This window comes from Lepidochelys kempii, chromosome 9, assembly GCF_965140285.1.
Source record: "Lepidochelys kempii isolate rLepKem1 chromosome 9, rLepKem1.hap1, whole genome shotgun sequence".
Lineage (NCBI taxonomy): Eukaryota > Metazoa > Chordata > Testudines > Cheloniidae > Lepidochelys > Lepidochelys kempii.
Genome location: NC_136388.1, coordinates 42,625,404 through 42,697,492, shown reverse-complemented (window position 1 = coordinate 42,697,492; position 72,089 = coordinate 42,625,404). Strand labels below are relative to the sequence as shown.

General features: G+C 44.5%; 1 protein-coding gene across 1 annotated transcript; it reads right to left on the bottom strand.

The window, feature by feature from the left end:
- Positions 1 to 15,304: 15,304 nt before the first annotated feature.
- Positions 15,305 to 61,743, bottom strand: ITM2C (integral membrane protein 2C). Its single transcript, XM_073360028.2, has 6 exons — positions 61,299 to 61,743; positions 33,983 to 34,120; positions 30,178 to 30,375; positions 28,753 to 28,863; positions 20,135 to 20,285; positions 15,305 to 18,291 (listed from the first exon to the last, which is right to left on the bottom strand). The coding sequence occupies exons 1-6, from the start codon at positions 61,398 to 61,400 to the stop codon at positions 18,200 to 18,202; spliced, it is 792 nt and encodes a 263-aa protein (XP_073216129.1). The 5' UTR covers positions 61,401 to 61,743; the 3' UTR covers positions 15,305 to 18,199.
- Between the last annotated feature and the right edge of the window lie 10,346 nt (positions 61,744 to 72,089).

Genomic DNA, 72,089 nt, shown 5'->3' with positions numbered 1-72,089 from the left:
TGGTGCATCTCCCACTCCTTTTCCTGATGGGACTCCTGGGCCTCTCTCCTGTCTGCCCTTTCCTTCTCTATGCTGTCTGTCATGCTGGCCTTCCAGGCCCTTTGTTCATGGTCCAACGAAGCACTGGCTTGCAGGATCGCACTGAACCAGTCCTCCTTAGTCCTTCTCTTTCTCCTCCTCCTCAGAGTCAAGCATTCCGTGAGTGTGGACGGGTCAACCCTGAAGGCAACAAAACCAGAAGTTACTGACGAAAATAGAAGTATTGTGGGATTTACAGTCACAAGGGAAAGGGAAAAAAGATGCTTCCCTTATTCCCATGAAACTTTTAATAAGACATGCTTATTGACACTTCAGCTTTGGAATGTCTCTGCCCAGCACTCCCGTCCCTGCCAGGGTGAGTATGGCCTGCCAGGGCAGGGGGGAGAAATTTCAGTTGCATGAAACAATATAATTTCAGCCCGTATTCCATCAGCACAAGTATAGGCCGATGGTGCTGAACACTGGCACAAATTTTCACAGGTAGTGGTGGTTTTAGCTGAAGTCTCACTCCTTTCAGATCACAGAAAGCATAGCTGCTACTGGTGTCCTGAAGCTGCCCAAGGCTGTATGCGACTAGACTGTTTGTTGCAATGGTGCCAGCTGAATGGTGCCAGGGAAAGTCAGTCTCCTACCACAGAGGAAGAAATAAGGCTGCAGGGATGGATTGCAGAGTATCAGTGTGAAAGTTGCACCAAGATCTCTCAGGAGATTACAATGATAAACAAACTGCTCTTCATGCCCCACCTAACCCAACAGGGGAATGAAAAGCAGCTGCCAAATCTACCTCTGTTATACTGCTACCTCTTTTCATATAAATAAAACAAAGTTGATGAAAAGTCTACGCCTGTGTCGTTAACTCAGGCACCATCTTTAAATTTAAACATTGCATACACACACCCAAAGTCCCTTCCCTTCATTGGGTTTGTTCATGCTCAGCTGGCAGGACTGGCTAGACTGTGGTGGAAGGCCTAGCTTGTGGCATGACTGGGTCCCGCCGCTGAATCTCTTCCCTCTTCCTCCTCATTGTTCATGGCAGAGGTTTCTGTCTCAGACTCCTCCAAAGTACCCACGGTAGTCTGTGGGGTACTTGTGGGGTCTCTGTCAAATGAGGCATGCAGTTGATTGTAATAGTGGCAGGTCTGTGGCTCAGCACCAGATCCATTATTTATTGGCCTCCCTGGCTTTGCGATATGCCTGGCACAGTTCCTTTGCTTTCACACAGCACTGCTGCTGACCCCTGTCACACCTCTTTGCCTGCATTCCCTGCGCAATCTTTTCATAGATGTCCACATTTCTACGACTGGCCCATAGTTGTGCTTGCTCAGTTGCTTCATCCCAAAGGCCCAAGAGATGCAATACCCTGTCTAGTCCAGGCAGAAGCGCACCTAGTACCTCTGAGCGCGGAGCTGGCGTGGTTGGTTGGGCAGTTGCACATAAAAAGGGAGAGCTGCTGGGCATGTTCACCAAGGCGGGCAATCAGGAAAAGACAGTTCAAAAATATGCTAAGGGGTGTAGTTCCCAGTCTCCATGACCCTGGGGCAGTGGAGTTTATAACTGTGACCAGATTGGTCACTGTCACAGGGAACAGTGCATTGTGGGAAACCTCTGGAGGACACTTAGGGTCGACATAGGTCATGCGATATCTACTCTTGCACTGCGTTGACCTCCGCTGATTGACAATAGCTCCATGCCGTTGGGGGCTGTGGTGTCACTGCACCGCAGTAACAGGGTGCTTACATCGTCTGGAGACAAATTTTATACTTGGACCAATAGGTTGATGCAAGGCGACTTATGTCAGCCTCACTTTGTAGTGCACGCCAGGCCTCCGTGCAGCATTTGCTTATTTTACATTGTGAAAAATTTGGCTCACTGGTGAAAATAGCAAAATGACGCCCTTCACTAGATCTGCATATCCTTGGGAAAACATGTACAATTCTCAGGTTTGCTGTGCAGCAGATGCCATAACGGAAGGTGCTTCACTGCAGCTTCGGTTACTCTGTGCTACATGGTATTTGATTTGCATTAGAGACATCTCCTTTGAGTTCTTATACTGCCACTGTGTGATAGTAAACAGTAATGCATATACAGATGGCCACAGCTGAACCATCTTCTCTGTCAGGTGAGAACTCAACCAGATGATGGTTAACTTATCACCATTATTATTTGTATTACCATAGTAATTAGGAGCCCCAGTCATGGACCAGGACTCCCATTCCATTAGCCTCTGTACAAACATTGAGCAATTCAGCTTTCAGACCCTGGGTTAGGAGGAGATAAGAAGAAATGAGGACTCGAAGGGGAGAGAGAGTATGTGGGAGGGGGTCACCCAATAGGGCAGCAGGAGAGAGAAAAAGGGAAAGACCCACAGGGTAGACCTAGAGAAGCCAGGGGAGAACAAAAGAACAAAGGGACACCAGGATAAGGAGTTCCTACACAGTGTCCTTCCCATTGTGCAAGGACAGGGGTGAAAAGACCCAATGCTGTCCTCTCACCCATTGCTAACAGCAGATGGGTAACTAGTCTTTCCTGGGTGTCTCGAGAACCAGGCCCTCAAAAAGCCCAAGGTCATAATTGCATAAGTGTGAATGCCAACTCCTACCCTCATTGCCACAATGGCAAATGAAGCATGTTTTTATCTCTGTGTCCTCAGGGGCAGATGACAAACGTACTCCCTCCCCCCCACACAGCAACCACAGGGCAGCTCATCCACTGTCTGTGAGGCTATGCAACTCCCTCACTCATCCTCTGGGTTTCTCTTCTCTCTCCTTCCGGAGTTCCCTCATCTTATTGTTAGTATCATTATTCATCATGTATTGAATGGTTGCATCCAAAGGCCTCTGTCAGGATCAGGGCCCTGTTGTGCTGGGAGCTGAACAAACATGGAGAGAGTCCCTTCACTGGAGGGCTTCTTCCTCTATTTCTCTGTTTCCCCCCCCTCCCTTAAGTCTAAATCCCTGTTAATTACATCCATCCAGTATTGTCTCCTGTCCTTTCCCTTCTAGCTTGCTGCCTTAATGTTTCTGTTCCCTATAGGTCTCTTGTCTCTGTGTCCCCTCTGAGGACTAGAAACTGAAGTGTGAGATGGGGACCAGTGCTGTTGATCTTGTGTCCTCCTCAGATGCATCCATTGCAGGCTGAGTGGCTGGCCAGGGAAGAGAGAGGGAAATTTCCTCCTTCCTGCCCATCCAGCAGCTAGAAAATCCTCTAATGACAGCCAGTAGGCAAAGCACTTTCAAGAAAATCTACAAGAGAGCCAGAAAAGCTGGAGTAGGAAGGGCTGTGGGCAGCCAGAGTTAAGATCAGAGAGCTGGAGCCTCTAGCCAGATGCAGAAGTTAAATAGCTCTCCATTCCCCCTTCTAACCTCCATCCTGTTACTCAAGGGGAATGAGAATGAAGAAAACCTTCAGCTCCCCTCACAACTCCCTTCTGATGCCCAGTGGACAACATGTGAAGAGAAGTTCCCAATCTCAAAGGACCCTGACCTGGTACCTCTCCTCCCACAGATGCTGACACCTACCTGAACCTCCACAGGGTCCTTATCCCAAAACATTGGAAGTCTCTTGCTGGGCCTGGAAGCCATTACGTCTTTTCAGGTATTGCCAGCTCTCATGATTTTATCAGGAGTCTCACTTTACTTGATGTTTTTCTTACGGCACCCAGCTCTTGGAGTCAAGGATCAACTGTAAATCTCAGCTTTCACTGAAAAACAAGTAACTTTCTATACCTCATGGTTGCAGAGAAAAGCCTGAAAATGTGGCCTCCGATGGTTCAAATCAAAGGAAATAAAAAGAATCCAACATGTATTTTTTTAAAAATCTCATGATTTTTAAACCAATCTCCTATTTCTGGGGCCTAACCAATTGAATGTTTGAGGTTAGCAATAGAATCACAGAAATTATGACTGGAAAGGACCTCCATAGGTCATCTAGTCCAGTCCCTGCACTGAGGCAGGACAAAGTATTAGCAAGACCATCCCCTGACAAGCGTTTGTCTAACCTGGTCTTAAAAATCTCTAATGATGGAGATTCCACAACCTCCGTAGATAATTTATTCCAGTGCTTAACCACCTTTACACTGTCAGAGGAGCTTTATCTAGGGTGAAGGATTTTTAATTTCCCGGAAGTAGTAAGTTTTCACCCTATGCCCTTTTGTATTTCTGTTTGGCTAGCATTCTTTGGATCTCACTCCCACTTCCTGGACCATCCTTGGAGCAGACCTGCTGATAGAAGAGGCAAACATACTCAGTCTTATTTTTACACTCATTCTTGCTTATTGTATTCTTGCACATTATCACTACACTATAGGGACTATTCCTCCTGCTGTCTCCAACAGATGATTAAACAACCCACTAAACTACGAGCTAGGGAGCTATGAAATCTGCTGTAGCCCTGCACTTTGTTGCAATGGTCCTGTACATTGTGGTATTATCTGTTAGCGAGCCACCCTTAAAAAAAATTGTGACGTACAGGGAAAGGTAAGAATCATAGAGTATCAGGGTTGGAAGGGACCTCAGAAGGTCATCTAGTCCAACCCCCTGCTCAAAGCAGGGCCAATCCACAACTAAATCATCCCGGCCAGGGCTTTCTCAAGCCTACCTTAAAAACTTCTAAGGAAGGAGATTCCATCACCTCCCTAGGTAACACATTCCAGTGTTTCACCACCCTCCTAGTGAAAAAGTTTTTCCTAATATCCAACCTAAATCTCCCCCCACTGCAACTTGAATCCATTACTCCTCGTTCTGTCATCTGCTACCACTGAGAACAGTCTAGATCTGTCCTCTTTGGAACCCCCTTTCAGGTAGTTGAAAGCAGCTATCAAATCCCCCCTCATTCTTTTCTTCTGCAGACTAAATAATCCCAGTGCCCTCAGCCTCTCCTCATAAGTCATGTGTTCCAGTCCCCTAATCATTTTTGTTGCCCTCCGCTGGACTCTTTCCAGTTTTTCCACATCCTTCTTGTAGTGTGGGGCCCAAAACTGGACACAGAACTCCAGATGAGGCCTCACCAATGTCGAATAGAGGGGAACGATCACATCCCTCGATATGCTGGCAATGCCTCTACTTATACAGCCCAAAATGCCATTGGCCTTAGTAAAAAGGGCACACTGTTGACTCATATCCAGCTTCTTGTCCACTGTAACCCCTAGGTCCTTTTCTGCAGAACTGCTGCTTAGCCATTCGATCCCTAGTCTGTAGAGGTGCATGGGATTCTTTCGTCCTAAGTGCAGGACTCTGCACTTGTCCTTGTTGAATCTCATCAGATTTCTTTTGGCCCAATCCTCTAATTTGTCTAGGTCCCTCTGTATCCTATCCCTACTCTCCTGTGTATCTACCTCTCCTCCCAGTTTCGTGTCATCTGCAAACTTGCTGAGGGTGCAATCCACACCATTCTCCAGATCATTAATGAAGATATTGAACAAAACCGGCCCGAGGACAAAACCTTGGGGCACTCCACTTGATACCTGCTGCCAGCTAGACACGGAGCCATTGATCACTACCCGTTGAGCCCGACAGTCTAGCCAGCTTTCTAGCCACCTTATAGTCCATTCATCCAGCCCATACTACTTTAACTTGCTGGAAAGAATACTGTGGGAGACCGTGTCAAAAGCTTTGCTAAAGTCAAAGTGAACAACACGTCCACTGCTTTCCCCTCATCTACAGAGCCAGTTATCTCATCATAGAAGGCAATTAGATTAGTCAGACATGACTTGCCCTTGGTGAATCCATGCTGACTGTTCCTGATCACTTTCCTCTAAGTGCTTCAGAATGGACTCCTTGAGGACCTGCTCCATGATTTTTTCAGGGACTGAGGTGAGGCTGACTGGCCTGTAGTTCCCAGGATCCTCCTCCTTCCCTTTTTCAAAGATAGGCACTACATTAGCCTTTTTCCAGTTGTCCGGGACCTCCCCCAATCACCATGAGTTTTCAGAGATAATGGCCAGTGGCTCTGCAATCACATCCGCCAACTCCTTTAGCACTCTCGGATACAGCGCATCCAGCCCCATGGACTTGTGCTCGTCCAGCTTTTCTAAATAGTCCCGAACCACTTTCTTCACAGAGGGCTGGTCACCTCCTCCCCATGCTGTGCTGCCCAGTGCAGCAGTCTGGGAGCTGTCCTTGTTAGTGAAGACAGAGGCAAATAAAGCATTGAGTACATTAGCTTTTTCCACATCCTCTGTCACTAGTTGCCTCCCTCATTCAGTAAGAGGCCCACACTTTCCTTGACTTTCTCCTTGTTGCTAACATAACTGAAGAAACCCTTCTTGTTACTCCTAACATCTCTTGCTAGCTGCAACTCCAGGTGTGATTTGGCCTTCTGATTTCACTCCTGCATGCCCGAGCAATATTTTTATACTCTTCCCAGGTCATTTATCAGCGTATGTGCATATGTTTGGCCACAGGAGGGCAGTGTTACCTACACTTGACAGGTGTAGTGCATGAGTGTAGCAGTGTGAAACATGCACCTTTATAATGAGAACCCCTATGCCTAGGACGAGTGGCTGTGTGAAAGGATTTAACATACTCCCATAGGGCACAGGCAAGTGGTATTCATGGGGTTCCAGTAACTGCCTGAAGCCTCTGTCTCTGAGGAAATGACTCCAACCCATTGGAAATCAGAAGAGACTTTATATGGAAATAGCCTCCTAGAGAGCAACAATAAAAGGTCAGTGCCTCTTTACAGTGAATTTCTGCTCAGAATGAACACTTATTTCCCATGTGAACACTTATTTCAGACATCCAGGAGCTCCAGAGACACCCAAAGTGACTGAGAATTTCTTCTAAAAACACCATCACAGGCTTCCTGAGAATGGCATCAGAGTTAGTGCTTGGACAACTCAGTGGTTCTCAATCTGCAGCCCATGGGCCACTTACAGCCCAATCAGCACAGAGGCCCATGTGACATCCCCAGGGCCATACCGGTAGTATTGGATGCCGCCCACATAAGTTAACACACTGTGGTCTGCATATGCAGCCCACAATAGTAAATAGGTTGAGAACAACTGGCTTGGAGCAAGTCAGTCAGGCATTACCAGAAGGGGGTCTCATGTTGTCACCAAGACAGAGTTCTGCTCTGATGATCTCCTACCTCTAAAGTGTCCACAGCTCCAAAATGATACAGGCCAACCGACAACTCTTGCAGCAAAGTCTGATTTAGATCATTGTTAAACATTTACCTGCTTATCTTTCACAGGCAACAAGTGAGACCAAACTAGATTTCCAAGGTAGTGTCTAAGCCCTGAAGCAACAGAAGGGAGACAGAGGCCAGGGCCTCAGGACCATGGGAGCGGTCAGAGATAATAATGGAGAGGCTCAATTAGCGCTCTCCCCTAACTATTTTTGGGAATACTCTTTATTTAATTATAATATTTTCAGGGTCATTGTAGCAGAAGTTGCCTTTCTAGTCATTTTTTAAATAAAAATCAAGATATCATCAAATTTAGAGATGGGGAACACATATTAAGCCCATGCTCGTGCCACTAGAGGATTGTTCAATACAGTACATTCTCTAGTTCCTTGTTTAGTCTAGTTGTCTCTTAAGCAATGAGATTTCACCACTTCCTTTAGAAAAGTCTGTTAAAAAAGCATCTCCTGAACAGCAGCCTAATTTATGTGTTCCTTAAATTCATCATATCACACCTAATTATAACCCCCTGGAGCAACCCTAAACAATTCCTATGCACATTTTAAATACCTTGTAGTTAGGGATGTTGTCACCTGAGATGTCATTTGGCAAAGATACATATCATTAGTGGTATATGGGTCAAACAGTAAGTATTCATAGTCAGAATATGGGTTTCAGCCTCAAGTATGTGAAATATTTGGGGACATTGAAGATTCAGATCAGGATAACAACATAAATAATGTTTCCCAATTGGTCAAAGAAAATCTGTGCGGAAAAATACAAAGATGAACTCCACCCCATCCAACCGTGTTTAGATCCCTGGATAGGGAAAGAGTATTGCCGATTCCCTAGACGGGGAAGTGGGAAGCAGAACATTATTATTTGTATTTTGTGTCCAAGGACAAGTAAATTCAACTTCAGGGGGAAAAAGCTACACTACATGACTGCGGTTTAACCTTGTGAGGATGCCACAACTCAACTACGCTAAAAATCCTCTGAGTCACACTAACTGGGGAGGTGAGCGCCAGCATCAGTGTCAACCAAAACATGTGACATACAGCTTTTATCACAAGTGTTACCCTTCAGCCCAATGTGTAATTGGGCCCAGTGAAATAGCTGAGAATTCAGTAAGTTATGTCTCAGTACCATCCATGGAAATGTTTGAGTGTCCATCCAGTTCTCTCCTGTTTCTGCTCGGGGGGGGGGGGGGGGGAAGAGGGGGCGAGGAGGGCCAAACTTTCTTCTGCCTAGCAGTCTCCATTGTAAGTACTTATTTCAATGGGGCATCAAGGCCATCACCACAAACAGCACATAGATCGGTATCATTTGTAACAGGAGCCCAAAGGGAAAAAGATGGGTTTGCGAGCAGAGCTTGGGAGAATACCACTAACTCTGTATACTCATACCACTAAAATGAGATGCTTCTCACAGTACCTTGTATAGATCTTCAAAATATGATTGGCCTTCTTATATCTTGGGAGTTTTGATCAGCAGGGCAATAGTTAACAATACTGACATTTAAAATATCATAATTACGCATCAGAACCATTGAGATGAATTGGAACAGTTCAGGCCCCTCAATGTGCAAAATGAACACTTAGTGTGGAGAACAGGATTTCACTAGTTTTGCCTTGATGTGGAATATCAGATGGTGATTTGTCTCTCATGTAGAGTGGATAATATTAGATCTGATGATGGGAATTGTCTTGCATTTCGTCACTACATAATCTCTTCAACTGAATAGATCCTTTATACTTCCAAAGAAGAATAATTTTCAATTTCATAACCTAAAACATCACGGACTATTCAATTTTTACGTGTGTGTATTAGGACAGCAGTTTCACAGGTTAATTATTTGCCACACAATAAATGTACATTCTTCAAACTGCCTGAAGGACCCACATCTTTCACCCTGAAAACAGATGGCAAAACTGGGGGAAACAAACCTGCCAATACATGGAGAAATGCTACATTGATATCATCCTACATCAGACTTCTGACAATTAATTAAGTCCTTTTTCATATGCTAATTCTTTAGGATTGAATAGCACTTCTATATGATGGTAATTGGGTGCTTTATAAATATCTAGACAATCAAGAGAGATATCGCAATGGAGACCACATATTAGATTTAATGAAATCTAAGTCAGTATTGAACTGGACACGATTGACAGAATAAACCGGTGAAGGACTTGAAAGAAACACTGTGAGCTCACATTTTAAGAGACACTGCTGAAATTTCTTTGTCTTAAAATTAACCTTGCTGAACAGTTATCTAATTTTGCAGCTCTATATAAAGGCTTACAAACCAAGTTGGAGTTTTTAAGCTGATACTAATCGCAGTGCAAAACTTAAACCAAAGCTTTAAACTCACTTTGCATTGCACTGCAGGGGGAAGTGACAATCTCCAATTCTTATTGCAACATCTGGTGGATCTATTAATCAAAGGGCAAAACAAATTGTTTTTTAGCTGTGACCCTATTAACCCTTATTTTTAGTGTTTAAATTGTCCTGTTGAATGCTTCAAAAACAATCATGGTAGATTTGCTTCCTATCCTTTTCCATGTTCCTGCTGTTAGTTCAGATAAAGCAGTTTCCATCAGGCAGAGACACAAATTAAAAAGTAGAATTGAGTTAGAGTCTAAAAGTAGCCAGGGGCTATTTACCATAATAGGGAACCAAGCTTGAATGTTCTAAAAAAATCACTAAATGAAGATACACTTAAGTTTATTCAGGAAACACCAAATTAAAGTTATGTTGCATCAGCACATTCATATTTAAATGGACAAGGGAAAACTACTTACCCATGTAACTGTTTCTTTGAGAACAATATCCTCACAGGACTCCCACTCTCAGGTCCCAAGCCTTCTGTCAGGAAAGCCCAAAGTGAGATGGCTGCACCAGGCCCACTACACACACACACACCCACTCCAGTGGTGAGTGGAACAGCCCAAGTGCCTCCACCAGGCAGTTCCCTTATGGAGTAAAAGGTTGAGGTGCTGATCAGGGTCAACCTGTGTTGTTAGCCACGCATAGCAGCATGTCCCCAATCAGGATAAACACAAGGCAATAGATGATATCTGTGACACATCGCACTCCCTCACAGGGCAGAGCCCCCAAATGGAAGAGAGGGGGGTCGTTTCCCTTATTTTAGAGATACCATTACCCCAGGATTCTCACTCTTGGAGAGTGAGGTCTGCGAGATCCCACAGGAACAGAGTAAGTACAAGCACAACCCTGGGTGGTATGAGGAAGGCTGAAGTCAACATAAAATACTTTGTTTTGTTGGTTAGCTAGTTTATGCTCATCTACTTCAGCAAGAGAGAGGCCAAAGGAGGATTCTTTGCTAGAGGCTGAATCCAAGAAAAAGAGCTTGGTCAATTTTGGAGCACAGCCTTCTTGGCAGCCTGCAACTGAAATGTCTCAGTTGGAAGGCTGCTTTTCCTTGGATCGGATGAAACTCAAGATGGCCCATGGAGTTTAAAGGCAACCAACTCAGAGCACTGGGTAATAGACAAAGTCAGTCATCCAGACGTGCTCATCTCAGTGACAGCACTGCTCTGGGAACTGGTGCCAAATGAAAAGAAAAACAGAGTGAACTTTCTAATGGCTTTAGTCCATCCCAAGGACCCTTAACATTGAGGGTAGGTTTGGAGGGCTATACCACCTCCTCTCCATATGCCCTCCAGCACCTGCACATTCCCGTGGTGAGGGGTACAGCCCAACTGCCTCCAACTGTCCGGTCCCTTAGCAGGTGAAAGGTTAAAATGCTGATCCAGGCCAATTTTTGTGGTTAGCTATGGAGATTGGAAGCATAGCAGCAAGCATCTCCAGTTGTATATTTGTCCTCAGTGAGGCAGGTGTGGGGATGACATTGACAGGTCGAAAAGGTTGCCTTGGAGACAAATCCCAGCTGAGTCCACAGCTTCAACCTATCCTTGTCAAGCTGGTATAGGCTTCAGTAGGGCCTGGCTCACCCTGTCAGATGGCATCACTGCCCCCAAGAAAATGCCCCTCTTTGCTAGACACCCCGGCTCAGAGGAAGAGAGGTTCAAAGAAGCTTTCCTTAGCTCTGCAAGGACCACACATTAATACCCCACAACACAGGTCAGGGGCTTAATGGGGGTGGGGGTCCAAAAGCATCAAGCCTGCACAGGGTGAGGCAGACACACCTCTCCAGCAGGTTCCTGCTAAGGTGAAGTTACTGCCAAGTTTAGCTGGCTGAGGGTAGCCTGGAAGACAGCCCCAGGGGGGAAAGGGGGCTTTGCAAGGGAACTGTCAAGCAACCCACAATCTGCTAGAAATGCTGCGGGAACCCTCAGGAGGGAGCAGCCAGAAGGGGGACTGGCTGCAGCTGCTCCCAGGGGCAGCCAGAGGGAGCTCCTAACCATCAGTGATAGCATGGGACAGTTGGGCCATACCACTTGCATGGCAGTATTGGAATGTTCCAAGAGCTGTGGGCAGGGAGCAGCCACAACCCTCCCTGCCTTTGAAGCCCCAACCTTTACCCCTCTCCCAAAAACTGGAGATGCTGCCCTTCAAGTAACAGTCCACAACCTCAGTGAGACCTATTATTCATTCCCTTGGGGTGAAAATTGAGCCTCCAAGCAACTACTTGACCATTCCAGCTGCTCAACAGATCAGTCTAGGACATCATTTCCCACTCCAGACACAGAAGCTACTCAGACCACAACTGACTTTTCACTTTGGAAAAGCTTCTGGAATGTGCATTGATAGCTTCCCTGCATAACCCCAATCAAAATCCCTGTGTTACACCATTCATCTGCTCACATTCCCAGATAAGCAGCTATTCTAAACTGGAGTTAAGGTTGAACATATGTGAGTAACACATTATAGGGATACTAGTGATCCCCAGATCAACCATTACAAATGCAGGAAACTCACAAGTAAGGTAACATTTAAAACAAAACCAAACATGTTATGGTAGGGAAATGCTCAGTTAAGGTGCCCAAACTGTAACACTTCACATTTGCTTTGTAAATCTCTCTTTTATTTGCTCCCTTCCCAATTTTCTGTCCTGCTTCTTTCCCTCCCCTCTCTGACATTAGAGCCTGCATCACTCCCAGCTCTCACAACCCATGGACCCCAGTCCAGAGTATATTGTTTTCCCGGATTCCCCTTATCCCATCTGCCCCATTCTTTTCACTTCATGCCCTTCGATCCCCCATGGTCCATAGTCTGTCCTGCTATCTATATTTTCTCTCCCTCTATCTTCCATAATCTCTTACCTTCTGTCCTTACCGCTCTTACCTTGCCTTCTCCATTTCCCCACCCCCTCCACCCCCACTAACCTACCCCCAACCCTACCAGGCCATCCAGGACCCCCAGCCCCAATCCATCCACCTCTTGTCCTCCATCTATTCTCTGTCCCTCCAACCTCAGCAGTCTTCTGCCCCCGACTAATTTTGTCCTCAAATCCATTGTTTTCCCCACAAGCCTCTCCACTCACTTCCCCCAGCCACATGCACACAATCTAGCTTCTGTCCTCGACTCTCCAATGTATTTTCTTTTCCTGCAGGCTTCCCAATCCCAGCTCTATGCCCATCATCCAGTTCCCTCCTCCCACCCACCTGAATAGTTCTCAGCCTCCCCAGATCCTCCAGTCAAGTTCTGCCCAAGGCAAACCCCTATACTGTCCTCCCCCTCAGCCTCCAATCCACCCTCTAGACTTGGCCCACATTCTTTGCCTGCCCCCCAGCTCCACCATTCAACTGATGCTCTACTCCATCTCAAACCATTGCCTCCAATCAATCCCACCACCACCACTACCCTCTTAGCATTTCTCTGACCTTCGGCATATCCTCCACCCTACCAGGCCCATCAATCCATAGTCTGGTCCCCACTCAGCCCATCCTTTTCTACCTCCAAATGCTCACTCAATCCATCCTCTGGACTCCCTGCCCCCACTCTGTGTGCGTCTTCTCAGTCTCCTGCAAATTGATTCTTTCCTTCCTAGCTGCCTCCTCATCAAATTGATTTTTCCTTCCCAGGCTCCGCAGGACTCCCCGCAACTGGATTTATCCCACCTTTCCATTCACCACTTGTTGGGAAGAGGGGGTTTCCCATAAATACATTTGATGATTTCATGAGATGGGAGCAATCCTGTGCTGGACCCTACATGTCTGAGGCTCAAGCAATGGAGCACCTCTTCCCCTGCCATGTATGGAATTGCACAGACCATCTCCACAAAGTAAAGAGCCTGGGCTAACCTCTGCTCACAGACAAAAGGGACAAATCAATGCTGTTTAAAAAAAAAAACAAACTATGGATATTCATCTGAGCATTCCCTTTGGCCATGTTCACACCTCCCTTCTGTGTTTGTTTTCTGGTCCAGTTCACAGGCACAAATGTTTGGATAAGAGTGAATACTGAAGCTCATCCTGTGCAACCATGTGACTCATCTGACCAATCGCAACTAAGCAACACAATTCAAATTTACAACATTCCTAACTTGTATAGAGAATTAAATTAAAAATGCATTTGTGGAATAAATTCAGACATCAGGATTTGCTTGCTGATATTCTTTGAGCAAAACGATTGGTTGAATTTGTTAAAGTAGTTGTCTTTTGAATTATTTACTCTCACATATTCTTGACAGACTCATTAAAAGTCCATTGTAATAGGATTTTCCACAATTTCTTCCTTTATCCTTCAAATGTTATTCTGCCAGGCATAAGATTTAAGGAAGTAATGGCCACAGTGGAGAGATTTCCAGATGCTATGAAAACAATTAAAATATACTGATTTCTTATTTTGATTGAGATTTATTGTCACAAGAGATAAATATTGACCTCAGCTTCTCCTCAGTCAATATTCACATTAGGGCAATAAATTGATATTTGCCGTAAAAATCTCTCATTACAATGCATAGCCCAGATCTTCAACTTCCACTAATAGTTCTGTTTTTCAGAACTGTAGGAATTTCCTGTCATTTGACTGCAAAGGAATGCAGTAGAAAGCTTCATCCAGAGAAATGCCAGAAAGCTAACTTTGTAAACTATGGTGACAGGTTTCAGAGTGGTAGCTGTGTTAGTCTGTAGCAGCAAAAATAACGAGGAGTTAGTCTCTAAGGTGCCACAAGGAATCCACGTTATTTTTGTAAACTATAACATTTTAGCCTTTGATGATGTCTGGTCATGGTCAGTCACGAAGAGCAGCCAGTTTTGGAGACTGCAGTTGTTATAAGATACATCTTTTCTACCGAACTCTCATAGTTGTGGTGAATAGGCTGGTGAGGAGCAGAGTAAAAGAATCTAAATGGAAGAGAATAAAAAAAAATCAACTACAGTACTTCAAAAATTGACCAGAATGTGGATTTAGAAAGAGAAACAATATAGTAAAGTACAATCCTGGACACCTCACTTGGGAGATAAATTGGATAGAATTCAGAGAAGACCAGTAAGAATGATTAGAGAGCAAGAGGAGCAATGTCCAAACTTGAGGCGAAATATTACAGAAAGGTCAGTTGGCCACAATCAACACTTGAGGCAGATTCTCTGCTCTGTTGTTGTCCCTCTGCACTATGCAAGCAGGAAGAAGGGAGCCGAAAATACCTGCAAGTTCCCCTGTTGAGGATTCCCTTGGTATGGAGAAGTCCCCAGCAGGAGTACACAGAGCCAGCACAGCCAACTTCTATGCCACTCACCTTCCAGCTCCAGGAGCTGAAGATGGGAAAGTAAGCTAGAGTAATGTTCTCCCCAGCTGGTATAAGTTAGAGTAGCTCCTAAGGCTGGGGCAGACTATCAGGGAGACATAATTGGTTGCCACTCCACGATTCTCAGATTCTCTTCTCTCCCCCATCTTCTGGGCCACCCTGGGTGATGGTGAAAGAGGAGTCATCCTTTGTCAGGTGCTCCCTAAATGTCAGACAGAGCCAACTGAGCTCCTACCTTCGCTCCTACTCCACTGGTGACTGCATTTCTCAGTCATCCCTAGAGGTGATCCCTCCAAACTAAGGATGATGGCACATTGGTATAGCAGTTTCCAGTGCTGCTATCTGTGCTTGATCTGTTCTGGGACAAAATAGGTGATTTCAGTTTCCATAGCTAACAATCTGGTACCTCTCAACAACCGCATCACAGAAAAACCTGACCCTTTAAATAAAGAAGAAACAACTAAGAAATCAGAGGTAAAAGATTTTATTAACAGGTCAGATTTCTCTAACAGACAAAATATACAAAGCATTTTAAGTTTTGTTACTAGGCAACTGCTGTTTTGATCCTATGAATTGTGATTACTTTAGTTCACGCTAAAGAACTAAGGCCTTATTCTTAAAGTTTAGGGATTGCACATAGTTAGCATATTTAATGACCGGCTAAAACATGCAGAATCAGAAAGAGAAAAAAAGTCTGTATTTCTACCTGAGTGCAGGTTGGCTGACATTCCTAAAAGCAAAAATAAATGCAGGGCTTAAATTTACCAATTTGCTGTATTTCCATCAAGCAAACTGATAGGTGCTCATTTCCCTCCCCCGCTCCCAGTACACGTTAGTGATCCACTTTGCAAAGCAGGGTTAGGACTAAACAGATTAAATTTTCAAAACACAAAATTCTATTCTACATAAAGCACACACCCTACTGCTGTTGGGGGAAACATACCTTACTAAGCTGTGTGAATTGTCCAGGACTTTTCCTTTTCCATAAGCGTAAACATTTGAGTAAGTCTAAAAAGTCTGCATTCTGATGGGTTAAAATTTAACCATTCCTTTTTATAAGTTTATATAAATAACCCTCCATATCTCAGGACAGACAAATTACCGTTGTGCTGCATGCTTGCCTAAAACTTTTGCTTTTGGTTTCGTATAATTAATTCACAGCATTACTACTTTAAAGTTGTCTGTCACAAAACATCTTTTTTTTTGGTTCTGTGGAGTTAATGATTGTACTTGCTTTTACTTTATCTTTCCTCTTTCTAAAACATCATCAAGCTCATTTCAACAGATGGGGAACAAGTCCAGATTTGGAAACCAATTAAAAAGACTGTGCCAATTCGAAATCCACCCCATTCACACAAGCAAAAAAAAAGGCCTGCATTTCAAGGACCTACTTAATTGAACTGGATTTATAGAGCAGAGAAAAATACATAACTACCCTACAATTTTTTTTTTGCCGATCAAGAGACATGCAGTTCAGCTCACACTATTTCTATGCAGTATATCGATCAACCAAATCTTGGTCTTGTTCCGATGTCTATACTGGGATTCCATCACATCTGTAGATCAGCATTTTTAAAAAAACTATATGGGTGTTGAGTGGTCTCTCTTAACAGGCCAGGTAGTTCTGCAAGACTGCACATGGCTAGACAATACTTACTGGCATAAAAATATCCCACACCAGTGTTTGTGACGCTACAAAAAGAGGACTGTTTCACACTATGCAAAAGAAGTCTCTCAAAAACACAGACTGTTCATGCTGATGCAGCTACCTCTAAAAGCTCTGCAGCTGGGGTCACTGGCTGTGCTTGCAAGATGGGCTAGGGACACATTACAGATCCTGGCAGGTTAAAGGAAGGAAAACGAATGTCAAAAAACTGAAAAAGCTGCTTAACTATTACATTAAGATCTTCAAAGTCCCCAAACAAGCAGACCCCCTTAACATGCCACTTGCATAGAAGTGGAGGCAGAGAACTCTGCTGAATTCCAGTGAAGAGCTGGGCTGTTCCTTGCCCCTAGCATACATCCAATTAGCTGGTCTGCCTCCATGCCCCATGGAGAAGGGGAATACCCCATAGCTCAGACTGTGAGACAGAGAGGGGACATGTGAAATGGGTTAGGACCATGAGCCTCTGATAGTGTGAAACCAGTGGAAATGTTCAGATAGAAAATAAGCATGGAATTTTTTTTTTAAAATATGGATTATAGTAGTTAGACCTGTATGGGGCAGATTCTCAGCCAGTGTAAAGTTTCATCGCTCCATTGACTTGAACAACCAGTTAAAGGGACTGCAATGGAGCAATGACAATTTATACCAGTTGAGGCTCTGTCCCTTTATTTACTTCAGGAAAATATATGGAAAGAGAAGGCCTGTCTGCCCAGTATAAAAAGATAAATGTCTGTGCTCAGTATGTTGGGCTAAATGCTGAAGAACAGTGTCCTCCTGGTGAAAATATCACAGTGTGCTATCAAAAGTTACCCAAAGATGGGCCCATTATTTGTGCTGGGGCATATATACTTGTGTACCATTCACTGCTTTGTGGTCATGAAGCAATGAAGCTTGAATCACTCTCCATTCAATTTAGTCACTCTTTTTCTCCTTTGGCTCCTTCTAGAATCTACCCTCCCCTCTCCCCACCCCCCTGCCTGCAGATCAGCTGAGGGGCGCAGATTGGTCAATGGGTACCGAATCAGATAGTCCTTGCTCAGAAAAGTACACTGTGATAATTTCAGAGCAATGTGCACAAGCAGTGTGTAAAGGCTCCATTTGTTGTTTGTGAAATAGGCTCTTAGCAGACACACTCACTGGATGACTTGGAACAAGAATTTACACTTTAGGGTTACTACTTTGTTTGGCAGAACTTCCCTAGATGCAGCATTTGCAAACCTCATACCTGTTTTCTTACCGCATCTAACAGCCTTCTGCTAGTTATTACATCCAAATGGTAACCTGCCTTTAATGGCATTATTTTACTTTGGCTTTTCTGTGCCGACATTACATCTGCATGAAACCATCCACTAATTCCGGCAGAATGAAACATTTCTATGCGGCATGCTATTTCTTACCCTCCGTTTCCATCCCCGCACTTCCCAGAGCACGTATCCTCCAGGATGGAATTCCTGTCCTGCTGTGTCTATTCTGAGTCGCATTTTGGATTACTGTGTAAATTTAAGCCCAACGAAGAGTCCCAAGTAAGTAGTACATACAGTACAGAGACAATAGAGTCCAATGTATAATCACAAGGGATCTGAGAAGTTAGTGCTGCCCAAGCAGGGGAGAGAGTAAAAAAGTAAGACAGATTATCACTGCTAAGGAGAGGATCCGTGTGTGCAAGCAAAGCAGAAGGTTACATTTGAAGAGCTGCTTCATGACTTTTTGCAGATAACAGTTTCAACCACAAAAGTGTTTTCAAAGTGCCGAATGTGATTACAGTTTCCAGCCTCACGTCGATTGATACCTAAGAGAGACCAAAAACAAAAGCCAAGTTAGAATCGTTGCATTATGTAGGTGTGTCTGGGATGAGGCGGGGAAAAAAAAAAATCAGATGACATGCAAACAACTCCAGCATGCTGAAATACAGCAACAACTGTATATCAACCAAGGAAAGCTGTGCAAATTCACTTCCCGCAGAAAACAAATGTCATATCTAGGCCACAGTCCTGCAGTGAGAACCAAGTGGGTGGATCCCTGCACCAGAGTGAAGCCCTTACTGACCCAGTGTATTTGCTAGAATAGCAGGGGAAAGGGATAGGGAGTAGTGTGGAAAAGTTGGTTTCAGTGCACAGCTTCTTAATATTAGTTCAAAAATCAAGAGATAGAATCATAGAATATCAGGGTTGGAAGGGACCTCAGGAGGTCATCTAGTCCATCCATCTGCTCAAAGCACGGCTGATCCCCAATTAAATCATCTCAGATAGTCTTACTCAAGAGACAGTCCGACAGGGCACCCAGTGAAGCTAATGAGTGCTTAAATCCTTGCCACCTCAGGTTAAGTTTCCGTTTATTCAACTGTCCTGGAGTAAGTTTGAACCTCTTCAGAAAACAAGTATTGCACATGCCAGCATCCCTAATATCTTAACAGTTTTCTGCACTGCAGAACCTATTTTCCATTATAGCTTTGCATGGCAGCTATTCCACACAGCTGCAACAAAGCCTGTGATTACCTATTTTTGTATCTATATCTATCAGCATTTCTAGAATCATAGTATCATCACAGTACCCATTTACCCTGGTTGGTGCAGTAGGTTAATAGAGAAAGGAAGCAGGAAATGATGAGTATGTTTTGTTCCAAAAGAAGATGTAGAATAAATATTTTAACTGGTAGGTGAGGCAAGAACCAGGCTGAGACTCCCTGGGATAAATGGAGCCTCAAGCTATGGAGATTCTAACCAACATACTAAAAGGCTTGCAACCCTCCTCTTTCCCTGCCTCTCAAAAATCTAATCTGATCCAATCAATCTAACATATATTACAATTGTAGGAGAATAAGGACTTTGGATAGTGAGTAAGTTAAAAATGCTGGGGTTAAAAAGCTTTTGTGACTACATTAGCTTTGAATATAAGGCACTCACAGATGAATTTCATTGCATCACCTTAGGGACTAAAATAGTCTAAGGGCTTGTCTATACCTGAAAATAAATCCAGAATAAGGTCAGGTGTGACTTTAAAGCAGATTATCTATTTCTGGTTAATTTGGTGTGCGGATGCTTTTATTCTGGGATCAGTATGCCTTATTCCAAATTAGCCTAATCCACTTCCAAACTGGAATAGTTAATCAGGAATACCTGAATATTCTGAAATAAATCCCGACATAGACAATGTCTAGTGCTCCCTATTCACCAGTTCTTCAGTCTCACTATTTTATTGGCGGTATAAGCCCCACAGTAGGGCTCAGTTAAAGTCTATTTGCAGATTTTATCTGCTCTCAATAGCTACCACTGAAATAGGTGTGTATATTAGGGATATTTTTGAAAAATTTCCCCGCATTCCTAATACTAGTTCAGTTCCAGAAGCTCTCATGCAAATGGCTCTTATGGGCATTTTATCAACCTTTCTATTAGGCTAATACACACACTGCTAAAAATTCCTGCAGCAGCCAGTACACAATTACACAGGAGCTTCCAATGTCACTAATAGGGGTGGATCTGAACTGGTGTTTGCAACGGTGGGAAAGTTTTGAAAAGCTTGTGGCTATTCAAAAGAGTCTGCACCGCTCATCACCATGAGTCAATTGCTGCTGTCAGCAGCTGTGACACAGTGGAAAACAGGGTTAATACAATCAAGTACCACAAGGATCTTACGTCTCCTAGCAGTCCTCCGCTTCAGCCTGTAAGTCTCTTTGCCGCTGCACAGGCGGTAGATAAAGGAGCCAAGCTGCTCCATGTCACTGACATGCTCTGTAACAATCATCTCCTCTTGGATTATGTACGTCTGAGGCAGGTATGTCCCTTTCTGAAATTACATTTTTTTTTTCAAAAATTAAATAAAATCAGTTTGATGATCCAATGTGAGGTCCTGTTGCCGGATTTTTAGCGGATTAATATTATTGTTTATGTAATAAAGATTATGGGCTCGCCAATTGATCTGATCAGAAAAGAATATGATTCTTGTCCCATAACACAGTTTTGCAAGGACCCTCAGGATGTATGACAAGGACACTGAGCCCTGGTCTACACTAAGACTTTAGGTCGAATTTAGCAGCGTTAAATCGATTTAAACCTGCACCCCTTCACACAATGAAGCCCTTTATTTCGACTTAAAGGGCTCTTAAAATCGATTTCCTTACTCCACCCCTGACAAGTGGATTAGCGTTTAAATCGACATTGCCGGCTCGAATTTGGGGTACTGTGGACACAATTCGATGGTATTGGCCTCCGGGAGCTATCCCAGAGTGCTCCATTCTGACCGCTCTGGACAGCACTCTCAACTCAGATGCACTGGCCAGGTAGACAGGAAAAGAACCGCGAACTTTTAAATCTCATTTCCTGTTTGGCCAGCGTGGCAAGCTGCAGGTGACCATGCAGAGCTCATCAGCACAGGTGACCATGATGGAGTCCCAGAATCGCAAAAGAGCTCCAGCATGGACCGAACGGGAGGTACGGGATCTGATCGCTGTTTGGGGAGAGGAATCCATGCTATCAGAACTCCGTTCCAGTTTTCGAAATGCCAAAGCCTTTGTGAAAATCTCCCAGGGCATGAAGGACAGAGGCCATAACAGGGACCCGAAGCAGTGCCGCGTGAAACTGAAGGAGCTGAGGCAAGCCTGACAGAAAACCAGAGAGGCGAACAGCCGCTCTGGGTCAGAGCCCCAAACATGCCGCTTCTATGATGAGCTGCATGCCATTTTAGGGGGTTCAGCCACCACTACCCCAGCCGTGTTGTTTGACTCCTTCAATGGAGATGGAGGCAATACGGAAGTAGGTTTTGGGGACGAAGAAGATGATGATGAGGAGGAGGTTGTAGATAGCTCACAGCAAGCAAGCGGAGAAACCGGTTTTCCCGACAGCCAGGAACTGTTTCTCACCCTAGACCTGGAGCCAGTACCCCCCGAACCCACCCAAGGCTGCCTCCTGGACCCAGCAGGTGGAGAAGGGACCTCTGGTGAGTGTACCTTTTAAAATGCTACACATGGTTTAAAAGCAAGCATGTGAAAGGATTACTTTGCCCTGGCATTTGCGGTTCTCCTAGATGTAGTCCTAAAGCCTTTGCAAAAGGTTTCTGGGGAGGGCAGCCTTATTTCGTCCTTCATAGTAGGACACTTTACCACTCCAGGCCAGTAACACGTACTCGGGAATCACTGTAGAACAAAGCATTGCAGTGTATGTTTGCTGGCATTCAACCAAAATCCGTTCTTTATCTCTCTGTGTTATCCTCAGGAGAGAGATATAATTCATGGTCACCTGGTTGAAATAGAGTGCTTTTCTTCAGGAGACACTCAGAGGAGCCCATTCCTGCTGGGCTGTTTGCCTGTGGCTAAACAGAAACGTTCCCCGCTGTTAGCCACAGGGAGGGGGGAAGGTTGAGGGGGTAGTCACGCGGTGGGAGGAGGCAAAATGCAACCTTGTAACAAAAGTACATGTGCTATGTATGTAATGTTAACAGCAAGGTTTACCCTGAAAGAGTGTAGCCACTGTTTTATAAAATGTGTCTTTTTAAATACCGCTGTCCCTTTTTTTTCTCCACCAGCTGCATGTGTTTCAATGATCACAGGATCTTCTCCTTCCCAGAGGCTAGTGAAGCTTAGAAAGAAAAAAAAATGCACTCGCGATGAAATGTTCTCCGAGCTCATGCTGTCCTCCCACACTGACAGAGCACAGACGAATGCGTGGAGGCAAATAATGTCAGAGTGCAGGAAAGCACAAAATGACCGGGAGGAGAGGTGGAGGGCCGAAGAGAGGGCTGAAGCTCAAATGTGGTGGCAGCATGATGAGAGGAGGCAGGATTCAATGCTGAGGCTGCTGCAGGACCAAACCAGTATGCTCCAGTGTATGGTTGAGCTGCAGCAAAGGCAGTTGGAGCACAGACTGCCACTGCAGCCCCTGAGTAATCAACCGCCCTCCTCCCCAAGTTCTATAGCCTCCACACCCAGACGCCCAAGAACGCGGTGGGGGGGCCTCCGGCCAACCAGCCACTCCACCACAGAGGATTGCCCAAAAAAAAAGAAGGCGGTCATTCAATAAATTTTAAAGTTGTAAACTTTTAAAGTGCTGTGCTTAAAGTGCTGTGTGGCATTTTCCTTCCCTCCTCCACCACCCCTCCTGGGATACCTTGGTAGTCATCTCCCTATTTGTGTGATGAATGAATAACGAATGCATGAATGTGAAGCAGCAATGACTTTATTGCCTCTGCAAACAATGATTAAAGGGAGGAGGGGAGGGTGGTTAGCTTACAGGGAAGTAGAGTGAACCAAGGGGCGGGGGGTTTCATCAAGGAGAAACAAACAGAACTTTCACACCGTAGCCTGGCCAGTCATGAAACTGGTTTTCAAAGCTTCTCTGATGCGTACCGCGCCCTCCTGTGCTCTTCTAACCGCCCTGGTGTCTGGCTGCGCATAACCAGCAGCTAGGCGATTTGCCTCAACCTCCCACCCCGCCATAAACGTCTCCCCCTTACTCTCACAGATATTGTGGAGCACACAGCAAGCAGTAATAACAGTGGGAATATTGGTTTCGCTGAGGTCTAAGCGAGTCAGTAAACTGCGCCAGCGCGCCTTTAAACGTCCAAATGCACATTCTACCACCATTCTGCACTTGCTCAGCCTGTAGTTGAACAGCTCCTGACTACTGTCCAGGCTGCCTGTGTACGGCTTCATGAGCCATGGCATTAAGGGGTAGGCTGGGTCCCCAAGGATACATATAGGCATTTCAACATCCCCAACAGTTATTTTCTGGTCTGGGAATAAAGTCCCTTCCTGCAGCTTTTGAAACAGACCAGAGTTCCTGAAGATACGAGCATCATGCACCTTTCCCGGCCATCCCACGTTGATGTTGGTGAAACGTCCCTTGTGATCCACCAGAGCTTGCAGCACTATTGAAAAGTACCCCTTGCGGTTTATGTACTCGGCGGCTTGGTGCTCCGGTGCCAAGATAGGGATATGGGTTCCGTCTATAGCCCCACCACAGTTAGGGAATCCCATTGCAGCAAAGCCATCCACTATGACCTGCACATTTCCCAGGGTCACTACCCTTGATATCAGCAGATCTTTGATTGCGTGGGCTACTTGCATCACAGCAGCCCCCACAGTAGATTTGCCCACTCCAAATTGATTCCCAACGGACCGGTAGCTGTCTGGCGTTGCAAGCTTCCACAGGGCTATCGCCACTCGCTTCTCAACTGTGAGGGCTGCTCTCATCTTGGTATTCATGCGCTTCAGGGCAGGGGAAAGCAAGTCACAAAGTTCCATGAAAGTGCCCCTACGCATGCGAAAGTTTCGCAGCCACTGGGAATCGTCCCAGACCTGCAACACTATGCGGTCCCACCAGTCTGTGCTTGTTTCCCGAGCCCAGAATCGGCGTTCCACAGCATGAACCTGCCCCATTAGCACCATGATGCATGCATTGGCAGGGCCCATGCTTTCAGAGAAATCTGTGTCCATGTCCTGATCACTCACGGGACCGCGCTGACGTCGCCTCCTCGCCCGGTATCGCGTTGCCATGTTCTGGTGCTGCATATACTGCTGGATAATGCGTGTGGTGGTTGATGTGCTCCTAATTGCCAAAATGAGCTCAGCGGCCTCCATGCTTGCCTTGGTATGGCGTCCGCACAGAAAAAAGGCGCGGAACGATTGTCTGCCGTTGCTCTGACGGAGGGAGGGGCGACTGACGACACGGCTTACAGGGTTGGCTTCAGGGAGCTAAAATCAACAAAGGGTGTGCCTGTACATCAAGGAGTATTTCAGGCAGGACTGCACGGAGGGTTCCAATAAGAAATGGTGCACCTAAGTTATCGTTCTTATTGGAATAAGGAGGTTAGCCTGGCCTCTGATTGATACATGGCTAGATTTATCTCGCTGCACCTTCTCTGTGAGTGACTGCAGTGTGATCTAGAGGAATGAGTCCCCTAGACAGGGGAGGAGGCAAATGAGTACAAAACAAATCTGGTCTATTTCTTGTTCTGACCCACTCCATCTATCTTTTACATCTTTGGCTGGCAGCAGACGGTGCAGAAGGACTGCATGCCATCCACATCTCATGGCTGCTCGGCAGAAGATGGTACAGTACGACTGCTAGCCATCTTCATCTTTTGCCTGCCTGGCATAAGATGGTACAATACGACTGCTAGCAATCCTCATCTCTTGCCTGCCTGGCAGAAGATGGTACAGTACGACTGCTAGCAGTCCGTATCGCCTGCCCGCTCACCATAAGACGGTTCAATAGGACTGACTGCAGGACTAAAGAGAATGACCTGGTCAAGTCACTCCAAATTTAGTCCCTGCGCCCATGTCTGCCCAGGCGCTCCCAGCCGACGTGGCCAGGAGCACCTCGGACACGACGAGGACGACTACCAATCGTATTGCACTGTCTGCTGCCAGAAGGCAATGGGTTGCTGCTACTGTGCAGCAAAGCCGTACCGCGTCTGCCAGCACCCAGGAGACATAGGGTGACGGTTACCTAAGCGGGCTCCATGCTTGCCGTGGTATGGCGTCTGCACAGGTAACTCAGGAAAAAAGGCACGAAATGATTGTCTGCCCTTGCTTTCACGGGGGGAGGGAGGGAACGGGGGTCTGACGATATGTACCCAGAACCACCCGCAACAATGTTTTAGCCCCATCAGGCATTGGGATCTCAACCCAGAATTCTAATGGGCAGCGGAGACTGCGGGAACTGTGGGATAGCTACCCACAGTGCAACGCTCTGGAAGTCGACGCTTGCCTCAGTACTGTGGAAGCGCTCCGCCGAGTTAATGCACTTAGAGCATTTTCTGTGGGGACACCCACACTCGAATATATAAAACCGATTTCTAAAAAAACGACTTCTATAAATTCGACCTTATTCCTTAGTGTAGACATACCCTGAGAACAAAATGCAGCCTTAAAGACTTTTACTAACATAAATGGAATAGTAATCAAATGGAAAACAAATCAACCAGAATGAAAAAGGAAATAGTACTGTTCTAGAGTTATGTGGTAATATTTACCATATGAACTTCCAAGATTAACATAGTCACAGCCTTCCTTGATAACCTGGGGGTAAGAGATAAAAGGACCAATCTCATATCCAGCATGCCAAAAGAGTCTGATGGTCCAGGTTCCTCAATTCTCAAGTGGAAGACGAAAAACTCAGGAGAAGCGAAAGAGCTGGAAAGCTATAGAAAACCTAAGAAAACCTAACCTAAAACTAACAACTCAACGTGATGGCTTGCCTCTCTTATAGATCCTGAGCACTCTGTGCCCCCCCCATGTCCAAACTTAATTTCCTCACCCACGTAATATTGGGGGGCACTTACTCCATAGGCTAGCATATTCAAATGTATTAATGACAATTAGCTCATTCTCACATCTGTTATTTCTCGCCTGAACCAGTTTGGTGGTGGTTATTTCCACATTCTTTCTGGTGGACGTGTTAAGTGCAATTGGCAGGTCACTTATCTATGCTAAAGGTCACAAACATATGTATGCTAACCTGATTTAGCTCATACAGGATGTGGCCGGTATGTTCCTTGCATTACTGCCAAAAATACTCTAATGCAAAGCTATACATCTATTATAATAAAACAAAAACAAACAAACCCATACGAAAGGATATAATAAAGCTACACCCCCTTTCAGGAAAACAAATAGAACTGCCTCCTCATAGCTCATCAGAAAGAGCTCACTCTTTTTGAAATCGATGTATCAAAATATTTTGGGTCTGAAGCTCCATATGCTGGGATTTTATACATCCCATCCACCCAATCGTTGTTCCCACTTCATTGTGGGAAATTGATCAAAAGCATCAGAAACCAGATGGTTTGGGGTATACACAAGGCATCAGGGTGCAAAATGAATGGAGGGCTATAAATAAATGAGTGTTTGGGTGGAGGGAGTTATGATAAATACTGATATCATTAAAACATTAGGATACAGAAACTTAAGCCATTATTCAAGCACAATTTGGGGCCTAATTGCCCCCAAGCCTCAATCCAGATCAAGGCCCATATTTTAAATTCATTTTAAAGGTCAAAAAGAAACACTGCTCAGACACTGAACACACCTCAAAAGCTTGATTGGCCTTCCATGTTTCTTCCCACTTCTTGATTTCTTTAGAATATCCAGGATTACTGTATCTATTCCCTGGTCTGACGGCTTTAGATAGTGACCATTTCAAATAATTTCTGACAGCTCACCCCATACACACCATCTTTATAAATTGCACTTTGCAGTATAATGGTAGGCCTTCCAACTCCTAGAAAGGAGAAGGATCCATCTAGCATCTATCAATTTTTCTTCAAAACAGTCAGAGAATAATCATACACGTGTTTGTATATATTTTCAGAGACAGCCGTGATTTCACATTGAGGAATGATCAGGTATTTGTGCCACAGCTGTACTGGCAATGAAAGGGATCTGGAGGAAAATGATCTGTATTATAAATGCAGTTTGCTTGGGAGCTTTAGAATACAGACTCAAAGTTAGCTGTGCCTTTATTTGAAGACTCATTTTTTATTCATGGTGACCTTTAACTTAAGTCCTTCATGCATGGTAACCTTTAACTTAAGTCCTTCATCAAGTCTACATTAACTCTTCTTAACAAATCCTCTGCTCACCATCAACCCTTACTTCTACAAACTTGATAGTTGCCAATTTCAATGTGGTCAGAAAAAAAAATCAAGCAATGAGAGCAAGTTTTCAGATCCTAGGCCTTTAATTACAACTGGCCAAAAAAACTGGTTATCTCCTTAGCTAATGAATGGGAAACAGGCCATCTTAACACAGTGTGTGCTGCTGGACAGGCACAGTCTACTGGATCAATAAAACTCTCTTGCAATACTTCAGTATCAATCAATTAGTGGAAGTTCTTATATGCTAACACATCAGTTCTATAAAAGTTAGGTTATTGATCCACCTGCGTTAGAGGAAGGGAAAGAGACTAAATGACGAGTTCAATTACCAGCAAAACCTATCATGTTAGTATACAAGGATGGAGATCAGAATTCCTCTTGTCCCCAATGTGTGGGAAAGAGAGTCAGTCAGTCAATCTAGTTTCTTCAGTCTTTAGATTTAGTTATTTGTGGGAGCTAAAATGATCGAGCACCATTGTTCCTCAATCCCAGGACTTAGTTAGGAGGTCATGACATTGTTACCCAATTATTTTCAAAGGGCTGCTTGTACTGACTTTCATGAAGACATCAGTCTAGGAACCAGACTGGGACCCTCAAACTCGTTTCACAGAGATCACAAAACAGTCATCAGATTATAAATTTTGGGCAATGGTGACTTGGGCTGGACTCAAATCAGCAGACCAGAGGTAAAAGGTTGTCAGTCCCAGGACCAACCTGAGACATCCAGTTCCCTCAGTAAGGATTCTGAAAAAAAAAATCACTAGCTTGAGAGGAGCTCAGGCATGCTTACGACAGGGGGACCCAAAACACAGTGAGCTTCCCAGAAGGGAGGGAGTGTTCTAACATTTATCAATCCAATAGGTCACCAAGACGGGAGCTCACCCAAAAGGGAAGGGTTTAAAGCTGGGCAAAACTAGGTCTACACTTAAAACACATGTAGGGCATAATTTTAAAGATACACATGTGCAAATGCACATAAAAGTCGAGCATTCACCCAGGCAAATGACTGATTATTCAGCTAAACAGACATTTACAAACAGATACCCGATTTGCATATAGTTTCACTCACATCTTGAATGTCAGACCTTTAATCCCATGTAAGAAAAAGCATGTTATTGCCTCTGTTATTTAGCTATCAGCAAGGACAAGCTGGCATTTTCATTGACTAGATTTAATATTAGCTCTTCTGTTTCTCTATTGTTTTGTTATGCAGTCAGCGATCCTGGGTCCCTCTTTTCCTTAGACTCTGCTGTCAGCATACATAAACTGGTCTCTTCTGGTTTTTTCTATCCTTGGGATTGGTTACATTTAGCGATAAGAGAATATAACAGGGAAACAAACTAAACTGTCCTTGAAACCTGCTACAATTATATAATCTATAAAAGGTATCAGAGCATTTCCTCTCTGTTCTTCACAGATACAAACCTAAGCAGGAAGGATAAAAATCATCCTGTACAAATTTATATATGTCCGAGTTACCACGCTGTTTGCAAAAAAATAAGGTTTCAGTTAAACTCTGAAACATTAACTGTACACAGAAATATAGCTGTATCCGATGCCTGTTTTCACAGAGAGAGCAGTTGCTTTTCAAGGGAAAATTCTAACTGACACACAGGAGCTAACTCAACAGAAGTCTATTAAAAATAGCACCCAGACATACCTTCATGTTAACCAGCAACTCCCAGAGATTGCGAGGTGGCATCACAATGGTGGTGTTCAGTTCAATGACATAGCATTTATCCAGGGCTATGTCATGATAGGCAGTCAACCCCTAGATCCAAAACAGAGAGATCTTTCTAATTCGTCCAAAGGGAGAGTGAACTAAAAATGACAAAACCCTATAAAATGGGGTAGAGCAGTGGCATCATCCACCAGCAGGATCGACTGAAGACTACATTATGCTATTACACACACTAATGGAATGCAGGTGAGCGTGTGAGCAACCTGGGTTTACACCAAGTCATTACACTTCAGATAGTTGACATCACTGCGCCCCCTGCTGCATGAGCTATTTGAGCAGTACTTACAGAGAAACATGAATATCAGAGGGGTTCATTGGTCCCAGAACATTCCTGAGCCTGACTTCTCCCATTACTCCACCGAACACCTGTTTGGTCTCTCTCTGCACTGTGGTTTGATCTGCACACTCAAGCAGGGCACGGCGGAACCAAACACTTTCAAAGATTTAGCCTTATATACTGTACGTGGGAGGTCAGTAAGCTGGATCATTACTGAATTTATGGGATTTAAAGGAGATCCCATCTGTACAGTCTAGTCATCTGACTCGTTTAACAGTGGTGGCTTTGCACGGCCTTCTGAGAGATACAGGTTCAAAGTCCAGTTATGTGCTATCCCTGCTGCTGGGGCTGGGTGTAAAGCAGAAGCAACTCACTTAAACCTCAAGAAAGAAGCTATGCAATCCAGCACTTGACAGAAACCTCTCGTCAATTATGAACTGATGCCAATGGACTTGAAGGATTCCTGCCCAGTAACACTCAGCTGAAAGGATGGTCGTTGTGACCGTACCTTCAGCAGGTAAAGCATTGGAAATAGTGGGGGTCCTTGGAACTCCAACAGGAACCTGGAGGCACTTAGACAGGGGTCCAGAGTGTGCAACTCTTAGGAATATGGTCTCGATGTCATCCTTAAGTCTTAAAGGTGCATTCAGAAACCAAAGCTGAGTTATGCACTCAAACTCATAACATCGAAAGTAAAAATCTGAGAGATAAGAAGTTACTTTGAGTACCAAATTAGTCCGTGGAACTCAGTGCTCAGGGATATTGAGGCAAACAGATTGGGACATTTCACATAAGGTTATACGTGGAAACAATATCACTTCTCATACTTCAGGGCATAACACGATTACCAACAGATGATTAGGAACATCAATGATCAGGAACAAATTTCCTACATGGTTTAGTATTACACAATTAGGTGATCAATACTTTCTGTGCCTCCCTCTAAACTCCTGCCATTTTCCACAGTCGGAGGCAGGATTCTGGTGGATGATCAGTCAGCGCTGGCATGGCAGCTCTTATGTTTTAACTATACTAACGAAAAACCATTGCCTACAGAAATTCCTCACCAGCTGGAAATCGTGGATTATATCTGCAGGGTCACTGCCCCCAAACTGGGGCACTGGGATGTTGATCTGCTCATAGTTCTCCTCAATGTAAATCTTTACATCCTCATGCAACTCCAACTTCCCCTTAAATGGCGAGTAGAGAGAGTCTTCAAAGAGGACCCCACAGTGGAACACGCTCTCCCGGGGAAGCTGTGGAAACTAGAACAAAGTGGAGATGGCACACACACACACACTCCATTACAAATCTCATAGAGAAACAACACTTCACATGGCACTGAAGGAGGGCACAAAGAAATGCCACTAAGCTCGTTTCACAGAACATGTCCCCGTGAACATTTAGGAACAAGTCTGTCAATGTGTTTTATTAGTCGGGTCACTGCAGTGCAAAAACATCCCTCATTAGTAGCTGTTTTCTAGTCCGATAGAAGCAGCAGAACCCTCCCATCCACCGTACAAACCCAAATGGAACAGAGTTTACAGCAGTGTTATCTTTCTCCATAGAACAGCTACGGTTGCCATAAGCAGAGAGGTTCATTCTAACTGGACTTGCAGTTTGCACACTTCAATGCACTGAAACCATTTGGAATTTTCTACTTTACTGTAGATATGGTTTCACTCTACCCAAATTCATTACAAGCAGGCACCACTGGACCCTGTTTGTTCATTAACCCATGGATTACAACAACAAAAGTAGGATAAAAGGATGGAGTCTGATCTCCATGACCAGATGGGCAAACTGTAACCACCAGAGACCTTGCACACACAGCCTTGATGCCAGTAAGCTCCACAGTCAATGTTTAGTGGGCTTCTCTCTGTTATTGGATATAAACTATCCTTTGCTTTTGCATGCAGCACACAATTAAGATGTCCAATGTAAAACACTGAATGGGTCATCTTACACTTAGTGCTATTCAGCAAGCAGATCACCTCCTTTTGTTCAGATAGCAGGGATACTGGATGTTGTCCACCTCCCAGTCAACAGTCAGCTTAAATGTTATGTGACATCAGGCTTTTTGTAAACCAATCCCAACATAAAAATAACCCCAGCAATTGTGTCTACGAGTAAGATGTGAAAAAAATGTCAGAAATCTGTCACGAGATTTAAAGCTCATTTATAAAGACAGATGGAGATAACCTACTTGTATATCTGAAAATGAAGATTAGAAATTAATTTTGCAGCAAGGCAATATATTGAGCAAGGGAACATATAAAAGACAAAATTGCTGAGTGAATAAAAGCTGGACACACAGATCCTGCAGTCCTCAGAGAATTAATTTGGTAACAGTTGTTCAATAGACAGCAGTCCTCATCACAAAGCCCCTATACAGCTATGACTCGGGGTATTTTTGGCTAGAAATTCAGCTAGCAAGAAAGTTATGCACTCTGCCTCTTAAAATGAAGGCAAGGGATTTTCCTTTTTTAAACAAAGTATGTGAATTCAGCGCTTATGAAAATGATTGGGGGCGGGGAAGTCCTCCTTTCTGCTTCAGCACAAGCACAGAATGTACAGAATTCCCCACAAGAGCTCCATCAATGTCCTTCAGTCGAGTCTCTTTTGAGCAGAAACCATCAATCATACACAGATCTGGCTTCTTATTTTATGTGGACAACTTCGATTGTGACCCGAGTGGGCATCTGAATCTGGGGCACTAATTTACTGCAACTTCCCCTCACCCTCCCTTATTGAGCTTCTCACCCTTATCCAGCCATTTCTCAGTCTCCTGGGCAATCACCTAGCTGTCCTTTCTTCCATGCCATCTCCTATGTGTGGTTTGACCCCACCTAAATTAACCACAAGCCTCTGCCCCCTAGATTTTTAAGATCTCTCTCTCTCAAAATCCCACTTTGAATATGCTGCCTACAATGACTAGATGATTTGTATAGAAAATCCCTTTGTTGTTCCTCTTCCCTGACTTCCATTTACTTGTCTGTCTCATTCATTGACTGTGAGCATCTCAGGGCAGGGGCCATTCCTTCTTGTATGTTTGGAAAGTAACAGGGCACTACCACAAGCAGCAGCAACTGGCCACCAATGGCGTAGAAATTTTCAAGTCAAGATTGAAATAGCTGGCAGGTTTTGCCCTAGAACCGTGTCTACAAATAAGCTACATTCCCTCCTTCCCGAAATCAACTGAATTTTGGTTGGCCCACCCAGCACACAGATCCTAATAGTCACCAAAAGCTATATTTTACAAGTCACCTTTTCAACAAAGAAGATGATTAATTCATTGTCCTCAAATGTTTCTAGGGACTCATTAGATAAAACCGTTCTATTCAATTAGTGTTGTTTAAATTACCTCTGCCACGATAGAGAAGAGCTGAACATTCAAGAGGTTTCAAAAAAAAAAAAAAAAATCCCAGCTTTCACATTAAATAGCATTATATTGGGAAGCAGTGTGGCCAAGTGGCTAGAGCACTCAACTGAAACTCCGGAGGTCTGAGTTCTAATCCAAGTTCGGTCACTACCCTGCTGAGAGACCCTGACCAAGTCATTTCACGTGTCTATGCCTGGTTCCCTTGTCTATTTAGATTTACGCTCTTTGAGGCAGGCGCGGTCTCTCTCACTATGTATTTATATAGTACATGGCACAATGGGGCCCCTAGGCACTACTGTAATATAAATAATACACCAATCTCTTTCTGGAGTTGAGGGCAATCTGACCTACAGAACAGAAAACAATTTCCACCCCACCCATGCATATTTAAAGGGGCCCTTACATGTATATTCTTTGCAGTGTATTGAACAGCTGCTGTTTAACTGCTGTGTACTTAGACTAGGAAGGAGGCACCTAACAGAAGGCACCTAATCTCTGCAGGCTTCATGGAAAACCCACACTGATTTGCCAATAACATTTCCTATTGTGCTTTAGTACTAGTATTTGCTATGTGTACTGCAGTAGGGCCAGAAGCCTGAGTCCTATTGTGCTAGGTGCTGTACATACAGATCACAGAGAGAGAGAGAGTCTCTTAAGCTCCCTGTTCTTTCCAACCTCTTCTGCTCCCTCCTGGCAAAACACTCTTTAAAAATGGCTTATGACTAAGACTAGTAAAGTTACGTTTGTGACATAGGAGTGATGGGACATCTACATTTACCCTGGAATAACAAAAGGCTTCTGGACTGTGTATTCCTGCTATTCCATATACAGGTGAGATTGTATCGAACCATGCCCATTTTGTGTCCACCCAAGTCAGTGCATTTGTAGGCGTGGACACACACATAGCCCAACAGGAATCGGCAAAAGCCATGTGCATTTGCATATAAGCGCAAACTAGCTACATATATTTGCCTATGCAACTACTCTGCACATGCACAATCAAATGTAGACAAATGCATGTGAATCTACTTGCTGGAAATCAGTCTCATAATTTTGAAAATCATCTTAAAGCAACTTCGTGTATAAAAATCACATACAGCTCCTGCTTTGTGTGTAGTGAATGATGGAATGGACTATATCAAATGTAACTGCTAATCGCAAGACAGGGCTATAGATAGCTTAAGCAAAGCCAGTTATGTTGTGACACAGTACAGAAAAATCAAAAAGAAATTGTCCTACTGTTTTATGCTGCAAGAAAAAGTTCTGTTGGTTTTGGAAAGTTTTCATGTACTCTTCAGAGCAGGGACTGTCTCTTATTGTATGTCTGTTCAGTGCCTAGTGCAATGGGGCCCTGATCTAGGCTGGGACAGGTAGGTGCTACCAAAATAAAGTTTCTTTTTTAAAAAAATAAACGAGGCATGTGTTGTGGCTGCTTAAATTTATTTGGGGCGGCGAGGCAAGAGAACTGGAATTTTCAGATTGTATAGTACCTGGGTAATGAAGAAATATCTGTAGACATACATGGATGCAAACACAAGGCCCATGAGCAAAACAACGAGACCCATAGTCAAGTAGCATAACCCACTGAGAGACGACCTCCTGGTTTGCACTGGGGGAGGCAGCTCCTCCTGTGAAAAGGAAGAACAAAAACATTAGTCAGATGAGGTAGGAGGAGATCAGAAGAGAACAACATATTGTTTAAAGCCCACACACGGTATTATGAAGCACAGCTAATAAATGCAGATCAGGGTCTTTCAAGGTAATCTCACATGGGTATCCTGCTTATTTTATGTGACAATATCATTCCAGTAGGGATGACAAGGACACATTTCATACCTTTTCTTATACACATATTATTCTGAGCAAGCTGGTCAGATTCCAGAGATTCACCATTTTTTATTTATTTGTGATAAGGAACAACAACAAAGCAAACAGGAAAATTATATAACTAGAAGTTATGGAATAAAATGCCTGATAAATGTAAGTGCATTGCGCCCATATTTGTGCACAACTTTCTTTTAAGAAGTCTGAAAATCATCAGAAGAGCTGAATTTTTCAGGGACAGTCCTTGGAGTAAATAAAAGAGAGGACAGGGATACAGTTGTTTTAAAGAGCTGCCTAATGATAGGGGTGCAATGATTTTATCAACCATCTGTGTTCAAAACATTACCCCAGCACCCACAAATCATATTCCAATACACCTTTAACACACACTCAAGGTACATGGGGCTTGGAACAGAAGAGAAAAGAGTTTGAAAGAGAAATAAACTCATGCTTCAGGGCATTAGTCAATCTCTGACAGAGGTAGGAAGAAACTTTCCCTAAGTATAGGCGATTCAATAATTTCCCACTTCAGGGACTTTAGCACTTTCCTGTGAAGCAGCTGGCTCTGGCCACTGTTCCCTTTGTTCTGCTCAGGCAGACTATCTTCCTAGCTGGAAATTCCCTTGGTATAGCATAGGCCAGATGAGATGTAGAGACAGTGTTGCCAGTTCCTACACCGTCCTCTCCACAACCTCCAGTGCAGACGGGCATGTCAGGAAGGCAAGAAGGACAGTTACCATCTGGTGTATGTTAGAGCAGCCTCTAGGCTGTATTAACTTGTCTCCAGGAAAATGACTGGCTCTGATAGTCCCACCTCTACCATCCCAGCCAGCAAATAATCTGATCCTACACTGTTAACCTCATTTTTACACAACTTCACTGCACGATTACTTCCCAGCTGAAACGGGACAGATATTTTAATTATTATTACTCAGACAGGTATATCTGCAAAGACAAGAATGTGAGTGGTGTCAGAAGAACTGCAATCCCCAAGCAGCTCTAGGAGAAGCTAACCTAAATTTGTTTCCCCCCGCCCCGGCTTCCACAACACATACAACTTCGCAATACATTGCCAACTCCCAAGGCTGTGGGATCAGTGCATAATCAATTCTTCACTCCTTCTTCATCGAGAGAGTAAGAAAGTTGAAGAAAACTTAAGCTCTCTCCCATCACAGAGAGAGCAGTTCAAAGCAGTGACTATTCAAACCCAAACAATCACATTCATAAAGGAAGTTAAGGGATCTCTACCAGCAATGCTGAGGTGGGGAAAACATGCCACATGGCAACGGCCGTGAAAAAATAGACTTGGCTGAATATTAGTGATCACAGACATGACGCAGAGAGAGTGAGTGAGGGTGGATTTTAAAAAAATGGTGGTCATGCTACTCAAGCAACTACAGCAAAAAAAGATATTAACGCTTATGAGTAAATTACTGAAAACGAGTGCCAGGTTCCTGTAACAGAAAGTGCAGCCACAGCTCTCTCAGCAAGTTGCCTCATGTGGATGCTAACACTGCATGGAGAGGATGAGCTGGGGTATGAGCATTTGGAGAGGATTCAGAAATGTCAAAGCTCATAAAACTCTTAACTTAAAGATTGTTTTCACCTGAAAAATCAATTGAACTGGGCAAACTCCCCTCTCATTTGCCTTTTCACAGTGCAGCGAGAGCAGACTTGCTCTGTGAGAGGAACAGTACAGCAGGCTGCTCTCTCTAGCACAAGGACACAACAGAAAATGGAATTCAGATCTCTGCAAAGCATCCTTGTGGCAAGATAAAAATGCTTGGAATTTTGCAGAAGAAAAAAAAAACTTGCTTGAGCCAGGAGAAGCAAAGAAACCATGGAAGAGTAAAGCCAGAGAGTAAATGAAGAAAGTAAGGGTACGTGAGGAAAGAAACTGCCTCACCAGCCATCATGTTCTAGTAGAGCAAGGTTCAGCAAGCAAAAGTTAAAGATGCTGCCTTTCAGTTAAAGGAGAACTATTAACCATCACAAAATACATTGTAAAGATCATTTGCCCCACGGATCATCTCAGCCCAGCAGATTAAATACGTGTAAGATGAGAAGCAGCATTTGTCACCATGAACAAACTGACACTTATTTGTTTTTAAATTACAATCTGCATTTGAGCCTCTGGGCCAGAGGCAGTCACTTATGAGACAGACAGAAAGGAAGCTCTTGGAAAAACTGGTGTACAACCTGCTTTAACCACATCTTTACGCTTTAGAAAAGCATCCACAACTGCTATTGGGCTGTCACACTACTAGAGTCACAAAGTATGTATGTTCTCAGCAACATAGCCACTTCCTGTATTACAAATGGAAATTGCTCATTAGACTCTCTTTAAAAAAAATTCATCACAAATGATTCATTAATAGCTTCTTGCCCTGAGAATGTTTGACTCCCTAACATGGAAGCTGTTTTTCCTTTAACTAATCTTAATAAGTCAGTCCATCTCAGAATTAGACATAGCATATATCTCAAAGAGAACCAATACACCACAGGGAAGCCCAGTAACATATCATACTCACCTATTCTTTACTGCAAGTTTTGCAGGGCTAGCATCCTCCCCACCTTTCATAGTTCTAGCATTGGGAAGCATTTAAAAATAATAAAATATAAAAAGGTCTTCCACAAAAAGAACCACTCTCTTGGGAGGTCAATATTATAACTTGACAAGGTTAAAAATGTGTCTCAATATTTCGTGTGCAAATTTCTGTTCATCAAGATCTACTTTGCTGACTCCTACACGTCAGACCAGATGCTGCTCATTAGCTCAAGCCCAAGAGCAGTCTGAGAGGAAAAAGAGTGACCGAGGGGCAGCAAGAGAAGGGCCTTGAGGGAGAATCCTTCTGAACAAGCCAAGCTCAGGAGAAAGCTGAGACAGTGTCAGCTTAATGGAAAGGCAAACCACAGGAAGGGGATAAGAGTTCAACACTAACACAGAGTGTGTGCTATGAGGGCTCTAACCAGTGTAAATCACAGGAGAAGCATCTGGTGTGTGACATTACATCATTGTCCCCTATGTCCCTGGGATTTCACTACATGCTGATAATGCTAATTTAACATTGTAACACAAGGCACACAATCTAGTAGTACAATGAAGGTCACTGTAGTGAGCAAACCACACATTTAAGTACTGACAAAGAATATTTAAACACAGCAGAGCCCAGGGCAGCCTTAGTGAAAAAAGAACCAGCTAATCTGGGATATGTCTGCATTATGGATTTAACAGTAAACTCGCACTGCTCACTGTCTGGAGCAGAGAGGAGCACAAGCACATTTTCCCATGTGGGGGTAGGGAATAGTCCATTACTAAACAAGGGAGCTTGTGTCTATTGGCTTTTACCCAAGTATTCTAGTGAACACTCTGCACAGCACAGGGATAGAGCAAGGCAATCTAAGCTAGTGGACCTGAATAATCAACCTCGCTGACTTTGGTTTGATCTGCAGGCATGCATGCGCTGAAAATATTTCTAAATCCCTGCCAGCAGACAGGGCATTGAAATATACAAGAATTCCTGTTTTCTGATAAAACAGGCTCTTTGGTATGGTTCAGTGCTTTGCCTGCTCACAAGAACAGAGCAGAGGAGCAGCATGCGTGTACAGAACGGCAGATATCCTGAACATCTCTGATTTACTGTCAGGGCGGTTCCGTGAACATGAAGTCACCTTACAGGTTGATTGGGAGAGTGCTTAAAATTAAGGCAGATACAAAAATCCTCTCTGTTTGGGGTTATTCTTTTAATTTTAAATAAGCAGGCAGCAGGTTTAAGGGAGAAAAGATCAAGATCAACAGTGTCCTGTTTAACTATTTATGAATACATATAGCAGTTGCACCTATGGGCCAAAAAAGGCAGGGCTCGGTTGGGCTAGGCATTGGACAGAATCTGTGAACACAGTGAGTGACAGATCCAAGATCTAAAGAGTATCAAAATGGGGAAACAATCAAGTAGAGCTGGTGCTAGGTTTTGTAGAGCCTGATACAACATGCAGGGCCTCAGGTAGACTTCCATAAACCACAGCACACATCTGGGATGGGAGGGTTAGACAGTTGAATAGGCTGAGTTTGCAGCACTTGGAAGAGTGGGGTCAGGGTGCTTCCTATTACTGAAGGGAAGAGGGGGGAACAGAGAGAATCAGCTGGATAGGGAAGCTTCCTGCAACTGGGATGGGTTGGACCTTATGGAGTTCTTTAAGGTGAGGGGTGGTGCCAAGCTATTTGAGAGGGGGAAGTCCTGGGAACAAGCTAGGGTGGGGTGCTGACAAAGTAAGGCAAGTGCAGCATGTACCTGGCCCAAAAAATAAATATCTAGCTACAATTATTTTTAAAATAAGCAGCTCTTTGGGGCAGAGATTGTCCTTTTGTTCTGTGTTTGTACAGCACCTAGCACAACGGGATCCTGCTCCATGACCGGGCCTGCTAGGCACTACCACAATACCAATAAATAGTCATAACAATACTAATACACACATGCCACATGCACAAACTCACAGTGTGCACCAATCTGCGTGCTTGAAATGGAAACTGAAAATGGGGATGAAGCTCCCCATCAACACAGGAATAGCTGGCAAGTTGCAGGAAGGTAAATAATATCCATTTCCTTACAAGTGCATCAAGGAGTCATACATGCTTCCCCTCTGAGCTCTAAGAGGGGGCATGCAGCAAATCTGTACTACCCCTTCTCGTTAGCCATACTTTCAAGTGAGTGGCTGTTTGCATCACAGAACGGGGGGGAGGGGCTTGCATGTTTCCTGTACATTTGCACCACACACAAGGCTGCGGAAGGAAAGGACATCTGCAATACAGAATAGGGAAGGATGCATAAAGGGAAAGGAGGAACAGAATACAAAGTCCAACACAGGTTCCTGCTAACAGGGGATCAGTAGAGCATTGTACAGACAGAACATTCATCAACTCACATTACAAGGCAGCCATGCACTCTAGGTTTCTGATGCCTGATGGAGAAGGGCTCTAACATGACTCAATCCTCCTTGGGTGGGAGAATGATGGAGCTGAAATTGGGCTTTGTGAAGGCAAAATGTTGGGATTGAGGTTGAAGTGAGAAAAAGCAGAACCAGGAGAGGAAACTTGTCAAAGCTCGGAATCACAAAGGGTAGTGAGGAACCTAACCCCTACTAACTTTCCATGGGAATTGTACACCTAGGTGTCCTTTGTGCCTTTGAACATCACCCCCTAAATGTGTGTAGCATTCTTTGCAATCCTTGGCCTAGAGTATCATTAACAAAGCACAGTAATGGCAACCGTTTAGCCTGGTCTTTAGCTTTGCTTATGAATACTGCATCAGGGTTATGAAAAAAAGATATCAGGTTCGATCTCTCCTTCCTAATGACCATGTGATGGGGATGATAAATGAAAGTGAAGGAACGGAAGTTGTGCCATGTCACACTTTACACCTCTCATAAATCATACCCTACCAGAGTCCTCTAGCTGAGATGGATTTAACTCCTGCCCTTTTCTTGTACCTGTCTCTTTGGCTTTTAAAATAGGTCTATCTGCCTTATTTTGTCAGCTGCTGCCAAGAGATCAAAACATGGGACTGTAACAACATCCCCAGAAAAAGCGTTAAGGGCATTCAGCCTTTCAAAGCATATTGTTTTTTAGTACAGCACTCTGTTTCCACCAGAATGGCATCTAATTACATAGAAGAATGTCATTATTTATCACTTTCCCCTGAAATCTTCTGCGGGGGATTCAAGACATTCCCCTTTCATTTTGGTGTGATCTGCAATTACTTTAAAATAAACACATATTCCTGTTGATAATGCAATACTAAAATTAGCTGTTTAATTGTATTCAGCTGTTTAATGGACTTGTCTAGTTCTATACCAACTATTTCCTTTGCTTTTTTACATTTGCGTGCTATTCAGATTTGGCATCCTTTGTCCTAGATTTATCAGGGTTTAATGGGTAAGAGAGACTGCCTGAAAAAATGTTCTAAATATGCATCCCAAAAGTGGGGCACATTTGGGGGATTCGAAATAATATAAGATATTTTGATATTCTAAACTGAATTGAAGGTAGAAACTTAGGAGTAGAACCTTGAAGTGGGATGAAGCTTTAAGAGGAAACTCTACAGTCAACAGATAATCTGTAAGACAGAGCAGCATCTACAATAATGCTGGCTATCTTCAGACAGTTGTTTACTGTTTTAAAAGAACAGTCTGTATTCTGGAAGTGAAAGGTATGGTAACAGAACTATAAACACCAGACAGACTGCAAACCATGGGAGCACACAGCAAAATATGAAATTCTGGAAACAAATACAGATTTACACAATGGTGCAATTTTCTAATTCTGGCAACCAAAGTGTCAATTATGGGAAGAGATAAAAGGGTCAAGCTACCCATATCCAGGATTTGCAATCATTATGTGTCCAATTTCTCCAACATTAGCAACCACTTAATGGAGTTTTAAAAGGTCTGTATGAAAAACACCTTTGACTACTTTGGGAAGAAATAAAATATACTTAACTCTTGTGAGTCTTCTAGCCACGGTGCAGTGCATATAGTAGCTATGGTCAGACCTCAGAAAAGGTACAGAAAAGCTCTAGCATACTTACTAAAATCTTTTAGATCATCTTCCTAAGGAAAAAAAAAAATGTCCCAAAGCTCCACACCCCCCCCCCCGAATCCCCTTCTTCCAACACCAAAGGATACTTCCCTTCCACCAATCCTCCAGTCCATTACCTTCATACCATGAGACTCTGGCAATGTCAATGTGCATTCAGTATCAGTGCTTTCCATATTTAGAGGCATTACAAAGTTCAGTTAAGTACCAAGGAGTCATCTACACCATAGAAGCTCAAACCAAGTACTTCTGGGGGGGAAGGTAACAGCTAACAGTGGAGTAGTCGTCCAAGGTTTGATGTCAGAGATGGGTAGCAAATTACATACAGGGATCTTAAGGAAGAAAATCTAGTGGGGTGCAGATAAGGAATGGGCTGATGAATTAATGGGTGAGGAGGGGTAAACATTTTTAAAAGGCAAATTTAAGAAGGCTAAGATCTATAGTAGGTGAAATTTCTTCTGAACCACTTCAACAATTTCCCACACTAAGAAAAGGTTTCCTGATACATTAGGATAAGTGCTCCTGCTTTCTATAATCAGAAATGGTTATAAGCAGGTAGGAGAGGCCAGTGAAATAAACAGAAATGGGAAGTGACATATAAGCAGGAGACAGTGTCTTGAATATCGCCAGGGGTGCAAATCAGAGGTGCCATAGTACAGCAATACTATGAAGGGTCCACAACATCATTTCCTGTAGCTAAACAAAGAATCCAGACATCATATGGACCGGGAAGCATTTTTAATGCTCTGATTTAGAAACGAAAAATACTGCATCATAGTTTCCAAGGCAACCAGTTCTTCCTGCGCAAAGTACTTATACAAGATGTTTGTACAGGGCCCCAAACGCAGCATTTCCACTGAGAACACAAACAGTGGTTTTTTGACACAGAGGTGCAGGAGACAAAAAGAAACTGCTATAATTAACAGACTACCACATTTAAAGGCAAAAAGGTCACACAATTAATTTAATCACATCTTTAAACAATACAACCGCATGTGACTAGAAATAAAATTTAACTGCCTGTTTCTAGCCTTTTTGCAGCAATGTGAATTAGAATACCAACATTAACGGCTAATGAATTAAAACACGGCTTTGCTGCTAGATGACAAAGATAGAAGGATGTTAAATATGGAACTTAATGTGACATTCAGAGTTGTGTGATCATGTTTTCATTCTCTCCAATCAGTAAAAAGGGGTTGGGTATTCAGCCCTCTCTTTTCCCCAACTTGTCCTTCCGTCAAAGATTCGGGGAACCAAGGGGCTGTTCTATTTTCCCCCTTAGTGAAGAGTAGGGGATACTTGTTTCATTAATATAAATATATCTCTTTGGCAGATGCATAATGGCTTTCAGATGAACTTCTTCCAGCTTCCCTCATGGTTTCCCAGGAGGAAAACCATGTAAGGTATTAGCAGCACTAACAAAGCCTATTCTGGTAGGACTCTTAGCAAGATTTCCAATCCCCAAGTAAAACAGAAGTGAAGACAGAAGAGAATAAATGGTTGTGGTACTTAAAATAAGGCTCCGAAGGCCATATTAAAGCATTCAAATAAAAGTGGCCTGATTTTCATAAATCAGCAGGATTGCAGGCACACAACGACGCTGAAAAATCAGGCCAGTTTTATTTAGATCCTTAGGTATGGATTTCAGAGCATGACTTTGCGCACCCAGGTTTGAGAAATCTGTCCTTAAAAAAGGTGAAAAAAAACCTTATCTAGTACATGTAAGCAAGGAAACAAATGATTCAATGCCACAAAAGCAAGATAAATACAGATCAGGCAGCTCCCCGTATTTGCGGAGACCTTCCACTGAGAAAGCCTGCTAATCTCCTTTCAAATACAAATGCCACAATGGATCATGTACAACTCCAACAGAGGGCTTGTCCACATTTAAAATACTACAGCAGCACAGCTGTAGTAGTGCTTCAGTATAGACACGATCTACATCATTGGATTTTTCACACCCCTGAGCGATGTAGCTGGGTCAACCTAATTTCCCAGTGTAGACCAGCCATTTTTGGTCTGACTGTCCAAGCAATGCCAAAACAAAAGCCAAGTAGGTTATTGACTTACTATGATGCGCTAATGAATTTTGCAAAAGAAGAAAAGGCTCTGCAGTCTTGACATGTTTGGAAACAGACAACATGCCAAAAAACCTCCCATCATCAAAAGGGTTTTGCATTTATAGATAAGAAGGTTCATAGAAGGTTGGGTTAGAAGGGACCTCAGGAGGTCATCTAGTCCAACCCCCTGCTTGAAGCAGGACCAATCCCCAATTTTTGGCCCAGATCCCTAGGTAGCCTCTTCAAGGATTGAACTCACAACCTTGGGTTTAGCAGGCCAATGCTCAAACCACTGAGCTATCCCTCCCCCTTCTGAAGTTATTCATCTCTACTAGTGTTTTTGAATCTTGGGGGAATTTTTTATTTTGTACATGAGCAATAGGGCATTTCACTGCTTTGTTGTATCAGTGAAGTTAGCAATGCTTTCCCCTTAGACTCCAAGTCCCATTAGTACACACTTCAGGTCCAAATAAATATACAATTTAAGAACAAATTTGAGCTTCTGTAAAGATATAGGCTGAGATTTGCAAAAATGATTAGTAATTTAGGATGCCTCTGTTTTTCAACACTCAACCTGACACACACTAAAAAGGAGCCCAGCTGGGGCCACTCCTACCCCCAACACTGTACAAGGGAGACCCTCTCCCTAATACAATATGGGGGCAGTAGGTCTCAGGGCATCTCCCCTCCTCCCCACCATGTGGATTTAGGAGAAAGCGGCAAAGTGGAGCCAGCCAGAGGCTTCAGCTGCTAAAGGCAGAAGCAGCCAAAAGAGGGGCCTCTGGTCCTTTGGGGTTAGGGCTGCCAAACGTTCAGTTTTCGACTGGAATGCCTGGTCAAAAAGTGACTCGAGCGGCTCCAGTCAGCACCGCTGACCAGACTGTTAAAGGTTTGGTCGGCAGCACAGCAGGGCTATGTCAGGCTCTCTAACTGCCCTGTCTCCGCACAACTCCCAGTTGGGAACCGTGGCCAACGGGAGCTGCAGGGACAGTGCCTGCAGGTGTGGGCAGCATGCAGAGCCCTCTGTCCAAAAAACACCGCAAAATTATGGAACACGACAATTGCTGCCGTCACACTGTTCACTTTGCTTGTGTGTTTCTCCGCCCCACCCCAGTCTGTCTTGTCTACTTAGAGTGAAAAGTCTTCGGGGCAGCGACCATCCTTCTGTTCTGCATTTGTACAGTGTCAGCAAATGGGGTCCTGGCCCATGACTAGGGCTCCTAGGAGATAGGGTTATACAAATAATAAACGGAACAAGATTTTCAGACTATAATGAGCTCAGTGCTTTGTGAAAATTGGAAATCTTTAATATGTCTTCAGTTGGACACAAAAAACCATTATTCACTTCCAGAAATCTTTCCCATGATCCTGTCATAGGGCCATGCCACTTGGATCATGCTCCTGCGGCAGGCCACAGTATGACCAGCATGACTGCCTCAGGTTCCCTTTTCAGTGTTCCCTGAAACAGTCCAGTCTCTTAGAGCCATCAGCCCTGGCTGGGTTAATTTATTACCAAAGAAAGCCCCCCGTGCACAACACTCCTCCCAGCTCCATAGTCCCAACACATTAAATACAGCCCCAGTGTTCCCCTACCATGCCCTGGCATCTCCCACCTCACCCCAGCTCTCCAGTGCAACCCCGGTGCCCACCACCAGGTACACCCCAGCTCTCCAGCACAGTTCTTGTACCAGGACATGCACTCCGGCCGTTCTGACTGGAGCAAAACCCCACTCTTCCCAGCAATAATCCCTACAGTCTCTCTGCTGGAAGCATCCTTGCCAGGGAAGCATCCTTCACTCCCCCGACCCTCTCATGGTTCCTCTGGGTCCAGCATTCTGGCCCTGAACATGTCAGCAGGTAAGCTCCTCCGCTACTACTCTTCTGCCCTCACCAGCCCCTAGCTCCACCTCAGACCCAGCAGGCAAATCCCTCTGTTGCTGCTCCTGCCTTCAGTCCTCTCCAGCTCTCTGACCCAGGCTCCCTGGCTTAGGGACGGCGACCAGCAAACCCCTCTCACTGCTTTCCTGACTTCTCTCAAGTCCCAAACATATAGTCTCCTATCCAATTCCTCCCTCCCAGGGAGAGCCTGCAGAGAGCTTTCAGCAGGCCCTCCATGGGGAGCTCTCTGCTCCAACCTCCTAACTGAACCCTGGTCTACACGGCACAGTTAGGTCAGGATAAGGCAACTTACATCAACCTAATTATGTCAGTGTACACACTACAGCCTTGTCCCACAGATGTAAGTGCCCTACTACACTGAGACCTGGTCTAGACTGGGGGTGGGGGAGCGTGAATAACTTAGCTGAAGTCGACATACTTAGATCTACTTACCATGGCGTCTTCACTGTGGTAAGTCGACAGCTGACACTCTCCCATCAACTCCGCCTCCACCTCTCACCCTGGTGGAGTACCGGAGTCAACAGGAGAGAGCTTGGAAGTCAATTTATCTGCTACTGGATGAGAGTGGGAAGCCTGGGGGGCAGCTGGGCTCCTGGCAGGAATCTGTGTGGAGCGGAGAGCCCTGGCTTTCAGACCCCCACACTGCCACTCTTCATTCAGTGGAAGTGCTCCTGGTGAGGACACGGACACGCCCCACTGACAGAAGGAGGGTAGTGTGGACATCAGCCACACTATGTTAGGTCAACTTAGGGCTGCAGTGTAGACATGCCCTGACTTTCACCAGGACTCTCCAACTCACTGGGACTCTCCCTAACCTTCTACAGCCCCCAGGTGCTGCTCTGCCCTCTTCATTGGCCAAACTGGGAGCATTTGTTCTGTCACAGAGGAGTTGGATGTGCTTCAGTTACAAGGGCCAGCTACCCTGTGACAGACCCTTTCTGTAATTCTCTGTGTAAGTTACACTGACTGCAACAGTATCTAAAAAAGCTTGACAAAATAAGTCTTGCACTAGAAAGTTTACCACACACAGGAATTGTTTTCGGTTTTTAAGAACCCAGTGAGACAAACTCAGTCTTCTCAGGTTTGTTAGCAAGAGTCTTCAGAGTTAGGGGATTAGGTGATAGCTCACTAATGATCTAGACAGCAAAGGAAATAAAATCAGGGACGGGGTTTTTTTGTTGTTTGTTTGTTTTTTTAAAGCTAGAACAGTATTTGCCAAAACTGATGACTCTGTGAGCTAGCATGCGTAGCACTAGGAAAAAAACACCAGTCTCACAAAGGAAAATCAATCTTTCCTGTAACCTCATGCCTGTCCAAACAAACAGTAAGCACAAGAATAGATCACTTGCAAAAATGCATCTAAAGACAATGCATCCTCCTTAGAAAGGACCCAGTTAGATTTTTTTCTGATCTACAATTAGTATTTTCTTAACTAGAAGAACTGCCCTCACTTGAGCAGCAGTGTATCATAATAATCAAAACACCGGACTTCTGAACAAGTCATTGCCATATGGATAGACAGAAAGATAGGTATACACCGTATATTTTTATGACAGAGGAAAAAGACTTAATAAACAAATTGGGGAGTGCGTGGGGGAGAGCAGCAATAGCAGTGTTGCTATTATATGGCTCCCAGACCTCATGGAGAGGTGGCGATCCAATTAACACCTTTATGGGATTGAAAAGAAAAGGCTTATTTGACTTCGGAGTTTAAAATTGGGTTGAACACAATCTGATTCACCTCCTCCATCCTAATATTCTACATGTCCCTTTTAAGAGATGGCTTCCTCTTCAGTGGGCATGGCCAATCAAACAGCTGTGTTCTACTAGAACCAAAATAACGCTGATCACTAGTGAGTGGCTCAGGAGCGCAAGAGGCAGAAATGTCATGGGAGCTGGTCCCAGCCAAAGGAGAGAATTCATGTCCAGATGAGATCACTGAATAACCATTAACCTCATTGTATTCAGAAAATATACACAATCCATCTCTTTCAATTAGCTTTCCTGCAACAATTCCTTCTCAAACAAGTAGACAGACACATACCCCACTCTCACACAAACCACGACAAAAAAACCCAACTACTTGTCAAGCTATTTTGCCTACAGGTAGGGAAAGGAGAGACTGCTGTTATTTCTAAATATTTGGGAAGTGCTCAAATACCCCAATGACAGGAGCCATATAAGTAGCTGAGATAGAAATCTCTAATAAGCATTTCTATCTCAGCTACTTACTCCAGCTGTAACAATGCACGGTCATGAAGGTAATGGTCAGAGAAAATAACGACAGAGAAAGCGAGAGAGAGGTTTCAACAAGATACAACATGATAAATGTATTTTGATTATAGTTTGTAACATAGGCTTAGAGAACCACAGGACTTGTAGACCAGCAGAGACTACTCTGTGATATAGTACTTAGAAATCTTTGTAGGGTGGAAAACACCAAAGAAACCCACCACAACAGCATTTAAGTTAAAAAAGAACTAGTTAAATGGAAATTAAAAGGAAGAGTCACAAGAGCAAAATGCCTGCAAATTGCCTGGAAACCTTTTTTAAAACATCACAATAGAGACTCAAACTATATGTATACCCAAAATAAAATAATAAAAACAGTAAGAGTACCCAAAAAAACCCACCATGGCTAAGCAACAGAATAAAAGAGGCAGTTAGAGACAAAAAAGAATCCTTTAAACATTGGAAGGCAAATCAAACTGAGGAAAATAGAACAGATAAATAGAGCATAAACTCTGGCAAGTCAAGTGTAATTAGGCAGTCCAACAAATTTGAAGAGCAACTAGCAAAAGACTCAAAACTAACAGCAAATCTTTTTACGTACACCAGAAGCAGGAAGCCTGCCAAACAACCAGTGAGGCCATTGGATGACTGAGGTACTAAAGGAGCACTCAAGGAAGACAAGGCCATTGCAGAGAAGCTAAATAAATTCTTTGCCTTGGTCTTCACTGCACAGTACATGAGGGAGATCCCCACACCTGTGTGATTCTTTTTAGATGACAAATCTGAGGAATTGTCCTAGATTGAGGTGTCAATAGAGGAGGTTCTGGAACAAACTGATAAATTAAACAGTAATAAGTCACTGTAACGGGGTCACACTCACCTCTCGTGAGCGCTCCCTGGCGGAGTGTGTGCCCCTGCACTCTCTCTGTTTGTGGTGGGTCTTCAGTGACTCAGCCCTCCGGCCGAGTCATAAACAGTCAGTCTCACAGATAAAAGCTACACAAACCCCTTTTCGGGTACAAATCCAACAGGGGCCTCTCTCAGTGCCCTCTGTAATGTCTCTCTCAGTTTGTCCCCGCTCCGGAATAGAGCAGTGCCCCAGGGCTCCTTCCCTGGAGGCAGCGTCTTTGCCCTCTAAGGGCCTTTCCGGCCCAAGCTCTTCAGCTGGGCCACTACAGTTCAGTTCCCCTTCTGGGCTGCCTCAAAGTCCAGGCCACTTTCCCAGTCTCACCCTCTATTCCAGGTCCCAGCCTAGGGACCCTATAGATAGCAGCTGTCTGCAACATCCCTTTAAATAAACTGTGTTACTGCTATAATTCCCTGGGCCACTGCCCCATGGCTCCCGCACATTCTTCACCCTTATCTCAGGACCTTGTCCTTGTGGAGTCCCAGTAGCCAGCCTGGAGCATCATCCACCCTCCTCCACCTCTAGCAAGGAACTGAACTCGTTCTGGCCCTGCAGCTCTTCTTATACTGACCTGCTGGGCCCTGATTGGCCGCTTCACACACAGCCGCTTTAGACATCTTGGAGAACATCTCTACTGCCCTTTTCTGGGGCAGGGTGTGGCAGAGCCTGAAGGCTTAATCCATCCCATCACGGTCATCAAGACTAGATGGTATTCACCCAAGAGTTCTGAAGGAACTCACATATGAAATTGCAGACTACTAACTGTGGTATCACTATCGCTAAAATCAGCCTCTGTATCAGATGAGTGGAGGATAACTAATGCTACACCAATTTTTTTAAAACGCTCCAGAGGCAATCCTGGCAATTGCAGACTGGTAAACCTCACTTCAGTACCAGACAAACTGGCTGAAACTATAATAAAGAACAGAATTATCAGACACACAGATGAACACCATCTGTTGTGGAACACTTTCAACATGGCTTTTGTAAAGGGAAATCATGCCGCTCCAATCTATTAGAATTCTCTGAGGGGGGTCAAACAAATATGGACAAGGGGGATCCAGTGGATATAGTGTATTTAGACTTTCAGAAAGCTTTTGACAAGGTCCCTCACCAAAGGCTCTTAAGCAAAATAAGCAGTCATGAGATAAAACGGAAGGTCCTTTAATGGACTGGTTAAAAGACGGGGGAATCACTTTGAAAGAGATCACTTTGATCATTACCTGTTAGGTTCATTCCGTCTGGGGCACCTGGCATTGGCCACTGTCGGCAGACAGGATACTGGGCTGGATGAACCTTTGGTCTGATCCAATATGGCCATTCTTATGAAAGAGTAGGATTAAACATTTTTTACAGTGGAGAGAGGTAAACAGCCATGTCCCCCAAGGATCTATACTGGTACCTGTGCTGTTCAACATATTCATAAATGATCTGGAAAATGGGGTAAACAGTGATGTAGCAAAGTTGGCAGATGATACCAACTTACTTTGGACAGTTAAGTCCAAATCAGATGGTGAAGAGTTACAAAGGGATCTCACAACACTGAGTGACTGGCAGATGAAAACAAACCAAAACGGCAGATGAAATTCAATGTTGACAAATGCAAAGTAATACACATTGGAAAACATCATCCCAACTATAAATACAAAGTGACGGGGTCTAAAGTAGCTCTTACCACTCAAGAAATGTCTTGAAAGTCATTGTGGATAGTTCTTTGCAAACAACCACTCAACGTGCAGCTGCAGTCAAAAATAACTAAGACAATGTTAGGGACCATTAGGAAATGGATAGGTAATAAGACAGAAAATATCATAATGCCACTATATAAATCCATGATATGCTATTAGCCAAGATGGTCAGGGACGCAACCTAATGCACTGGGTGTCCCTAAACCTCTGACTGCTAGAATCTGGAACTGGATGACAGAGGATGGCACACTTGAAAATTGCCCTGTTCTGTTCATTTCCTCTGAAGCATCTCACGCCAGCCACAGTTGGAAAACAGGATACTGGGCTAAATGGACCATTGGTCTAACCCAGTATGAACATTCTTATGTTCTTATAATACTGTCTTCAGACAGACTGGCAGAGAGCTTACTGCATCTCAGAAGGAATGTCTCAAACTTGAAAAAGAAAACAAATCACTCTTAAGTGCCCTGGCAGGCATGGGGGAGGCAGCTGGATCACTACGTTCTACATAGAGATAAGCTTACTGCCTCTCTCTCACAGTCATTCCACTCATGCTTATTAAAATGACTATCCCTTTTTGAGACACTTAACTATATCCCCATGCTTTGCCACAATGCTTATTGTACTACCAACTTTTCAAGGGGAAAGGTACAGTAAGGAAGGGAGGTAAATGGAAGATCCATTTTCATGCTAGAAACACACGTATTTACAATTTTGTATTGACTTGGAATCCTGTTCAGTTTTTAAAAGAGTGTACTCGGATTGAGGGTTCACTTTTAAGAAACCAAGATTCACAGGCTCAGAAATCCTCCAACACCTCAACCTACATCTCATTTGCTGAAAAAGATTCCCACATTTCTAAACCTAGTATTATTTAGCACTTCTGCTAGGAATAGCTTTTTTAACAACTTTTTTCTCCTCCAGTTTTAGCAGCAGCCTATATTATCCTTGATTAGAATATCCAGCAACAATGTCTAAAATCCAGTTAATATCCTATCATTCCACAAGAGCGGATCCTGCAGGAAATTGTTGCCATTTCTCAAACAATGCCTTTCCAATCCTCCCACCTCTGCCTGCCCTCCCTCCCCTCTCCCCAATGCACTGGAAAACTGATAACCAGAGACCATGATTCTTTTAAAATATCAGATTCTGGTCTCATGACCAATGCAGCAAAATAAAGAGGAAGTTCTTTCAGCCCTACTGGATATGTAAGACTTGGGGATAAAGAAAAACAAAACATCTTCAAAGCAACATCTAATTTACTTTAACATGGTGAAAGTACAAACAACTTCAGAAGCTTGAACTCGACTCTAATGCTTGTAAATAAAATTAGATGAGTATATTCAAAATAAACCTACTTAGATGTCACATACTTGTGTTACTGTCTCTACTATATGATGTTATTTACATCCCCTTCTCTTTGCTCCCCAGGTTGGGACTAAGATGTGCACTCGGTACACTTGCACTGGGTTCAATCTCAGAGGACCCCCTGACCACTCAGTCTGAGCGGGCGGCATTGCAACCTGGCCTACAGGCTCATAGCGCTGCTCAGGTTTGGCCTAGCCATCCCTCTGCTACGATGGTGTGGCAGACAGGCCAAATTTGAGTGAGGGTGATCATGACCTGGCATACGGGGTCAGAGTGTTGTTAAGATTTGGCTTGGCTGCACCTGCATCATGACAGCTGGATGCCAGCCCAAACTGAGTGAAGGGGTGGAAGAACTGGGGGAGGGCAATTTCTGTAGTGCACAGGGCCCCCAAATTCTTTAACCCCCGGCACTGCTGCTCCACAAGCCATCCTGCATGGAAGTCACACACCAGAGCCTGACTCTCAGGATATGAGGGCTGGAACCATACTGGCAGAATGACTTTGGCTAAACACCGTGGAGCTGCTAATTTTGACCTGGTGTTGAGCAGCTTTTACAAGTAGGCAAAGCATACCCTGTAGCCATCTAGGTTTTTATCATGTGCCCATCACCACAGAAAATGTATTAATTTAGATGGAAAATATGAGCTAAAGGCATTAACATAACCCGTTACTGAACATGAAAACAGTATTAAACAAGGTCTAGGGCTTGGTATGCAGAGACCTCAGCCTGTGTAGTACCATGGCAAACACTCCATTAAAATTCCTGTTAACCTTTATTAAAGATACAGAAAAGGACAAACAGTTAAAGCATTTGAAATGTAAAGCATTAAGTAAGGTATGCATTTTAACAACATTTCTTGTTCCCTTTCCCTTCAGCTGCAGAGCATTTCAGAAGGAAAACAAACCCTTGTTTGACAGTCTCTTAGATGGCGTTAAAGATGGTAATAACTAGGTAAGAGAAGAAATCAGTTGAGATGGACTATAGCTGTTGTAGCTCTGCTGTTAAAATCCAATCCCGTTTTATCTCGGGTAGTAATTGTGAGTCAGCTGGATCCAGTAAGGGTGGCAATGTCATCTGGATCCCTCTCTCTGGCCTCGTCTCATTAAGATACCTTTCAGGATCAGGCTGACAAAGGCTCAGGGTTGCAGGAGACATGGGGGGGATGGCAGGCATGATGGCAAAGCTTGCTCCAGTAGCCTCCATCTGTTCTTTCCTTCTGGGTTGTTGTTTTTCTCACAAAAGCTCTTTGTTTTAAGAACCCAAAAAGGGAGTGATGGGCGGAACAATCTATCCCCTCATTATTTTGTCCATTAGTTAAGCCTAATTCCAATATACCAATTTTGGCTCATTAATTTATAGCTCCACATCTCCTGTTTTTAACAAGCATAATTTCAATAGTCCTTGAATCATATCAACTTGGCCTTTTTGTTTTGACTAATACAGTTATTTTATCTCCCTTTTGTACCTTTTCACATCAACATTTGTTATTTAAGTTATTGAAACATCTTAAGAATTTGTACATACTTTTTTCAATACAGCTCACAATTCAGGTAAACTCATAGTCCAATTTGCACAACATACCCTAGCACCTAGTGTCACCTGCACCAGAATCACTTCGACAAGCACTTCTGCCAACGTGGCTTGGACAGTGCTCTTCTGAGTCTCCACTGAAGGCTTAAACCAAAAGAGAAACCTCTTCCTGACATAGAAATAACTTCTATAACAACTGGAGAGGCCAAGAGAAGTGCAGGTTGAGAAAAACTTATGTTTAAACATATATCTTTGCCACCTCTACTCTACACAGATCACCAAGAAAACAAGGGATGTTGGCTAACTGGTCCCATGGCAGGAATCACAGCTCCTTGGGAACACATCACGTCACATATGAAACTTAGCCACCCTCAGAGCAGCAACTCTATAAACCTCAGGTGAACCCCTCAGCTGAGAGAGACAGAGTTATTAGTAAGTTCAGGGGCAGAGCCACATCCAACCCTCCCTGTCTGGAGCATGAGGGAAAAAAAGAAAGGAGAAGAAACCAGAGTGGATGTGTTGGCTTGATGCTCAGTCCCCACAACAGGAGACAAAGCTCACCTCACACTGTGGCACAGAGGAGCTAACCTTCCGCATTTCAAAGTGACCTTTTGTTTTTTATTGGGATATTGGATTATGGCAGGTTTCAGAGTGGTAGCCGTGTTAGTCTGTATCAGCAAAAACAACGAGGAGTCCTTGTGGCACCTTAAAGACTAACCAATTTATTTGGGCATAAGCTTTCGTGGGCTAGAACCCATGAAAGCTTATGCCCAAATAAACTGGTTAGTCTCTAAGGTGCCACAAGGACTCCTCATTGTTTTTATTGGTTATGGCAGTCACTGAAGTGGGGGAGGGTCATTATTGTGGGAGTGAAGAAGTACAGTCACCCAGGAAGAAAATCCCCAAGGCCCCATAATTGACAGAAAAGGAATTTAGGCCTTTTTTCCACTGTTAACGCCTTAATAGCCAGGTAACTCATGCTCACAGTAAGTACACCCTGTTACTCCAACAGGCAGAGTTATTCTTCTTGTGCTAGTTGTAATCATCATCAGAGCTGTTACAGTAGGTGCTAGCAACTCTTCAGGGAGAAAATCGGGATGCCACAAAAGGAGGGTCCATCTGACATAAGGGAAGCCCAGAGGAAAGGATTTTGGCTCCAGCAAGGGGTTCAGGATAATCACAGGGCAGCAGACATGGCCGCACAATAAGCACTTCCAGCATCACACAGTGATGAACCGAACAGCCATGACTCAAAGCCCACTGAAGAAAACAAAGATTCCCATGGACTTCAATGGACTTTGGACCAGGCTCAAGATGAAAAGCATGAATACCAATTAAAAATGTTAGGTCCCAGTCCTGTTCCCATTAAATCAATGGCAAAATTCCCATTTGATGTCAATAGGAAAGGGATGAGGTTGCTAGCTCTTCCAATGCTAGATAATTCCCTACACCCACACCAAGTTAGCATATTGCCCATTTTGTGTCAGGAAGAATTGTTTTGTTTTTTTTTTTTACGTTTAAAAATTTCCCCTTCCTTAATTCCATCCAGTTACTCCCAGCTGTATCCCCCTCCTACATCCCCAGCTCCCTCAGTCCATGCTAAGTATTTCTGCTCCCTCTCTGTGTTTACAAATATTTGAAAGGTGTTGGTGAATATCTCACAGATCTAATCATTATTTAACAATGCTCTTCAATCTTTCATCTTAAATCAATCCCTCAAGCCCCTGATGATTTTGACGACTCCTTTCTGCATTCCCTTCAACTGACATCTATCTCCCTGGGAAATTAAAAGCCAACAGTTGAACACAAATATCAGAAGGGTAACCATGTTAGTCTGGATCTATAAAAGCGGCAAAGAGTCTCTTGGCACGTTATAGACTAACAGACGTATTGGAGCATAAGCTTTCATGGGTGAATATCCACTTCGTCAGATGCATGTAGTGGCTACTATATGCACTACATGCATCCAACAAAGTGGGTATTCACCCACGAAAGCTTACGCTCCAATACGTCTGTTAGTCTATAAGGTGCCACAGGACTCTCTGTCGCTTTTACAGTTGAACACAGTATTCGAAGTCTAGTCTTACCAGAGCCATATTGAGCCCTATTGCCGTCCCGCTGACCGGGCTGTTAAAAGTCTGGTCGGCGGCACAGCAGGACTACGGCAGGCTCCCTGCCTGCTGTGGCTCCGCACAACTCCTGGAAGTAGCAGCACGCCCCCCTCCGGCTCCTACATGTAGCCTCCGGCTCCTCTCAGCCAATGGGAGCTGCAGGGGCACGCCTGTGAACAGGGCAGCGCACACAGCCACCAGGCCATGCCTCTGCATAGGAGCTGGAGGGGGGACATGCCGCTGCTTCCAGGAGCTGCTGGAGGTAATGCCACCCAGAGCCTGCACCCTTCACCCCCTCCTGCGCCCCAACCCCCTGCCCAGCCCTGATCCCCTGCCCGCCAAACCCCTCGATCTGAGTCCGGAGCACCCTCCTGCACCCCCAACCCCTCATCCCCAGCCCCACCCTAGAGCCCGCACCCCCAGCGCCCCAACCTCCTGCCCCAGCCCTGATCCCCCTTCCACCCTCCGAACTCCTCAATCCCAGCCTGGAGCACCCTCCTACATCCCAAACCACTCATCTCCAGCCCCACCCCAAAGCCTCAGCCCAGAGTCCCCACCCATATTCCAAACCCCTCAGCTCCACCCTCCAGCCTGGAGCCCTCTCCCACACTCCCAGCTGGAGCCCTCACCCAGCCCAGTGAAAATGAGCAATTGAGGGAGGGTGGGAGAGCGAGTGGGGGGGGGCGGGCTCTCAGAGGAGGGGCGGGGCAGGGCAAGGGTGTGCGGTTTTCTGCAAGTCAAAAGTTGGCAACGTTATCTTCCATATCCCCTTATCCCACTTTCCCATAAGAGATTTTTAAGAAACCCATTACTCCAGATCTTACACCATCCTTGTAGGATAGTTACCCACTACTACTGGGGTGGAGAGCTGTGGCCATCACGGTTTAGGTCTGTTAATCTTGAGTGCCTTTTTTAAAGTCCGACTAGACAAATCTTTTGACTTTACATGTGTGTCTGATCATACACAAACAAAAGACAATAAGCTGTTTTGTCATCAGTGTATTTGAAAATACCTGCATATATAACTGTACTTTTCCACTTCAAAAATCAATCTTGTAGTCTGACTAAAACTCACAGTGAAAGCAGTTAAGTATCTTGAAATATTTTTGAATAAAAGAGAATATAAGTCATTCAAATGACTACATAACCTCAAAGACTATTGCAGCCACACTCAGCAAGGCTACGTTAATGACAAGTAAACTGTTTTCACTACAAAATCATCAAATATTGTGATTGCCTCAAAATTATGTGGATTTTCTGATTGAGTTTGAATTACGTCTCTCCAAATGAAATCAATCACCTCAACTGTGCAGCAGGGAAGTACAATGCTGCATCACTTGGGCTTGCTGTCAGACTCCTCATTTACTAACTTTTTGTAATTAGGGGTCTCCGAAATTCATGGCCATGAAAATTGCATCACAAACTATGAAATCTGGTCTCCCCCGTGAAATCTAGTATCCAGCCGCCCAGATCTGAAGACAGAACAGACAGTGGCGACTACTGGCCCAGCACCCAGCTCTGAAGGCAACACCGCCAACAGCAGCAGTGCAGAAGAAAGGGTAGCCATACTGTGGCCCCCTTACTCCTTCCCCTACAAACTGGTTGGGGGGCCCAGCTTGAGAAACACTGAAGAGAAATCACACATTTTTCATGGGTCAATCACAGGATAAATACCAAAATTTGCATTACATATCCACAAAATTTGCTATCTATGCCATGACCAACCCACAAAAAATGTGTTATTTCTCCATAATTTAAGTAGACCCCTATTTATAATGTATTAGAATCTCAAGCGTCTGCTTTTCTCCCCGTCACATCTTTGCATCTACCCAAATTCACAGACTAGTGATGTCCAAATTCCATCACTTTCCAGCCCCATCTCCTACAGATGGGATTGAAGTTCTTGGGGTCACAAGAAAAAGAGCACACAGAACCTTGTTTCTACATCACCAATGTCATTTTAACACAAAGCAGCTGGAGCACAGAGGGTGAAAGAGCAGGAACTTGGCACAATGCTTGTTGCTGCCAACAGAAAACCCAGCATTGAATGATAAACCCCACTGAGTACGTAAAAGTTGTTCTGTTATACAACATACGCACACAAAGAAATATGCCGCCTTTTGGTCCAGTTAGCATGTGTTACACACACAAGATAATATCAATAAGTATCTAATCCTTTAAAGTATGGTTCTAGTCTGGAAAGTGACATCATAAAAATACCACTCTCTCACACGTTCCCTATGTCCATTCATTAGCATTTCTGCTTACTTCACTGACTTGGTGCACCTAACTTTCAATTTGATCACAAATCTTGCAATATTTGGTGTTTTTCTTAAAGCCCCAACTGCTGGACTCCAGAGATTGCTCAAGAGTCCCGGCTTTCATTTTAAAAAAATAGTATATTTCTTCGGGGCTGGAGGAAAAAATAAAGCTTGAAAACATGACCCAAGTGCATCCTAAAGGCTCAGAAACCAAAAGACAAAGAAGAATGACCCAGCATTTGTTTTTGTTTTAAATCTTGTGATTTAAGCCAACCTCATGATTTTTTGAATGCTTGGTGTTGGTAACACTGCTGATTGAAGTACGCTTTTGCTACTTTTTAACTCCTGTTTTCAAAGACCAGAGGAAGGAAAGATGAATCCTATTCTGACTCATGCAACATCAGCAAAATTACTAAATTCCAGTTGTAGAAATCTTTATTGCAGATGACATGCGAGCCAAAAGAGACCCGCTTGATTTTTCAATTCTAGGTTGAGTTTTCAGGGTTGAAATTTGGAGGAAGGAGGAGGAGAAAGAGAAATAACTCTTTTATTTGTGAACTGAGCAAACTGGATCTGGAAACCAGGGAGAGACCATAAATGGTCATGCTTTATATTAAGGTTCCATTTATACATAGCTTATAAAGGGTTAATAATTAATAGATGTTATAAGCATGTTACACAGACACTAACAATATGTTTTATGTATAGTTATAAGCACATCAGTAGGTGGTGTTAGAGAAGATCATAGTTCTGATCAACGTATTGACCTGCTAGACTCTAAAAATTAAATAATTTACTAAATCACCTCTTAATAATCCTTTATAAATGGAACTTTCATAGAGAATTCCACAATCTTGTTTTGACAGAGACACTTTCCAGAGCCAGAATGCACTTCAGAACACCCAGTTTCATATTAACAGCATGGATACATCACAATTTCTCTCAACACGGTGGGATATCAGGATGTAATAAATAATCAAACTTTGCACACACTTTCAGTGATTTGTGAAGAGGTGTAAAATGTTGCTTAAATGCCACCATCTGTTTCACAAGCATTTTAAACCAGATGGTGTTGTCATTTACGCTGGTCCTGATCCTGTGAGTTGTTCAGTTCAGGCAGACCCTCCACACACACACCTGCATGGACCTTTATTAACTTCAAGTGGGGGTCCACCCGCAAGGAACACCTTGCAGGATTAGCACATAATAGTTTATGTGATTTGAGGAGCACTTGAAGTCAATATTGTCACATATGGAAAGGAATCTTTTTCATGTAGGAATAATTCTTCATTCCAACTGAGAGGTACCATATACACAGCCACTAGCATGCAATAAGCACTGCCGATTACCACATTACCGCATTCCCTGGTTGGGACACATCAGCCTCAGTTAGATCCCAGGATCCCAAGAACAACCTTGTACTCCCAGGAGGTAATAATACCCCCATACACCTCTGTGCCTGGCAGGAAACAAATCTCCACAGGCGCGGCACAGCGCCCCCCTCCCCCACTTCCCTTTAGCTGGTGCCTCACTTTGTGTCCATCCCAATAGTCGCCTCTGTGCAAGACCTTTCCTTTCTCAATCATCCATCACCAAAAGTAAATCAAAGCCAGCAAAGTAAATTCAAGACAGGAACATCAACTCCTATTTTGGAAAAACTGAACAATCTGAACACAACTGTGCCATACTCTTAGTTACACTTTATCACTACTTCCTCCCCCTTGCTCCTAATCTTGCCAAGACCCCAGAATTTCCCCAAGACCCCAGATTTTCATTTCTTCCACTCTCTTCTCCACGCTAATGATAAACCTCAATCAAAAGATGTTTTAATTTGATCATCATCCAGGAACAATTAGCCCCAGATCACCTCCACCCAAGTGTATGCCTAGGGCCAAAAGGCATTATTTGCTGCAATGTTTGTATTTATTGGTCTCATCTTGTATTTTTATTGCCCAAGCAGGACCACTCCCTACAATAGGATGCACAGCTGCCTCTCAATGTGCCCATTTCTCACCCTAGGACAAATCAATGTCCACAATGCCATACAGCTTTGGCTCTTTCAGAGTGTCTGCTCATGCAAGAAAATCACAAGCATTAGCTACACTGAGCCCTCCCCCCCCCAAAAAAAGCTTACAGAGTATTCACATCCGGTCAAACTTGGTGTGGGCAGGGAGGTGAAAAATGGGTATAATTAATATTAAAAGCTGCCCAATGCCTCTGTTTTTCCCTTGCTACCATCAAGCAAACACCCAATGTCTCCCCCTCTCACATCCCAGCTTCTCCCTGATTGAGCAGTACAATTATAATCTTGTACCTATGTCATCACAATCTGTTGCCATGGAACTGGCTGATGTCACAAATTCAGCATTATATGACTTCAGGAACAGGCAGAAAAGAATGGGCCCTTGTTTCAATGGGCAGCCCTTTAATAGCAAACGTAAGTAAGGCCAGCCATGGGGGTGGGTGGAACACATGTTACTGGGACATCCGGACTCGTTTACCTGACAAGTCAACGGTGTGCCAAGATCTGCTGATGTTTTTTTCATTCCAAGTCCATCTAACATCCAGACAAAGGGGGCTGCAGTTCACAAGAGTCAAGGACAGTTTCCTAACTAACAGGGACAAAGACAGTGCCCACCCCAAGGACTCAGCAGGATATCTGGAGATGGGATGGGATGGGTTGGGTTGTGGGGAGTTGAAGGAGGAAGAGATCTCCCCATACAGACTCAACTATCTAGAAACAAACTAACAACAAAACAACAAAAAAGCCCAAATGGTAAAGGGGGCTGTTTTATTTATGTTCCAGGCAGGCTTTGGAGTCAGGGCTATTTAAATCTCCAAGGGAAATAACAGCCATTCCTTCTAGGTAAGAGGGAAAACGTGCAAAGGAAAGATCAAACACAACTGAAACGCAGCAGGACTGCAGCAGAGGAGCGGGGTGGTATCAAGGAAGCCTAAAACGAAGCAAAAGCAGGGACCCGAGCCATCGTAAACATCATTTCCGGGCTCCCCGACTCTACCAGGCCACTACCGCCCAGGGGGGTGGAAGAGGTAAACCGCCTTCGCAAGCAGGATTTCACTTTAAAAGCTCTGTAGCAAAATAAGAAACCCAAACCAGGGCGGGAGGCAATGCACATTTTTTACCGAGCCAGCACGCGCTCTCTGTGCTCCAAGCTCGCTGCTCCGGCTCTGGGGCCTAAAATGACCCCACAAGCCCCCTGGCCACCAAGACTAGCAAAGCACAAGGGGGACGGGGGGCTGAAGGGGGAGAAACTCGGGGCTCCCCAGACTCACCATACACAGAGGAAGCAAGCACAGATACATTCTGTAGCACCTTCCCCCCAAACAAGCTGGACTAGGGATGGGTTAGGAACCGGGTAGGCGATGGGAAAACGCATCTGGACACCCAACGCTGCTCATGGCAGGGTGGCGCTGCCCTGCCTGCAGCCCCCAGCGCCGGGCTCACCGTGCATGGGGGCGGGGGGGGCGCGCTGCCCTGCCTGGAGCCCCCAGCGCCAGGCTCAGCGTGCATGGGGGCGGGGGAGGGGGGCGCTGCCCTGCCTGGAGCCCCCAGCGCCAGGCTCAGCGTGCATGGGGGCGGGGGAGGGGGGCGCTGCCCTGCCTGGAGCCCCCAGCGCCAGGCTCAGCGTGCATGGGGGCGGGGGAGGGGGGCGCTGCCCTGCCTGGAGCCCCCAGCGCCAGGCTCAGCGTGCATGGGGGCGGGGGGGGGCGCTGCCCTGCCTGGAGCCCCCAGCGCCAGGCTCAGCGTGCATGGGGGCGGGGGGGGGGGGCGCTGCCCTGCCTGGAGCCCCCAGCGCCAGGCTCAGCGTGCATGGGGGCGGGGGAGGGGGGCGCTGCCCTGCCTGGAGCCCCCAGCGCCAGGCTCAGCGTGCATGGGGGCGGGGGAGGGGGGCGCTGCCCTGCCTGGAGCCCCCAGCGCCAGGCTCAGCGTGCATGGGGGCGGGGGAGGGGGGCGCTGCCCTGCCTGGAGCCCCCAGCGCCAGGCTCAGCGTGCATGGGGGCGGGGGAGGGGGGCGCTGCCCTGCCTGGAGCCCCCAGCGCCAGGCTCACCGTGCATGGGGGCGGGGGAGGGGGGCGCTCCCCTGCCTGGAGCCCCCAGCGCCAGGCTCACCGTGCATGGGGGCGGGGGAGGGGGGCGCTCCCCTGCCTGGAGCCCCCAGCGCCAGGCTCACCGTGCATGGGGGGAGCCCCATAGCCCAAGGCACGGGCCGCCCACAGAGCGGCCATCCCGGCTCCCCGGGCACCGCGGCGGCTGGCGGCGGACTGCGCCCTGCTGCTCCCCGGGCCCGGGGCAGAGAGCGCCCCGACTCACCGCGCACGGAGGCAGGAGAATTTCCGAATGGGCCCCATCGCCCTCCGCCGCCTTCTCCGGCTTGAGCCCGGCCGCCGGCTGCGGGAAGCTGATCTTCACCATGGCTCGGCGCTGCGCCCCGGGACAGCCCGCTCGCGCCGCCGCCGCTCACCCCCGGCAGCACCGGCGCAGGCGCCGCAAGCCAGTCCCTGCAAGAGTTAAGGGCCGCTCCGCGCTTCCCCTCCGGGCACCCGCTCCGCGTTGTGAAACTGGCCTCTCTGGGTGGAAACGGCGCCCCTGGATTTGTGGCTCCAGGGGATGGGGGGAGAAGAGGAGCTCCGTGCAACGCACCAGTTACACACCCCTGCAGCCTTTCCCAGCGCGCTGGGTTTGCAGGGCGCCTTTTGCGCTGCAGGAGCTGATCAGACGCATGAAAAAGTTACAGCGTCTGTAACCGCTTAGCCAAGGAACGCTTTATCCCATTCCTCTTTGTGCCCTTTTCTTCCCTCCTACTTACACTCCCCTCCCCTCTGCATACAAATGACAAAGATTTGGATCAGTTACATGGATAAAGTCTTTCCCCTATCATGGCTAGAGTCACACTTGCCCTGAATTAGTCCTAATACAACACACAACAGTGGAAGCTGGGCTTTGTTTTCTCACTTCAGTATTCCAGTTTAAAAACAAAAATTGTCATGCATTTCTTAAACGTATTGGGAAAGCATCCATCACTAACCAGATCCTGGTACCTTTCCTGGCGTTTACTAACGATTTGCCCCAAGAGTAGTTTAACAACTCCAATGAGACCACTCATGGAGTAGGATACTAGTCAATGTAAGAATATCTAATCTAGCCCTAAATGTTAAAATAGTGTAGCAGCTGGCTTAAATTGGCAAACCCAACAGCTGAAAGTTAAGGCTGGAGTTCATACTTGATCACCTCCATTGTTTAGGGATTGCAGAGACTTTTGCATACCAGATGTGCTACATTAATAATAAATAATAAAACTTAGCACTTCTATAACAAAACATCCTAGATTCAAGAGAGACAATGGGGGAGGACACAAACTCTGCCTAACCTTGCTTTTCTCCATGTAAGAGAGAATGCTAGTTGTTCATGGTTTTATGCATTTATTTTACTCTCTTTTCAGGCTTGTAAGTTTAGGAAAAATATTTCTCATGGAGGCATTGTGATCTATGGTATAAATATGCATTAGATAACTCAAAGGTATATACAGACCAGATTCTTCAGATACAGGCTGCACCCCTATATGTGATGCCCCTGATCCCTGTTCCACATAACATCCTCTCCTCATGCGAATCCCCCCTAAAACCAAAAATCAATCCTGTATTGCCTTTGGCCTACAAGAAGTGAGTTAATTTACCATTAATAAATAAGTCTAATGGAACAAACATGATGTGCCCTTAGCATAAATGAGCAAACACTTGATTTTATCAGGGTAAACCTTATCTTTTCGTATTCCTTCCCCTCCATTACACTCACTACTTGTGTCATGTCTAAAATTAGGCCCTCATCCTGCAGTCACTTCACTTGGACCTTAGGTTGCATGGTCTTCAGGGCAGGGACCTCTGCCTTTGTGTGCCTAGGATGCCTTCAGGTGCTGTATAAAAAATACTAACAATGTGCAGCACATATCTTCCTATATTTTGGGGAAAGGGCTTGATTTGACAAGATGTTTAGTAATGTGCACCACTGAAGAGCATACTCAAGCTCTGAATGTTACAAGTTAAAAATCCATTCTTATACATATACAGATGATTACTGCACCAGCCAGTAGTCACATTTCAAACGTCAACTATCTATGAGATTTGTTTTCTAGAACACAACCGCTATTGGACCAGCTTACTCGATATGTAGCACTTGAACCATATTCATACAGGTCTCTGCTCAGGTTTGATAAGATTAGACATCCTCAGAAGGATGATGTGGTATTGGCCTCAGGAAAAAATATGGCAATGTATGGCCCCAATCCTGCAAAGACTTATGCACTGCAAGTAACCACATAAAGTCAAGCCAGTAAAGTTAAACATGTGCATATGTCTTTAAAGGATCACAACTATTCATCTTTTCCTAAGGCAACCACTCAATCAGTTTCATCAGGATGTCTCTAAGAACAGCCATACTAGGTCAGACCAATGGTCCATCTAGCCCAATATCCTGTTTTTCGAGAGTGGCCAATGCCAGGTGCTTCAGAGGGAATGAACAGAACAGGTAATTATTGAGTGAACCATCCCCTGTTGTCCATGCCCAGCTTCTGGCAAACAGAGGCTAGAGACACCCAGTATACAGGGTTACATCCCTGGCGATCTTGGCTTATAGCCATTGATGGACTTTTTCTCCATGAACTTCTGTAGTTCTTTTTTTAACCCAGTTATAGTTTTGGCCTTCAGAACATCCCCTGGCAATGAGTTTCATAGGTTGACTGTGTGTTGTGTAAAGTAGCACTTCCTTTTGTTTGTTTTAAATCTGCTGCCTATTAATTTCATTGGGTGACTTGGTTCTTGTGTTGTGTAAAGGAATAAACAACACTTCCTTTTTCACTTTCCCCGCACCACTCATGATTTTATAGACCTCTGTCATATCCTCCTTTAGTCGTCTCTTTTCCACGCTGAAACATCCCATTTTTAATCTCGCCTCATACAGAAGCTGTTCCATACCCCGAATCATTTTTGTTTCCCTTCTCTGTACCTTTTCCAATTTTAATATCTCTTTTTTGAGATGGGGTGACCAGAACTGCCATTATAGTGAAGGTACCCTTTGTTTTCTGTCTTTTAACCAGTTATTGTTCTCTGAGAGAACCTTCCCTCTTATCCCATGACTGCTTACTTTGCTTAAGAGCCTTTGGTGAGGGACCTTGTCAAAGGCCTTCTGAAAATCTAAGTACACTATATCCACTGGATCCCTCTTGTCAACATGCTAGTTGACCCCCTCAAAGAATTCTAATAGATTGGTGAGGCATGATTTCCCTTTACAAAAGCCATGTTGACTCTTCCCCCCAAAAATGGTGTTCATCTGTGTGTCTGATCATTCTGTTCTTTACTATAGTTTCAACCAATTTGCCTAGCACTGAAGTTAGGCTAATAAGGATCTTTGCAGGATCAACTCCTAAAACAACAGGTGCAGAGGGACAGGTGAATGCAATCATTATTTCTGCCCGTATCAAACTAACAAGTGAAAATGTCAAATACTTCAACCTTCATTTCGTCCATTTTATAAATGTCTTAAAGAGACACTCAACTTGAAACTAATCAGTTTCACCAAACTTAAGACTTTCAGGGAAGTTAACTTGCCTGTATCTACCCCCCACCTCCCAATTTTTTTTTAAATAAAATTGATGTTTCCTCACATGTTGTGTCAGAGTTTCTCATTGGTATGCTGGTCCTCAGGAGCCAGTGGGGGAAGTCTCAGAAGGCCAGGCTACCGTGTTACAAGAGCTCTGCAGTAGATGTAGATCTAGAGCATGGCAGAAGCAGACACAGAAAGAGAAAGTGGTTCTGGGGAAACAGGTGGTTTCTGGGAAAAACCCAGGTTACTGTTTGGACCCAGGGGGTTCGGCAGACTTGGACTCAGATTGCTAGCCTCAGCGGGTGCCGTACCACACTGCTATTTTTACCAGGAGTCTATCTATGCTGGGAATCACACCTCCCAGGTGCAGTGTAGACATATCTGGAATCAGGAGCCTCGTAATGTAGGGTAGAGCAGGGCTCCCCTCTCTGGAAGAAATGTATCTTATCATCCGCCTCTACCTTTAGAGTAGGAGAGATACTGGTAGGAAGAGGAGGCATTGCTAGCCTTTCCTTGTGGTAGGGAAAAAGAGAGCAGCCTGCACTCCAGGCTGCAGAGGAGGGTTGGGAGAAAAACCCTCACCAGTTTTATTTCAGTTTTGTTTAACTGTCAGACTTTGTCACAAGGCAGGACCGGAGCTCATTTAAAGCCAGCTCTGGGCTGCAGCATGCTACAGGCCTACACAAACAACAGGGGGAAACTGATTCATTTCCTAGTGGCTATACTGAAACCATTTGTATACAAAGTGCTGAGTAAAGAACTGCAGATGCTGGCCAGTGTGCTAAATAAAGAAATCAGAAAAAATATACTTTCTAATCTCTTCAGTGGTAGTAACATTTGTTAGTTCAGGGGGGAGGGATAGCTCAGTGGTTTGAGCATTGGCCTGCTAAACCCAGGGTTGTGAGCTCAATCCTTGAGAGGGCCACTTTGGGATCTGGGGCAAAAAAAACATAATTGGGGATTGGTCCCGCTTTAATCAGGGGGTTGGACTAGATGACCTCCTGAGGTCCCTTCCAACCCTGATATTCTAATGATTCTAACAATAGGCTCCCAGCATTTTCAGGTGGAAGTGAGCTTACCCTGCTGTCCCTTATGGGCTATGTCTACACTCTGAGCTAGGGTGTGAGTCCCCTGCTCATGTACACAATTGCACCAGCTCTCACTGAGCAAGGACGAGTCTAAATAATACAGTGGAGCTGGGGTAGCATGAGTAGGGGCAGCAGCAGCATGGCTTAGCCGGGCTGAGTACGTACCCACTGCTACTTATACTCATGTTAGCTCAATGAGAGTATGTGTACACGAGCAGGGGAATCACACTCCTAGCTTGTAGTGTAGACATAGCCTAAGTGTTACATTTATTTTATAATAAATGTGTTATGCACATTTAAAAAAATCTAATGTGATTAATTCTGTGGCTCTCTGGGGCTCCAGCTGATGACAGAGTGACTTTCTGGCTGTGAATAGCTGAATACTGCTGCTTTAGATAATATTTTGGACTAACCCAGTGCTGAACTTCATTTGCAGAAGGAATTGTTGGCAGTGATTAAAACTTGAATCGTAACAATCATAATACTTAGCACTTAGCTACCATTTTACAATTCTGAAACATTATACAGACATTAACTAATGAAACCTCACAACACTCCGGGAGGCAGGTAAATGTATCAGGATCCCTGTTTTAATACACAAAAAGTTTAAGGCCACAGTTTTCCAAAGTAGCCTCCCATTTGGGAGCTCAATTTGAGATATCATGGACCTGGATTTTCAGAGATGCTGTGCACTTAAAGGCCCCAGGCATCTCAAGCTGGACACTCAAAAAAGTCAGCACTTGGGGGAGGGCGGGGGCGGGAAAGGTGAAAATTTTGCCCTAAGTGACCTTGCTGATTCACCCGGGCTTAGAGTTCAGGAATTCCTCTCCCCAGCCCTATGTTCATTCCATTAGGCTGCGCAGTTTGAATAAAATTTCTGACCTTGCCAATAATTTAGCCTTTTGCAATTATTTTGGCCCTGCTGCCATACTAATAAATGCTCTTGTTGATAAAATAACCCCCTGTAGTGGTAACAATGCTGCTTTACTTATCCCCACTCAAGTGATAAAGAAACTATCCAACATGTCTCCTTCTGCCACACAAGAAGTCAGAGATCAAACTCAAAACTCAGGGATCAAAACAAGAATAAAGCTAAATCTCACAAGAAATGCTGATAAATAACAGTGATCGTTCACACAATGCCCTCTGATTTATTTACGGCCAGGCACTAAGAGAACAACCTTCTTATTCATATATTGTTATTAAATATGAATACCACCATTGCACCCAAAGACCCAAATCCAGATCAGGGCTCCACAGCCTAAGGCTCCATACAAACATATATGAAATTATGATTCTTGCCCCATAACACTTACAATCTAAAGCACCAGTCCTCCAATTTTATCCATATGGGGAGAATCTGCCGACATGGATCTGATTGCAGAACTGGGGAGAGAAGTAATGGAGGTTTTATAACATTCACATTTGAGAAGGATGGTGAAAGAATTAAGCATGAGGCTTCTGAATCTAATTAATGAAGTCCTGATAGAATTAGTTTGTTGATTTGCTAGGGAGAAATGTAATGAAAAGTAGCATAATACAGTGTTTTGTTAGCACAAAAACTCCCTATAGTGATAACGTTTCTTTACTTCTTATGCAACCCAAATGCTATCGATAAAGAACAGAGCTACCCTGGCTGCCTCCTGTGTACAATAGTTCATGCTTTTTTTAAACTGACAGGAATGCTGAGCCAATGCATCAGATTGACCGCACTGAAGGGTCGAGTCCCCAGTTCACAGAACAGATACTGTGGCTGAAGCCAATGTTCCCAAATAATCTATCCATTCTCTCTTATGAATAGGGCCCTACCAAATGCACGGCCATGAAAAACACGTCACAGACCATGAAATCTGGTCTCCCCCCCGTGAAATCTGGTCTTTTGTGTGCTTTTACTCTACACTATACAGATTTCATGGGGGGAGACCATTGTTTCTCAAATTGGGGGTCCTGACCCAAAAGGGAGTTGCAGGGGAGGGTCACAAGGTTATTTTAGGGGAGGGGTCACAGTATTGCCACCCTTACTTCTGCGCTGCCTTCAGAGCTGGGCGACTGGAGAGTGGCGGCTGTGGGCCAGGCACCCATCTCTCAAGGCAGTGCCCCCCGCCAGCAGCAGCGCAGAAGTTGGGGTGGCAATACCTTACCATACCATGCCACCCTGACTTCTGCGCTACTGCTGTCAGATCTGGGCGGCTGGAGAGTGGTGGCTGGTGACTGAGGGCCCAGCTCTGAAGGCAGCAGGGCAGAAGTAAGGGTAGCAGTACCACACCAGGCATCCTTACTTCTGCATTGCGGCTGCTGGCAGATCCGGGCTCCTGGCCAGCAGCCACCGTTTTCCAGCTGCCCAGCTCTGAAGACAGCATCTCTGCCAGCAGCAGCGCAGAAGTCAGGGTAGCAGTACTGCAACCCCCCTACAATAACCTTGTGACTCCCCCCCCCCCAACTCCTTTTGGGGTCAGGACCCCTGCAATTACAACACCATGACATTTCAGATTTAAATAGCCAACATCATGAAATTTATTATTTTTAAAATGCTATGACCATGAATTTTGTAGGGCCCTAGTTATGAAGGACTCATGTCTAGGGCTGAGTGGGCAGTTCAGGCTCCTTGCCTCCCCTGCTGGCTCTGTGATAATGTCTGCAATTTGGAAAGACTGAAACCAACAAACTGTGTAAAAGTCCCAAGTTTCCAACACGACAGTGGGGGGAACCACTATGTTGGAAGTTATGGAGTCTGTATCCAGGGCTTAATTTGAGCCGGGGCTGAACCCCAGCACCTCTAGGTGTGGCAGTTCATAGCCCTGGGTTTGCTGCATCCGTTATGAATGTAAAAACATTGCTTAAGCCCCGGCAGCTAATTGCTTGAGCCCCCACACCTCTTTCATTACACATTATGCACTGTCTGCATTATCAGCCTTCTTTCCCCCTGGTTCCTGAATGGAGCCAAAGTCAGTCAGCACGGCTCCACTAGGTTTATTTCATCATTTGTGCGGGTGAGTCAATGGGAATACGCACAGACCCCAAACCAGTTTGCTAGTCAGAAGCTCTTGTGAAGACAGCAGGAACACATATATCATTTCCATCCCACACAGAAATGGTGGTCCAGCTGGAGGTGCTTTCTTCTCAGTTACAGTACAGTGAATTAAAAATAAAACAAAAAACAATCTTCATAGGTCACTGGATGTTTCCCGAGAACAGATTAGGTTCTAAAATCCTTAACTGCTTCAGTTATTTTAAATCAAAGCTTTTTCATTCAATACAATTGACACATGTCCTTCTGATAAACCTCCTCTTTTTTTGTTTATATACCTATATAACTAGCCAAGTCATTTATTTTAAATGTGTTAAGAAAAATCACTCTGGCCATCATATGCCAAGTTTCAGGGTACAGCAATTTTTCATTAAGAAACACACTCCAGCTACAAGCCCACTCGTCTGAGTTTTTTTAAATATAAATGCTGACACAAACTTAACCTAAAGTTGATCAGTAGCATAGTTAAAAAAAAAATGTTCCTTTTCTTGCATGGGAGACCAAGAGGTGTTTCATATAAAAGATCTAACTGAAACCTACCATCATTTCTATTATTCAGTGGCAGGTTTCAGTTTAAAATTGCCACCCCCTTCACTTTATTAAACACCCCCGATACTTTATTAGGCCACAAAACAAAGTTTCTAATCGCCTGTATGCAATTAAGTTGAATCCCAGGAACAATTAACTTGACCGATCTTTCATTAAATACACCAGCATGCTAGCACTTCTGAAGTAATGGATCAGTGGGGACTTTATAAACTTTTATCGAAGAAGCAACCCATTCTTTGGCACTTTTTTAAAATGCACTACCTAATGGAGAAACCAAGGAATCCATCTAAAGGATTAAAGCAGTACAGACAGCATCGGAAAGCAATCTTTAATATATCTTGAACCAGCTTGGGTTTTTGTTTGAGTGGTTGGTTTTTATGGCGTTGTTTTCATAGAGCAACCATACGTATCACAAGGATGGAAGGAAGTGTGAATTTTAGAGCCATTAAATAATTCAGTTTTCCCATTGTATCTCCTACAGTGGCTTCTGCTAAATGCTGCACTGTAAAAATGTGCAGTGCTCAGTAATCAGCTGATTGTATTTATTCATTTTACCTTCCTGTGATATATTGATTACACATTAGCTGGGATAGAAAACCTCTGGGTTCCTGGTAAAGATCCATAATGCACTTTTTAAAGGAGTACACACAGAGATAGAAAGTGCACCCATATCTTTGCTTTGTTCTTTGCAACATACATACCTGTAATTAACTTGTTTAATTGGAAGAGACAGGGAAATTACCTGTAATTTAAGTATATCATCAAATATAGAATATAATTTCACTCTTAAATGACACCCTATTAGATTTCATAACCAGGGAGCATACTCATAGTTTAATTGCCCTAGATTCATCAATTTGCCTCCCCAGTGGGTGGCACAAGCCTGACCGTGCTGAGATAGTACGGTGACCCCAAAAGCTCCATTCTTTTGTGCTTCCTACCTTTGGTTCAGAAATGGAACTGATGGTTAGACACAGTAGAAGGCACAGAGTGGGGATCTATTAGCATTACATACTTAGGAGAAAATTACATACCTGTTATTCTTAAAGGGTAAGAATAAATAAAGTCTAACTCCTGGAGACTGAAAAGCTGGAGCCTGGTTGCATTGATCTTCTACACTGCTAGATACTGGTCTCCAAATGAATGTGCCCTTAATCATCATGGACTTTTGAATGCTAGGAACATCAAGGTTTGGAATATGACCACTTCAGCTGCCCATAAAAAGGGCTGGATAATTTTATGAGAATATGGAAGTTTGTACTGATATTTTATACACAACCATACATGTGCACTTGTAGTTAGTGAAGACAATGCCAATCATATCTCATACTACAGGTCGTAAGATGATCACCTGTATGGGATCAGAAAGAACTTTCTCCACTATGTACAACATTGTAGAGTTGACCAGATGCATTATATTGAGGCCAGGCCGTGAACTCAATTTTTTTGGAGCAGCATATACAAGACTTGCTACACAATGGTGTGATCCAATATAGCATTTCCTGATTTCCTTTTCTTTTTTGTTGTATTTGTTCTTTTATCAAGCTGGCTACTGGTGAGGGACAGCAGCATTGCAATTCTGCTTTAGGGCTGCTATGAGTGAAAGTGACTAAGCTCCGCATGGGTAAAATGCTTCCTTACAGAACACCTACCCTGAAGAGAGCAGGTGCACGAAACAGAATATCAACAACAACTCTCCAGCAATTTTTAGTTGGGGAGGAAAGATCAATCCCATCGAGCCTGCAGCAGGTGATGTGCTGATTTCCACAACCCTGGGATAGGTACTATAGTGTTTTTACAACAGGGATGAACCCAAAAATGAGTTTGCTCCCCTTCACCGAATGGCAGATCCTGAGGAATGTCTCCAGATTTTGTACTGCACTCAGGAGGGCTCATTCTGACATGGCAGGAAGTGGACATTTAAGTCCTCATTACAGCTATTAGTGGAAGTGAAGGACTATTACAGGACACCACACCAGTAGTTACTAACACACTGTAAGGGTGGAGCAGGAATCCCTAAAACCCCTCTAGCTACCTACAGCTGTAACTAGTGTCAATTCATTGATCAAACATTTATAGGATTTAGGACTGTTATTTCCCCGCTCACCACAACTGGGGGTTTAAACACACAGGCCTTTTTGCCTTCCTTCAAGTGTTTCCCTATACTGCAACCTAATGCTGAAAACACACCCTACATGCGATTGTGATCATTGACATCCTGGCCAGCCTTTCGGAGATGTGATGTCTGTTTTACCCTACTAACAATGAGAGCTGAACAATCGTCTGAGCATCCTCTCACTCTGTCACCGTCCTGTGGGGGAAATGACTCAGTGAGCAATCTTTTCATTCAGACACTTGGAAAATTGCCTTTATCTTGTTTAAAGTACCGAAAGCTACTGAAAATTGGATCACTCAGGAATAATCATCAGTCCCTAAGTGCATTCTCCTAGCAATGTGCAGCATTCTCTCCATACTCCTCAGGCACCTAATTAATAGTCAATAAGATCTCTGTATTTCATGGTTGACACAAAGCTTCCAGGGCAAAGGAGAGTCACATTTATTTATATTGTGAGCACATATCACAAAAATTCAAAGAAGCTACAACCAGCAGTTAGCAGAAATCAATCTAGCCCCTATCCTTTAAGTGTCTCTTTGCTGGCAGCCCAAATTGAATAAAATCCAGAGCACACAAATTCAACTGCATCCTAAAAATCACCAAATACTCATTTGGGTGGGACACATGGAATGAATGCCAGAACCAAGGGACCTTCACCAAGAATACCTGTCACTCACCCTCTTAAGTAGTTCACTCCTGAAGACAGCCAGCAAGAGCATTCTCCA

Coding starts and splice junctions, on each gene's coding strand:
- ITM2C (XM_073360028.2), bottom strand. CDS start 61,400: ATGGTGAAGATCAGCTTCCCGCAGCCGGCGGCCGGGCTCAAGCCGGAG. Junction 30,376..33,982: donor GATATTTCTTCATTACCCAG/GTACTATACAAT, acceptor ACTTTGTTCTAG/TTTCCACAGCTTCCCCGGGA. Junction 18,292..20,134: donor GCGGAGGACTGCTAGGAGAC/GTAAGATCCTTG, acceptor GGTCTCTCTTAG/GTATCAATCGACGTGAGGCT.